General features: G+C 41.6%; 3 protein-coding genes and 1 long non-coding RNA gene across 7 annotated transcripts; 2 read left to right on the top strand and 2 right to left on the bottom strand.

Annotated features, from left to right (window-relative positions):
* Positions 1 to 41,409: 41,409 nt before the first annotated feature.
* Positions 41,410 to 44,013, bottom strand: LOC112844894 (endonuclease domain-containing 1 protein-like). 3 transcript variants are annotated; one of them, XR_003217650.1, is made up of 3 exons: positions 43,844 to 44,013; positions 43,010 to 43,548; positions 41,413 to 42,606 (listed from the first exon to the last, which is right to left on the bottom strand). XR_003217650.1 is itself a non-coding variant. In XM_025904497.1 (2 exons), exons 1-2 carry the CDS (start codon positions 43,971 to 43,973, stop codon positions 43,178 to 43,180), a joined length of 501 nt encoding a protein of 166 aa, XP_025760282.1. In that variant the 5' UTR covers positions 43,974 to 44,013; the 3' UTR covers positions 41,410 to 43,177. The 3 variants fall into 3 exon arrangements, 1 of the variants encoding a protein (XP_025760282.1); XR_003217649.1 differs by having other exon boundaries at positions 41,414 to 42,606; positions 43,057 to 43,548; positions 43,844 to 44,012; XM_025904497.1 differs by having other exon boundaries at positions 41,410 to 43,548.
* Positions 44,014 to 44,984: 971 nt separating this feature from the next.
* LOC109199167 (uncharacterized) lies at positions 44,985 to 47,244 on the top strand. Its single transcript, XM_019354498.1, has 6 exons — positions 44,985 to 45,075; positions 45,781 to 45,896; positions 46,022 to 46,263; positions 46,367 to 46,525; positions 46,642 to 46,777; positions 46,859 to 47,244. Exons 1-5 carry the CDS (start codon positions 44,985 to 44,987, stop codon positions 46,769 to 46,771), a joined length of 738 nt encoding a protein of 245 aa, XP_019210043.1. The 3' UTR covers positions 46,772 to 46,777; positions 46,859 to 47,244.
* Positions 47,245 to 54,272: 7,028 nt separating this feature from the next.
* LOC102080387 (von Willebrand factor A domain-containing protein 5A) lies at positions 54,273 to 61,904 on the bottom strand. The gene is made up of 17 exons (XR_003217652.1): positions 61,802 to 61,904; positions 61,402 to 61,604; positions 61,054 to 61,312; positions 59,698 to 59,864; positions 59,500 to 59,614; positions 59,188 to 59,363; positions 58,996 to 59,084; positions 58,708 to 58,852; positions 58,594 to 58,613; positions 58,393 to 58,474; positions 58,139 to 58,297; positions 57,944 to 58,042; positions 57,605 to 57,813; positions 57,465 to 57,524; positions 55,004 to 55,152; positions 54,714 to 54,837; positions 54,273 to 54,599 (listed from the first exon to the last, which is right to left on the bottom strand). It is a non-coding gene; the product is annotated as a von Willebrand factor A domain-containing protein 5A (long non-coding RNA).
* Positions 61,905 to 64,145: 2,241 nt separating this feature from the next.
* Positions 64,146 to 65,238, top strand: LOC102077777 (uncharacterized protein C22orf31-like). 2 transcript variants are annotated; one of them, XM_025904505.1, is made up of 4 exons: positions 64,146 to 64,206; positions 64,499 to 64,567; positions 64,650 to 64,852; positions 64,953 to 65,238. In XM_025904505.1, exons 3-4 carry the CDS (start codon positions 64,674 to 64,676, stop codon positions 65,149 to 65,151), a joined length of 378 nt encoding a protein of 125 aa, XP_025760290.1. In that variant the 5' UTR covers positions 64,146 to 64,206; positions 64,499 to 64,567; positions 64,650 to 64,673; the 3' UTR covers positions 65,152 to 65,238. The 2 variants fall into 2 exon arrangements, with proteins under 2 accessions (XP_025760290.1, XP_025760289.1); XM_025904504.1 differs by lacking the exon at positions 64,146 to 64,206 and having other exon boundaries at positions 64,416 to 64,567.
* The last annotated feature ends 6,218 nt before the right edge of the window (positions 65,239 to 71,456 follow it).

Raw genomic sequence — 71,456 nt, 5'->3', positions numbered from 1 at the left:
CTTTCTACTGTCTTTAAAAGCGGGATGTGGTTTAATTTAGTTCATTCTGAAAGCTTAGGAGAGACATTAATACCTAAATATTTTATATTTCCAGATTGCAGTGGTGTAGGAGAAGAATTATGGAAGGAGCAATTAATCGGAAGAACTGTAGATTTTGACCCGTTAATTGAATAATCTGAGACTCTTGAGAAAGAATTTATCAATTCAATCACCCCAGAGATATTGGTTTGTGAGTTTTGGAGAAAAAGTAACACATCATCTGCATAAAGGCTGATTTTATGTTCTACATTCTTGCATTTTATGCCCTTAATTACTGAATTCTGTCTAATTGCTGCTGCTAGTGGCTCAATAAAAATTGCAAACAGTGAAGGGGAGAGTGGGCATCCCTGTCTGGTGCCCCTCAGGAGACAGAAGCTGGAGGATGTTTGGTCATTTGTTCTGACACAAACTGTTGGGGAATTATATAATATTTTTAACCAGTTGATGAAAGAGGTTCCAAAACCAAATTTGTGTAAGGTTGCAAATAGAAATTTCCAGTTAACTCTGTCAAACGCTTTTTCTGCATCAAGAGACAATATTATGGTTTCAATGTTTTTACTGCATGAGTAGTCTGTTAAATTAAGTAATCTACGTGTATTTGTTGATGAGTGCCTACCTTTTATGAAACCAGTTTGGTCAGGATGAATTAAAAGGGGGGTTATTTTCTCTAATCTCTTTGAGAGAGCTTTGCAGATTATTTTAAGGTCTACATTAATAAGGGATATTGGACGATAGCTTGAGGGATATACAGGGTCTTTGCCTGGTTTTAGTAAGAGACTGATATTTGCAGAGTTCGTATTTGGTGGTAGTCTACCATTTTCTTTGATTTCCTGCAACATTCTGTAAAAAACTGGTGCTAGAATCGTCCAGAATTCTTTGTAGAATTCTGCAGGAAAGCCGTCTGGACCTGGAGCCTTATTATTGGGCATACTTATCAGGGCTTCCTGGAGTTCACCTGGCGTCAGTGGAGAATCCAGTGCCATTGCTTGGGTGTCTAATAATTTTGGAAGAGTTATGTTGTCCAGAAACTGATCAATTTCGTTTTTAGATGGGTTTATTTGTGGTGTATATAAAGTTTCATAGAAATCCCTAAAAATTTTGTTTATTTTTTTTAAGATCATATATTGTGTTCCCAGATAAATCTTTAACAGCACATATAGTTGTTTTTTCTTTATTGATTTTTAACTGGTTAGCAAGAAATTGTCCGGATTTGTTACCATGTTCATAATTTTGCAGGCGAAGTCTTTGTACTAAGAATTTAGTCTTTTTATTAATAATTTCATTTAATTCTAGTTTTGTTTTGCGTAAATTGTTTAATATTTCTTGATCTTGGTGTGATACATAGGCTTTTTCTAAGGATTTGATGTTTTTTTCCAGTTCTTGAATATTTTTGTTTTCTTCTTTCTTCTTATGTGATGAGAAAGAGATTATTTTACCTCTCATCACGGCTTTCCCTGCTTCCCAGAGGACAGATGCTGATGTTCCAGGAATGTCATTAAAGTCTAAATATGAAGTCCATTCTTTTTTAAAGTATTTGATAAACTCTTCATCTTTGAGCAGCGATGTATTAAATCTCCAGTTTTTACTTGGTGTGGTATTATTCTTCTGCATTAGTGTTAAAGATACAGGAGCATGATCGCTGACAGCTATAGGATGAATCTCAGTGTCTGAAATGTCACTCAGCAGTGAGCTGCTGACCAAAAAATAATCCAGACGAGAGTAGGAGTGATGAACATGTGAGAAGAAAGAATATTCCTTACTGTTGGGGTGGAGGGAGCGCCATGCATCGCAAAGACCAAAGTCGCTCATATACTGTTTGATTATATTTGTGGACTGCCAATTACGCTGAGTTCCTGTTGTATTGAGCCTATCCATTTCTTCATTTAGTCCCAGGTTGAGGTCTCCCCCAAGAACAATTGTGCAATCTAAGTGTTCGGAGAGTGTACTAAAAAAACCGTGGAAGAATGAGGGGTCATCAACATTCGGACCATATATACTTACAATACCTAGCTTTTGGTTAAGTATAGATAGCTTGACTATTAGGAATCTGCCCTCTGGATCTATGACTGTATCGAGTACTGTGAAATTAATATTTTTATGTATTAAAATCGCTACTCCTCTTCGTCTAGAATTATAACAGGCTGAGAACACATTAGGAAACTCAGGTGTTTTAAGTTTATTCAAACCTGTGACAGGCATGTGGGTTTCTTGTAATAAAACAACATCTGCCTGTAGTTTTTTAAGTTGGTTAAGTATTTTTAACCTTTTTTCCCTAGAGCCAGCTCCATGCACATTCCATGAGACAAACCTTAGCGTGCCCAGAGTTGTGTGTTTGTGACTAATGACATACGCTGTGTGTCTTGCTTAGACGGGTGAGGAAAATGGAAACACATCTTTTTTTTTTTTTTTTTTTTTTTTTGTAAATAAAGAGAAGAAAATGCGCAGCGTGAAGCTCCATAGGTCTGACTATGTGTGTGCATAATAACTAAAATGAGCTAATGTGTGCGTGTGTGTCCTATATCTGTGTGCACTGTGTGGCTGTTGTAAATGTGTTGCCTTTAAACGCATGTGTGTGCGTGATCGTGCAGAGTGAGCATGTAGAAATAGACAGTGTCGTTTGTGGATGGATAGGGAAACAGGTGATCGACATAGTGAAAGAAAAGAGAAGCAAGGAAACCAAAGAGCAAGGTGAGCGACAAGAGAGAGAGAGGGAAAAAGAAATAAAAACGGAAACATTCCAATTAAAGCATTGGCGGAGAGTGACGGTGACGTTATACTAAATTAGCAAACTGATATTACATAATTAAGCAAAAGTTAATACAAGAGAGTGTGAGTGAAGAGAATAGCGTAGCGGATTCTTATCTGGTGTGCAGTCAATACAGCCATGGAGTGATGCCAGGGTCGCGGTAGAGCTGTCCGTCCACGTAGAAGACCACTATTCTAAATATTCATGGATCTGTTTTGAGTGTAAGGCGAAGAAGCTCAATGATATAAGTGGGGGCCTCATCTCTTAAAGATATAAACATAAAAGTGAGAATTTTAAACTAATATCTGTACCTAACCGGTAGCCAGTGCAAGGATTCTAACATTGGAGTGATATGGGAGAATTTATAACTGTGGGATAAAAGCCTTGCTGCAGCATTTTGGACCACTTGAAGGTGATTTAAGGAAGCCTTAGACAGACAGGAAAATAGTACGTTACAATAGTTTAACTGGCAGGAGATGAAGGCATGGACAAGCAACTCCATTTCACCTTTGGAGACAAAAGTCCTAATTTTAGCAAAATTTCTTAAATGAAAAAATCTGGAGCGGGTCACAGATTTGATATGAGCATCAAAAGACAGAGATTGATCAAAAATCATCCCACGATTCCGAGGAGTAGCTTTTATCAAGCATGAGAAAAGGACCCAGACGTTGAGTAATTGAGGGCTTGATATTCTCTGGAGCAAGAGTTAAACACTCAGTCTAGTCTGCATTCAATGGAAAAAATTGTTTGTCATCCAACCATTAATTTCCTTAAGACAGTCCATTAGAGTGGATAATTTGTCTAATTCCCAAGGTTTAAAGAAGATGTTTAATTGGATATCGTCTGCATACAGACTGAAACTAAAAGTGTTCTATCTGCCAGAAATGAAGTGAACCATTTTAGGACAAATCCAGATATCCCTGCTATATGATTTAAGCAGTGAATTGTTGAGGCTAACTTCTTCTTGACCTCACCGATCCTTTTGATATCGCAGCTGGAGAAGATCAGATGAGGCTGAAGTATTTTTCATCAAAGCTTTCTTACCAATGTGCATCACACTACATGCAGCCACAGCAAACACCAAGTGGGTCTGAGGAGCTTTCCTCATATACACACCCATTGTCATGGTCCTGGGTCGCTGACCCAGCGTTTTGAGTTTATTGTTATTGTTTTCTAGTTTCTTCTGATTTTGCATTAGTTCTTAGGGTTTAGTTCTTGTGTTTAGTGTTTTATTATTATTCATAGTGTGTGTTTGCCGCTGCTCATCGTCGGTTCATCTGTGTTATTTGGTATTCTCCGCGTCTCTCTGCTCATCATTCTGCTCTTCATTCCCTGCTCTTCATTTCCCGTGTGACCTCCATATGTTTTCCCCTGCATGTAATTCTGTGAGTTATGGTTTCGGGTTTTGTTTGTTATTAGTTTCCTCAGTTTAGGTTTGTTTAGTTCTGCCCTCGCTTTTGTTATTTTCGCCTTCTGCAATAAAGCTCCCGCACATCACAGCAAGTGCCTGCATTTTGGGTCCTTCTTCACATCAAAACACGACTGCTGCCCCAGCCGTGACACCTATATGGAGAGGGGAGGGGTGGGGGGGTTCAATCTGGGGGAACTGTCCTTCCCAGGATCATAACTGTGGCTTCCTGTTTATCTTACCAAGGGAGCTTTTACTCTTCATTTTATGATAGGCAGCCACACCCCCACTCTCCATAAATTCCTCACTCCACACAGTAACTCACCAGGCCACTGATCTTATCTTGAAAAAAATCTTAAAAAGTCACTACAACCCTTATCTGAGAAGACTGGTGTACATGGTGTTGGGGGAGACGATGTTATTCACTGTATTGAAGAGAACCTTAGGATTTCTTGTTCCTGCTGCAAGTAGTTTAGAGAAATAAGTGGCTCTTGAGTCTTTTGCCATGTCATTAAAGGTAGATAATAGTTCTTTTAAGTGGAGTTTATGAAGCTCATGTTTTGTGGCTTTCCACAGGTGCTCAGTATTACAGCAAATTTCCCTAAAGCTGTGGATAGCTTCTGTGAACCAGGACGGGCATTTAACAGTGCTGCCTTTCCTGATTTTAAGAGGAGCCACTTTATGTAGAATTTTTAGACATTACGAATTGAAGGAGGCCACATGCCATTCCATATCATAAGTTTCAGGTAGATTATAATCAAACAATTTCACAGATTCTTCCACCACAGAATCAGTAATTAATAGTGAATGGTTCACAAGAACAGAGGGCCAGTGTTGGGGAGTAATGGAATACATGCACTGGCGTTACATATTTAAAATACAAAATATGAGTATTCCGTTACAATTGCTGTTTAAAAAGGTGGTGTTAAGAATACAGTTACTTTGTTGAAATAAATGGATTACACTGCGGTCTTTTCCTGTTTCATATGTTAGGCTATACCCTCTCAATTTTTGTTAATTCCACGCCGGTGGAAACCCAAACAAAACACGCATTAAGAGGGTCTAATATCTGTGTCTCAATCTGGCGGCCCATGTCACCTCTACTTGCAGAGCACATAAATGACATGAAGAAATATTTTTAAAAATTATTATTAAAAAAATAATTTAATATGAAGGCAATAGGCAGAGTGTTACAAGCATAGCCCTAAAGAATGTAGCCTCATTGGCAGTGTATTCTGTGCTGCAGGGAGAATTCACTGCCATACCCGTTATGTGCCTGTGAGTGTGAAGGAGGGAGAAAAAGGAGTCAAAACGTACGAGTTGTCACCGAGCAGAAATGGGAGCTGGAAGCATGTAAATAATAATAAATAATAACCATTGCAGTCAAAAAGAGTGCCTGACGAGCCCAGTTGTAAGCAAGCTATTAAGACTCGACTGGACATTGTGTTCGTGTTTTCCTCCAAAACAATAAGTTCTGTTGCAGCAGCCTTTCAACGCCTCTCTCTGTCTCTCGCTAGCAAAGTTGACCCAGACAACAGAGTAAAGCTAGTTTTCGGCTACGATGCTGGCACAGAACCCGACGTATTAGCCAGAGGTCCCTTTACTACGGTTTGGAGCCGCAGACATGTTTTATATACGCTGAGAATAGTTTTCCATATGAGATCGCTGCAAAAAGTGCAGCCTTACCTAATGTCCACCTACTGTTACTCATTTATATTAAGATTTAAAAATCTAGTTGGTATTGGTATGGTGAGTAACCTTCAGTAATAGTAATAAATCACACAGAAATAGTACATTCATGTAGTGGTAAAACGCTTGATAATATATTAAGTAATCCAAATTATTCAGAAGTTGTTACTCTCATTGAGTAACGTAACGGAATACTTTACAAAATACATTTTGGGGCATGTATTCTGTAATCTGTAGTGGAATACATTTAAAAGTAATCTTCCTTGATCTCTGGATTCGATCTTCAATGTGGATTGGACTCACTGGATTATGAGTTGTTTTACTTGTTTACCATTTGCTTTTTCCTTCTGTGTTGTTCTTAATAAGAGCTGGCTGTATATGCTGTTCAGTGTTGGGGAGTAACGGAATAAATGTACCACCATTATGTATTTAAAATACAAAATATGAGTAACTGTATTCCGTTACAGTTACCGTTTGAAAGGGTGGTATTTAGAGTTACTTTGTTGAAATAAAGTGATTAAACTGTGTTATTTTCCTGTTTCATATTGTCACGGGTCAGGACTGTTTGGGTTTTGTTTGACAGCTATGTTCTGTTGTTCCAGGCGGTAACGTTACAGTTGCCATGGTTACAGGGTGACAAACGCTCTCTCTGCAGCTGTGTGTTTCCTGGGTGAGAGAGCGCCTTTTTGTAGTTGTTGTTGTGCTAAGCTAATAGGCAGAATGCTAAAGGCATACCCCTAAAGAATGTAGCCTCATGGGCAGTGTAGTTGTTTGGCGCAGACGAGGTGCCCATGGCAGTACCTGCTGCTTGTTGAGAGTAAGAGCGATATGTGCTTTCATGTCAAAAAGTCATCATAAATAAGTCTCCAAAAACACCAGAAAAAGTCGCCGGATTTATCTCTAGTCGCTTTTTAGAAAGAATGTCCCTAAGGGGTTCTGAAAACTCGCTAAATATAGCAACAAGGTCACTAAGTTGGCAACAATGTGTCCGACACCTGTTGCATTATAGGGAAACAAGGAATTCCAGGCCATCCAATCAGAGCAGAGTTTGACAGAAAAGCCTTCAGTGAAGGTCTGACATTTACTGCAGACTGGAGTCTGAACCAGGATCTGCCAGTTCCATGTAATCTGCTGACATCTCCTGGACAGACAACATCTCAGCGGTCGTCAAGAAGGCCCAACAGCGGCTGCACTTCCTGAGAGTCCTCAGGAAGTACAAGCTGAACTCCAACCTGCTGCTGACCTTCTACCGCTCGTCCATTGAGAGCCTGTTAACCTACTGCATCACGGTATGGTACGGCAGCTGCACCAAGGCAGATAGAGTGAGGCTTCAGAGTGTGGTCAAGACAGCACAAAAGATCATCGGCTGCTATTAACCTCGATTCTTTTGTCCCCATGATAGAACGGAGAAAACTGTCTCATAGTGATCAAAACATTTGTATTTCTGTTTATTCAATCATCTTACGGAAGAGAGAGACCCCTGCACAGCCCAAACTCCAGTTGCAGGATCTCTAACATTACAAGCTCAACATGTGTCTTATATGGTGTTATTTCTGTACTTCAGATGTCGCACACGTCACACATGACACACACACAGTTTCATTACAAACAAACTCCTTCTACTCAGTTCCTCTTTTCTGTGTCTTATGTATTAACATGCCTGTGCACTAAAACTTCCTGTGCAGCTTGCAATAACTTTCCCTTTGGTCTGTTGCCAGGGCAACCTGTCTAAACTTAGTCTCACTCTGTCTGTTCCCCATATTCTGCAAAAACATGCAGTTTCTGGTCAGCCTGTGACCTAGTCAAGTCTGGGCCTCTCATAAAACAATCTAATGAGCAGATACGCATTAAAAAATATCTCTCTATTTCTTAACACTGCCCTCTCCCCTCCCTGATGGACATTTATTCCTCCCGCTGCATCAGCAGAGCAGCAAACATTATCAAGGACAGTTCCCACCCTGGTTTCAACATCTTCAGGCTGCGTCCCTCAGGGAAGCGCTACAGGTGCATCAGCACAAAAACCCACAGACTCAAAAACAGTTTCTTCCCCAAAGCCATAACCACTCTGAACTCACACATGCACCGATAACACAGCCCCCCCCCCCACTTCCACCACTGTGCAATACCAATTTTATGTGCAATAACCCAACTGTATATACACAACGCTATTTATTACATATTACTTTTTTTTTTTAAACGGCTTGTATATTTGTACATTTTATATATATACATCTTTTTCCCTCTGTTAATACTGTCCATATGTATATAGCGCTGCAGAACTGTCAGCTGATTCGTGAAAACTCATCATTACCCAGGGTACCTCTGTGATTATTCTCATCCCACACTGGATTAATGCGTTGCTGGTCCATGTGCAGCTGGCTGTGAGACGAGCACTCAGGGACCATCTACAAAGTGTAACTCTGAGAGAGACCAGTGTTGTTAGTCCAGGTCAGAAGATGACTTGTTGGAATGAAAATGAGCTTGTAGTTCATCTGCTTTATTATTGTGACTGGAAAAAGACTTCAAATATGTCAATTTCTTTCCAACTTCACCTTTAAAAGTGAAGCCATGCTGTTCCTTGAATGACAAACAGGACTTTTTAAAGTCTTCTTCATGATTTTTCATGTTTTTATGCTAAATGTGCAACTTTGATTTGAAAAATTCAGAGTTTTCTCATGTTGTGTTTCTTTGAAGCTGCTTCCTTTTGGCTTCCATTTTTTAAAATTCTACATTCTGAACCTTCTTCAGCTCTGAACAGATGATGAAACACTGATTGATTTCAAGCTCACACTTTGTCTAATAAACTTAAATCTTTCACTCTTTTTACAGATTGAGGCGCTGTGGTTTGTCAGAGATGAGCTGTGATTATCTGGCAGCAGCACTGAAGTCCAACCCCTCCCTTCTGAGAGAGCTGGACCTGAGTGACAACAACAAGCTGCAGGATTCAGGAGTGAAGCACCTGTGTGGTTTTCTGGAGGGCCCAGGATGTGGACTTGAAACTCTGAGGTCAGTCACCATGTTTTAGTTGTGCTGAGATGAATATGATGTGAAACTTGTGCTGACACTAAACTGCAGACATAAGGCTGATATTATACTGATCCACACTGAGGATCTTCATGCTAAAGTCTGTTTTCTTCTTCTCTGGTTTAGTCCATTGACTGTAGCAGAACAATATTCACATTTCAAACAGTGATACTCAACGTATGGCCCACGACCCACATGTGGCCTGCCGACCTTTCCTAATTCAGAGAGAGGGGACCCTGATTAACTGTGTAGTGTTCTTCCTCACAGTTCTAAGTATCAGAAGCAACAATGAATAATCCACAGCTGACTCTCTTTAGCAAGTCAAAGGTCACGGCACACAGAAACAGTTTGGAGAAGGAATTATTGCACATTTACAAACTGACAATGTTGCACGGCATGCTGGGTAATGCTAGCTGGTCAGGAATGGGTGTGTTAACGGCTGTGAGAGGCACCATGTGTCACGATCCTGGTTGTGTATTTAAGTCCTTAGTCTTCTTGTGTTCAGTGTCGTGTCTTCCCTCATAGCTGTGTGTGATTCTCCCTGTGTCTCCTCGTGCATTATTTTTTCCCAGTTTAGTTTTGTATTGTTATTTGTATCGCCTCCTTACCAGCAATAAAGTTGTGTGTGGGCGTGGCTCAGGCAGCTCTGCCCACACAGTGACAGTGAAACACATGAAGAGTAATAAATAAAGACTTTAACAGCAGACAGGATTTTATAAGCTGATGTACAAACATGTAGAACGATGGTGGCAGCTACAGAAACAGGTCCATAATGACTGAAGCATGTATAGCCATGAGACCAGTTTTCCTGTGTGTCACTTGTGTACATTCATTTGAAGAGGGAAAAAACTTCCACGGGACTCCGATGTAAAAAGATACAAGGTAAATTTAATTCCAGAGCTTCAAAATCTTCTTACAGGAGTAATCAGGTTTAACTTATCCTCAACAAACTTACTACGATAGGAAAACTGTGTGACACTGTTCTCCTCTGCTGCAGTGTCTTCCCTACGCTATACTAACCCTTTTCTCTCTCTCCCCCCTCCCACAGTGCATTAACTCACCAACATCATCGCAGCTGACCAATCAGCTTCTGTCACATCATGTAACCTTCTGTTGGTGACCCTCACATCCTGGGTCTTTTGAACTCAGGATGAATAGGGTTGGGCTAGATTTCACAATGAGTTAACCTGAAACCTTGGCTGATTGTGACCCACACCCACTTTCGCACCTTGCCTCATGTGATTTGGTTGAGCATTTGTTAAGGTTCAGATATTGAGGAGGAAGACCAAAAATAATAACCACTGATCCGGCCTGGTGCAATTAGACGAAGATTTTAATGCACACATGTGGAGTCCAACACTTGTGCAGATTCGGTGTTGAACTATCTTACAATAGTCAGAACAAAGACTTTATAGGGTTGGCAGTCTGCCTGTTGCCAGGCAGACTCAATACAGCATACGTCAATCCAAAACCACAAACGTTCAGTTAACTTTGAACACAGTTTAAAAAAGAACATTGTCTTTGGCTCGAACCCAGGTGCTTCCTGTCACCATCCTGCCCAGGCTTATCTTCTGGAACATCAGGTCCACGTTCTGCACAAACTGTCACTCATGCAGGCACAACTTTGCAGTTGCAAGCAAAACATGATTAAACTCTTACCTATATAAATGAGTCTATCTAATATGTGTGTATATGTGGGTAATAATCTTGACTTACATGTAAAATATATAAAACAAATGTTTCAATCTAATACAACTACTTAAAGCTTAATCAAAGCTTAATCAAAGATAAATGCATAATAAAATAACCTGCTCAAAATACTTGCACTCAGACTCGGCTTTCAGTTTCACTTCTGCAAAGCATGCAACTTCAAAAACATGTAACTTCCTGTCTTTACACAGAGTATATTTCCTGTCCCTGCAGTCTGCACAGAAACATTTAAGATTATAGGAGCATTGAAAAGCATTTAAAATTATAGATTCAACTCAACAATTTAAAGTGGTTCTTACTGGACTTGTAATAAAGACTAATATAATACCAATATATTTGAACATCTGAATGCATCTGGATGCAGCATCACTATTAATAATGAAATGGTAATGATGCTTATAAAAATAGCAGCAAATAATAGCAGCATAACACTTTACTCCTGCTGACACATTAATAGAGCATCAATTGTGCTGAACACTGCTGTCGCTCTCTTCCCTGTTCCCGCCCACTTTCCAGCTTTGGAGCATGCACAGCATCGTCCACACTGAGCCTTGTTGTGAGTGTGTGGACGCAGAACATTGCTAGTACAATAACCAGCTGTGCATGTGCCTGAAGCAGCAGCTTCAAGCTCACCTCAAAGAAGTCTAACAGGAAGGACTACCCAGCCATCAGGCGTCCAGCTGTCTGTGACCGTGTCCACAGCAGAGTGTTACCCGAGGCTTAATGCTAACATGCACACATGAAACTAATACCACCATGAGCAGCTGCTCAGTGGATTTGGAGGATAAATGTCTCCAGCTTCTCACAGGCAGTATGCAGAACGTGGATCTCCACAAAGACTGTGGAGAGCTTGTCCCAGACTCTAAAATCCACACTTGTCTGCACAAATCTTCTCACACGTTCCCGTCACAAGTGTCTTCTAAGTGAAGCTACCAGGTTCAGGTCCAGCTTGTTTATCTGGAGCTGCAGTAGTTGAGTGATCCATCCTCACGTGTACATTTTCCAAAGCAACATAGACTTCAGATATGCAAACACAGCATCATAACACACAACCAAGAGATCCAAATAATTCTCACTGCATTTCTGTGGCTGATGCTTTTTGAAACCTTGCTGTTCTGCACTTTAGGACCAGAAGAGGAAACTGAAACTCTGTGCAGAGCGTTCAATGGAAGCAGCCAAATGCTGTAATTGTTCTACTGTGCTGAGCCACAGCTGAACCAGCATCCCTGTACGGCAGCATTGTGTAGTTTTACTGTATAGCCTTCTCCACAGTCCAAATGTTGGTCTCCTAAAATGGCAGTTTTTGTTGTTTGTTTCTGTTTGTTTGTTTGTTTTAAACTCTGATGTGTCTTGTTTAGTTTCGATTTTACTCAGCGAAGCTAACAATTTTTCATGTTTTTTATGATAAATGTGCAACCTTCCTGTTTGCTTAAGCTGTTTGGAATTTCCATTTTCTAAACTTCTACATTCTGAAAGATGATGAAACATTGAATTATTTCAAGCACACACTTCGTCTAATGAACTTATATTTTTCATTCTTTATACAGATTGAAGAACTGTGGTTTGTCAAAGTTCAGCTGTGATTTTCTGGCAGCAGCACTGAAATCTAACCCCTCCCATCTGAGAGAGCTGGACCTGAGTCTGAACAAACTGGAGTATCCAGATGTGAAGCAGCTGTTTGCTCTTAAGGAAAGTCCAGATTGCACACTGGAGACTCTGAGGTCAGTAGAGTGTTGGAGTGAGTGGGTGGTGCTGTCAGCAGTAGTGTACTAAACATAGAAAGTATGAAACAAAGATCCAGTGTTTCCTGTAAAGCTGCAGCTTCTCAGTGAGCTGTGAGAGGAGAATGGTGACAGGCTTCAGGATTAGACACAAACGCTTCCTGTTTCTGCCTTTTTGTGGCCTTTATGGTCACCATAGTAAGAGCTCACACGTTCTGATCAAACACTGTCAACAGCCAATCAGCTCTCTGGACAAAGCAGCACTCAAACCAATGACCGCATTTATTTCCATGTTTAAAGCAGTAAAGAACACATTCTGTAGGTGAGGATCAATTTAGTGAGAGCAGATGTTTGGATGGAATTCTTCCAGTTAACAGCTGAAACCATTACATCTGGATTTTTAGGGTTGTTGGTGGGGTTCCTGAAGAGCTCAGAGTGGACAGACGAAGGTTATTCTAATGAATGAAAGTCCAAAGTAAAACTAGGAGTGAAAAACATTTTCATGAACTTCAATAAAAATCCAAAATAAAGATTAGAAAAAGTGAAACAACAATGAGTACTAGTGCAGTCCCAGCATCGAAGTCCCTGCTGCTCTTTATACTGGATGTGCTGCATCACTGACTGACAGCTGATGAAGAGTCTCTGGAAATACTCATTTAGGAGACTTCCAGCTCGGCAAGGTACAAGATGGCAGCATAAGAGAATGTGCTCCCGATGCATGACCTAAAAACAGCCCATAGTGACCTGATTTTGTAAAGATACTTATGAAAATAAGATATTTGAGTAAGGGATTCAAGATGCCAAGATGCAGAAATAGATAGAAATCTATGCGGTACGAGCTGCACAAGGGAGACGGAAACTAAAAGACCTCACCTGCTAGCAGCATTCTAGAGGACATTGAAACACTAACAAATGCAAGAGAACAAGCTAAGACTGTGAGCTTGGACCTTAATCTTTGAGAACTAAGACAATTCAGAAGAGATACACAACTGATAGGAGAGGAAATAATAACACAAACAAGAGAGAGGGAGAGGCAAAAGAGAGAATTGTGGATACTGAAACTTCAGTTCAAGCTAAAAGGAAGTAGTAACGGAGATTTTTAAACTGCATTTCAATATGGTTGCCAAGTTAACAGATCTGGAGGGATAGTCCAGAAGAAAAAATGTCAGAATATATAGTGTCAAAGACGGATCGGAAGATAATTCTCCATCTTTGGCCATTTTTGTGGAAAGTTTATTATGACAGAATCTGGAGTTGCCAAACTCAGTTAAGCTACGAATCGAAAGATGTCGAAGGCACCAACAGGTCTGGTGCCATGGTCCATCATCGCCAAAATGTCCAGCTAGAGAATGGAAGAAGGAGTATTGAAATTGACCTGGCAAAAGCTGTCATGAACTCGCTGTGTGGAGGCAGATGAGGACCCAACCGCAAAACTCACGGAGACAGGAACTGAACTCAAAATCACTGCTTTATTGCAGGCCTTACAACGAAACAGAACTAAACTGGGAATGCTAACAGAAGACCGAGGGAACACAGAGAGACACACAGGTTCGGGGAGGAGACATTGACGAAGCGACACTGAACAGAGAGAGACATGCACATAAATACACAGAGGGTTAACGAGGGAAGTGGGGACACACGGGGAACACAGCTGACACAGATAATCGTAACAAGACATGGCAGGAGAAACACGACATTGACGGGAGACTGTCAAAGTAAAACAGGAAGTACAGAGGTGCAGACAGGAGGAGAGAGAGACAGGAGAGCACGGGGAAAGCACAGGCATAGCGGGCTGGGGAGACATGGAATGAAACACAAGGAGGGGAAACGAGGGCTCACAGATACACAGAGGAGCACCCAGGGGGTAACCAAAATAAGGGACATCTTAACAGGGCAACCTAGAAACCAAGGCGTAAATAAAGAACAAAACCCAAAACACAAAAACTAAGAATGCTGGGCCAACATGGCCCAGGATCATGACAAAAGCATGGAGAAAACCTTGGAAAGTTGATCGATTCTGATCATCATTATGCACCTAAGGTCTCGAATCAGCAAAGGGAATATGTTGAGGTGAAATCCATTTCCAAAAACAAAAAAATCTGACTTCATATTCCATTTGCTACAAAGATGAGTCCGGAGGGAACTGCACTGTACGGCTTGGTGGAGGAGGCAACAGGTGACATGGCAAAGAGGGAACTACTGGTGACAATCATCAAATGCCCGGAGAGTTTCTGGAGCAGATCCAATGTTTATCGTGGCAGAGAGAAAAACATGAAGCCAAGTAAATAAGGATAAGTCCCGAGACTATAAAAAAAGACTCCGGGCATTTAGACATCAAGAGCAGGAATGAGGGTGGTACTGAGAGACTAAGGAGTAGAGGGGATCCGTGGTGAGTTTTATTTTAGTAAAAAGATGTCTTCTGAAGAAACAAGTTATATAATCTGGCAATTTTTTCTTATTTTGAAAATATATACATTAGTGGCAATGTAGAAAATGGACAGGTGTTTTACCTATGCCAGGGGTCACTAACAGGTGGACCGGGGTCCGAGTCCGGACCCAGACGCCATCCTATGTGGACCCGGACCTATAGTTAACAAAATATTAAATTATATTTAATTTTGACGGGGCGATTCAATTTTAAGCCGTAACGTTACATTGTATTAGACCAGGGAACATACAAACCAATTGTGTGCGAGTTAAGCCACCCACGTGACACTACTTAGCCAATCAAATCTGTGCATTCAAGGCGATCGCAAAGCTGAATGCAGACACAGACAGACAGAGGAAAGAGACGGTGAGAGGTGAATGACAAGCAAGACGATTAACAATACAGTGAGACAAGACGTGAGTGGGAGTCACAAGAGGTAAAACAACTATGGCGCTTTCAAAAAAGAGAAAAGTAGACACCGAAAATAGAACTTTCAAGACTGAATGGACTGACGCATATATGTTCATTCTTCCGGCTGCAAGCAGCAAACCAGTGTGTCTCATATGTTCAGAAACCGTGGCACTGATTAAAAGTGGCAATGTCAAACGCCACTATGAGACAAAGCACAAAGCCTTTGAACAATCATACCCACCCAAGTCTGAACTCAGGTCCCAGAAAATTAGCAGTCTCAGAGCCCAATATGATCAATCCACAAGGATCTTAACCAGTTCTTTCACCGCCCAACAACGTGCTCATGAATGTTCCCTAAGAGTTGCTTGGATTTTAGGTCAACACAAAAAGCCCTTTACAGATGCAGGTGTTGTCAAAGAGTGCATGAGTGCAGTAGCAGAAACATTACTTGAGGGTAAACAAAAAGACTATCTTTGTGACAAAATAAAGCAAATACCTATGTCAGCATCAACAGCCACAAAGAGAAGTGAAATATTAGTTCAGGATGTGCTGTCCCAGCTGGAAGAAGCTATACGCTATACATAAGACACCATGTGTAGGCTTGGCTCTAGATGAGTCCACTGATGTGTCTGACAATGCTCAGCTGTTAGTTTATGTAAGGTTCTTCAACAATGATAAGAAAGAGTTCTGTGAAGACCTGCTAGGTGTAACTTCCCTTCAGAGCACTACAAAAGGAGAGGATATTTACCTGGCCATTAAGGAAATGTTAACAAAGCGAGGAATAGAGCCAAACCAAGTGGTTTCAATAACCACAGATGGAGCCCCTGCTATGATGGGGAGAGAGAAAGGAGCTGTAGCAAGAATGAAACAGGACAATCCTGAGCTAATCTCTTACCATTGCATTATTCATCAGTCTGTCTTGTGCTCCACCCTGTCAGATGAGTATGCTGAGGTGAAAACGATGATGAAAATGATAAATTTTCTCAGGGCATCATCTTCTTGTCAGCATCGTGTGCTCAGGGAATTTCTCAGAAGTTGATGCAAATGCTGATGATCTTCTGCTTCACAGCAATGTGAGATGGCTTAGCAAAGGCAGGGCATTGGAGCGATTTTGTACCATCAGAAGTGAAGTAGCAGCTTTCTTGGAAGAGCTGGAAAGTCAGAAAGCAACAAACTTTTCTCTATTTTTAAATGATGGGAAAAACATGGATATTGTGGCCTTTTTGGTTGATATCACTTCACACCTGAATGAACTGAATTTGAAGCTGCAGGGCAAGGACAATTCAATTTGTGAACTGATGACAGCTGTCCGCTCCTTTCAGAGGAAACTTGAAGTGTTCAAAGAAGACCTGCAAGGAGACTATGCACACTTCCCAACAGTAAAGGAACAGGAGTTTGGAAGAACTGAACCTGCCACTTTCTGGCTCCAAATGGTCTCTGAGACAGCTTTCCCAAATCTGAGGAAAGTAGCCCTGTACAACTTGACCATGTTTGGCTCCACATACAGCTGTGAGGCAGCTTTCTCCACAATGAACATAATAAAAACTAAGCATCATTCCAGGCTCACCAATGAGCACCTACACATGTGTATGAGAATGGCCCTGACACCATTCCAGCCCAGATTTAAAATCCTAGTAGAGCAAACTAAAGCTCAATTTTCTCACTGAACAACAGAGAGTGGGGAAGTGGAATATATGGGGGAAAGAAAGAGAAACTGTAAAATTGTTAAGCGTTTTGATGTTATCTGTTGAAAATGTATTGAGACTGTTAAGTCGAGATGTAAAAGGTAAAGAAAAAGGGAAACTCAAGCTGCTGCTATTTTCTTTCTGAAATTAAGCACTTTGTTTTAAGATGCACAATTTAGCCATTTTATTTATTTTCTCTAAATCATTTAAAACAGCAGCCCTATATCTAATGTAGGCCTACTGTGTGTTTCAGTGCTAACAATAAATTTTGTTGAAATGTTTTTAACTTGTATTTTCATTGATTTGACAGTCTATTGTTCATACGTTCAGATATTAATAAAAAAAAAAAAAAAAAGGCTGCTTCTCTATCACAATCATAACGTAAGTTAGACATTATGATGTCCCGGACCTCTGCTTGAGGAGATTTTCTCCAACTGGACCTCAAATTTTAGTTTAATACCTCTGCTGTAAACCGTGTCAGTGCTTCAAGGATGAGCAGGTTACACATCTGATTCTCATATGTTAAACGATAAAATACGTGAATATATTAGAAACACTTACTTGTTTACTTTCCATCAAACCTTTATTTACAGCTGTGCTCTGTTGCTACTCATGTTTTAAATCTCTTCTTACATCTTAAGATCTGGGCAATTTTTGAGGGTCATCTCCTGTTAAAGTGGTCAATGTATCTGATGGAGATTTGTCTCTGTAGGATTGTTAAAGGATGTTTTTAGGGATGTTCTTGTATCTTACTGCCTTTTTCCACTTACAGCACACTCAAGTGAAACGCCAGCGCTCCCCAAGTGCAGACATTCCTCTCCAGAAAAGGAAGAAAACCAAGGTTGTCTGTCTCTTCTAAACTTTCTGCTGTGGTGCTAAATTGATAACAAATAAATGATAGATAAATGCCTTCCACCCCTCAGGCCTCCACCTCAGATGCAGACGACATGCTCACAAGACCATCAGCCACCATCCCTGATGCTGAGCTGCCTCCGGTCTCAAATATAGCCCCCAACCTCCAACCCTCTACTGTTGCACCTCGGCCAGACAGCCCTCTAAAGATCCACAACCGCTCAGTAGAAGAGTACCAGCAGGTGTACCATGAAGTGGTCGATGATATGCTGAGGTCAGTGTGGATCAAACCTCTTTTGCCCCCCACCCCCAACACCCACCATGCCCGACAAAAAAAATGGCTTAAAACTTTCTGTTTCTTCTGTTCCTCACAGAGACGAGAACGGACAGCTCCGTCCATACAGTTTGGAGCTGGGACACCTCATAAAGAAGAAGCTGTGGGAGAGACTGAACCGTCCCACGATTATGTCTACTGATGAAGACGGCCGCCTTCACGTGGACGTGACTTATGGAGTTGAAGAGTGTCCTCCTGAATTTAATGTGGATACTACGTAAGAACCCGAGTGCTGAGCTGAACAGCTCAGAGAAACAGTGAAAGAAATGAGAACAGTTACTGAGTCTGTGTAAATAAGCTTTAAATAATCTGTAAATAAAACTTTTAAATGAATTCATTAGTGACAAAATCATCTGTAGGACACAAATTGCTGACGCACCACCTCTCAGCTCCACCTTCACACTTTGCATTCACCGTAATACTGTCTGTCCACTCGGATAAACTCCTCTTGCTCCTCTTACTTTTTGCTCCACCTTTAGGTTATACTGCCCATCTCCAGCCTCCATCCTCTTCTAGCAGTTCTTGCAAAAAATAAAACACCTACCAGAGTAAAGCAATCTCTCTCTCTTCTTATCTCAGAAAGAGCTCTCGTAAAGCTTCTCACCTGTCAATTCATCTGTGCATCCAGCCTTTACATTACTCCCAAAATGTTGCCACAGTTGGCTATCGCAGTCAATCAAAGCTATCTCATAAAAACTGTAGTTGTGTTCATCATACAGGTGTGTCCCTCTACCCTTAACAATGACTTAAGCTGGGCAGTGATGCAAAAAAAAAAAATAAAGTAGTTACATAAATGTTTAATGCCTGTGACAGCATTTTGAGGAATGATTTTCCCAGGTTTTCTCAGTTTCTTGTTGCAGACAGACAAACGGACAAGTGTCCCTTTTTAAGATGAAGATATCACTATAAGATGAAGTAGCACAAGATATCAGATTGTTTGGCTGTCTTCTCAAAATATGTCACTCTACTCTGAGCTGACTCACTGAAAGTTCAAAAAATGTAGTTTAAAAAAATTGAAACTACATTATGCCCCAAACCTCAGCCTGCTGGATCTGACAGACAGCCCAGGTCTGGACCTCCATCCAAAGCCTCCGTCAAAACCTGTAGACAACTGCCTCCACATAAAGCTGTTTGTTAGTAATGTGCAGCCTCTGCCTGCAGGTTCTGGCTGAAAACTGAGGGCCAAACAGAGATTCTAAGTAAGAGACGAGAAGCAGGAGTTAAGTGAATCAAAGAGACCAAAGATCAGGAACAGAGCATCTTTAAAATGTGAAGAAATGTATTGCACATATCCTTTAACCTCCTTAGACCCAAAGTATTTCATGGCATGCATTTTTAATTTCTGTTTACTATTTGGGCTGATTCGGACCTGATGAATGTAAAAAAAAAAAAAGAATTTTGTTACCTGATTTTGCTCTATAAGGGAAGGATATCCACGTATGAGGACATTCGTTTTAAATTTCGATAGAACAGTGGCAGTATAATGTCCTCGTAAGAGACATCAGGCCCCTATAGAGCAAAATTTTGTATTTTGGTCGAGACAACCCACAATGTGATGTGGGGTCTAAGGAGGTTAATAAAAGTATACAAACTTTCTTGTTTCAATAATGTTTTGACTTTGTATGCAGTGCGATGCTTTCAAAGCAGAGTTGATAGTGCAATAGTAGAGGAGAAAGTTGTTTGTTCTGATTCTCATTCCTTATTTCTAAGTTTACCGCTACCTCTTGCTCCTCCTCCATACTATACATATCTAAAAGCAGTTTGTACAATAACATATTTACATCCTGGTCTCAGCTGGGTTCTGTTCATAAATAGAAGAATTGGGATAGTAAATTAAATGTGCCCCATTTAAACAAATAATGAATTTTACAAAAATGCCCCATTGTCTCAACAAGTGGTACAAGAGCACCACCTTGTGGCTAAAAATGTGATAGCACCCAGTAATTCAGACGAGCGGAGAGAAAGTGTTTCTTATCTGAATGCTACACGAGTCACCCCTGTCGCCACTCAAAGTGCCCTTTTGTACACCCACTGTGCCAACGGGATATGAAAATAATGGGACAAATTGGAGAACCAAACCAAAAGGACAAATTAACATACACTAGCTTGGAAAGACAAATCCAGAGGGCATTGAAGAGGGGATATGATGAAGGAGACATTGTTGAAGCCATCATTCAAGCTATAACCCCAGGAACAAAACTGAAAAGCTATCTTGAGAGTAGAGTAGATTTGACTTTGCAAGCTCTCAGGCAAATATTATGGACTCATTACATTGAGAAAGATGCCACAGAGTTGTATCACTCGCTCAAACGTGCTGTACAAGAGGCAAAAGAAATTCCAATCCAGTTTTTGATGCGAGCAATGGATTTGAGACAACAACTTGTTCTTGCTTCAGAGAGAGTTAAGTCTGGTTTAAAGTACAGTTCGGAGCTCATCCAAAATCAGTTTCTCCAGACAGTACTCACTGGCCTCCATGATGACACTATTTGAACTGATGTGAAGCTATACCTGCAAAATCCTAAGATCACAGATGAGGTTCTTCTGGAAAAAATGACTGCGGCGTACAGTCTGGAAATGGAAAGAAAGAATAAGCTGTCAGCTGCATCAAGAGCAAAGATGAGCAAAGATGAAGTTGCAGCAGTAAGTGGGGAAGATCAAGAGGTGGAGAAAGAAAGCAGTATGCACACATCAAACAGTAAGAACAAGCAAGGTGGAGCAGTCAAACGAGCAGAGGTGGGTAGTAACGAGTAGTGATGCGCGAATCATCAACGAATCGTTCAATACTCGAGAATCACTTTACTGACTCATGAATCATGATTCACAAGCCCAACTGACTCACTGACTCATCCCTGTTGCTGTTAGCAAACTAATTTCATAGTAGAAATATATCTAGCTTATAATTAAAATTGTGGAGAAAAGCACAACATCCACTATCTTAACAAAACCATTTCTGCTCTGAACTGGAAGAAAAAACCCTGAGTAGAAGCTCACATCTAGACAATAGCTCCTCGGTTCACAGTAGCATCGCTCTGCTAACATGCTAACAGCACATTTGAGTTACTCACCCCCTCCCTTCCTGTGCTGAATCGTAGCGTAAGCGAATCACTCAGGACTCACTAACCCCTCCCTCCTGTGCTGAATCGTAGCGTAAGCGAATCACTCAGGACTCACTCACCCCCTCCCTCCGGTGCTGAATAGTGATGTTCGATTCGTGAACGAATCGTTCAATACTCGAGAATCACTTTACTGACTCGTGAATCATGATTCACAAGCGCAACTGACTCACTGACTCATCCCTGTTGCTGTTAGCAAACTAATTCCATTAGTAGAAATATATCTAGCTTATAATTAAAATTGTGGAGAAAAGCACAACATCCACTATCTTAACAAAACCATTTCTGCTCTGAACTGGAAGAAAAAACCCTGAGTAGAAGCTCACATCTAGACAATAGCTCCTCGGTTCACAGTAGCATCGCTCTGCTAACATGCTAACAGCACATTTGAGTTACTCACCCCCTCCCTTCCTGTGCTGAATCGTAGCGTAAGCGAATCACTCAGGACTCACTAACCCCCTCCCTCCTGTGCTGAATCGTAGCGTAAGCGAATCACTCAGGACTCACTCACCCCCTCCCTCCGGTGCTGAATAGTGATGTTCGATTCGTGAACGAATCGTTCAATACTCGAGAATCACTTTACTGACTCGTGAATCATGATTCACAAGCGCAACTGACTCACTGACTCATCCCTGTTGCTGTTAGCAAACTAATTCCATTAGTAGAAATATATCTAGCTCATAATTAAAATTGTGGGGAAAAAAACAACAGCCAGTTTCTTAACAAAAACATTTCTGCTCTGAACTGGAAGAAAAAACCCTGAGTAGAAGCTCACATCAAGACAATAGCTCCTCGGTTCACAGTAGCATCGCTCAGCTAACATGCTAACAGCACATTTGAGTTACTCACCCCCTCCCTTGCTGTGCTGAGTCATAGCGTAAGCGAATCACTCAGGACTCACTAACCCCCTCCCTTGCTGTGCTGAATCATAGCGTAAGCGAATCACTCAGGACTCACTCACCCCCTCCCTCCTGGCTCACAGCTCAAACAAGTTGAACGAATCACTGACTCACTCACTCCCTCCCTTGCTGTGCTGAATCATAGCATGTACGAATCGCTCACTCACCCCCTCCCTCCTGGCTCACAGCTCAAACGAGTTGAACGAATCACTGGTCGTGTCCAAATTCATAGGCTGCATCCTGAGGACCCGGCCTTCGCGGTCTACGTGGGCCGGGTCCTCAGAAGGTAGGCCGGAAGTAAACGGCTGTGAAATTGGACGGTCTAGCCTTCTGATTAACGTCACCGCTGTCTCGGTGGAGTTTAATAAACTCAGCCGTCTGCTCCTTGCTATCTAAAATATAACAGGACACTGACGTAAATTCTCGACCATCTCACACTTCTGTTTAATCGGTTTTCTGTTTGACGTTTATTCAGCTGTGTGAAAACCACCCGGGGGATTAATAAAGTTTTATTTTATCTAATCTAATCTAATAACTTTAATCTCAGCCAAACCGATTTACTCACGAACAAATAAAACACTGAAAAAAGCCAAACAATATCATTTTTAGGTTGTCTAAGTGACTTATATATTACGTTTAACCTGAGTAGCGAAAGACCGCGGTGATCTGAAAATGATGTGCCGGGAGTTGTGCCGTTCTCGGAGGCTTCAGTGACCCTCGAGCTCTCGGCTAGCTATCGAGCTGGTGGGTAACAGACGTCTCCGAAAACATCGAGGCACTTTTGCAAATATGCGATACCTTGATAAACCGAGCAGATATTTGAAGTTTACACAGCTACACTCTCGCCTGAAAATATGTTAAAAGTTTATTTTGTGACCCAGAAAGATTAATAAAAGTAATTTTAAAACTTAGTAGCGGCCGCCATTGCCGGAAACTGGAGTTTGGCTGGGCCGCGCTATGAATTCTGGGATATGGTGGGCCACGAAGGACACACCCGACCCATCCTTCAAATTCGGGGAAAAGGAGGACGCATTTGTCGGCTGCATTCGGAGGAGTCCACGAATTTGGACAGCCTTCGGCGCGTCGCTGTGACGTAATCGGTCTACAAATGCGGCCTCAGGAGGATGCAGCCCATGAATTTGGACACAGCCACTGACTCACTCACCCCCTCCCTCCTGGCTCACAGCTTCTTCTTCTTCTTGGTTGGCAACCAATGTTAAGGCGCATTACCGCCCCCTGGCTCACAGCTCAGTGGACATTTAGATGAGAAAATATATATTTGACACATTTAAGGAAAATACTAATAAAATAAAAATAAATAAATGTTCCCTTTAGAATTTATTTTGCTCTTTTTTACTCTATAAAATAGTTTTCTTTTACAATCATTCATCTTAGCAGTAGAATTTACATGAAAAGAGAAACAAATTAAGTTTGAGTGAAAATATACATCTTTGCACTCTCTGGTCAACTGACTGAGTGACTCAAATGACTCAAGAAACCCGATTCACTTTGGTGAGTGACTCATTAAAACTCGATTCAGTAAAAAGAATCAAATTTACCATCACTAGTGCTGAACCATAGCGCGAACGAATCACTCAGGACTCGCCCACCCCCTCCCTCCTGTGCTGAATCATAGCGCGAACGAATCACTCAGGACTCACTCACCCCCTCCCTTCCTGTGCTGAATCATAGCGCGAACAAATCACTCACTCACTCACCCCCTCCCTCCTGGCTCACAGCTTCTTCTTCTTCTTGGTTGGCAACCAATGTTAAGGCACATTACCGCCCCCTGGCTCACAGCTCAGTGGACATTTAGATGAGAAAATATATATTTGACAAATTTAAGGAAAATACTAATAAAATAAAAATAAACAAAATAAATGGTCCCTTTAGAAAATTTTTTTGCTCTTTTTTGCTCTATAAAATAGTTGTTTTCTTTTACAATCACTCATCTTAGCAGTAGTATATACTTGAAAAGAGAAACAAATTAAGTTTGAGTGAAAATGTACATTTTTTGCACTCTCTGGTCAACTGACTCAGTGACTCAAATGACTCAAAAAACCCGATTCACTGTGGTGAGTGACTCATTAAAACTCGATTCAGTAAAAAGAATCAAATTTACCATCACTACTAACGAGTTACATTTACTCCGTTACATTTACTTGAGTACGTTTTTGAAAAAAAAAATTACTTTTAAAGTACCTTTTTCGCACGATACTTTTTACTTTTACTTGAGTACATTTGTGAAGCAGAAACGGTACTTTTACTCCGCTACATTTGCAAAATTCGACTCGTTACTTTTTAAAAAAAATAATTAGTTTAACACATTAGATAACATGCCGCCAGTGGAGTTTCCGGTAACTTTTTTACCAATCAGATTTGGCCATGCAGTCACATGACCAGTTTGAAACTGTGGCGGGCAGAGCGGCCCAAGCGTTTCAAAGACACATGGAAAGAAGAAACACATGAAAACATGGCAGAGCCAATTGTCTACGCTAGAGCTGAAGAGGATGAACACCCTTGGCCTCATATACAAAGAATGTTTCGCATAAAAGCAGCACAAAAGAACAGCTATGTCTTCAGTGTCGGTGTCTTCAGTGAGAGCCAAAACAAACCAACTTTTCAGCGTAAAAAAACTCAACTCGTGTAACCTGAGGAAACGGTAAGTTTTCTCTAAATATCTTTTTAGCTGTGGTTAGCTGGATGTCAGTCTTATGTTACAGCAGCTGTGTTGAGCTGCGAGTCATATTTTCGGCGCTACGTTGTAGTGAGATAAGTTTGTGGGTGTTTTGTGCAGCTTCGGCTGTCCTTTTAACTGCTCGCTGGTTAGCGTGAGCTATAACTTATAGCTCACGCTATAGCTCACGCTTATAGCCTATAAGCTAACAGCTAGCCTGGTTAATGACGCTAGAGTTCAACGCACATGCAAACAGCTCGTCTCTACTGCTTTAACTGTTAAAATAGAAGGCAATACTGCGGCTGACAGGGTTTATTATGTGACCCAGCAGCTTGTTTAGTTTAAACAGTCTGCATTAAGCTGGGCAAACACTGTGATTTTTTTCAGTCGCGTTATTCAGCTCCTGCTCAAACTGTACAATTGAATCTCAGGGGTTAGAAGTTCATAGGTCACGATGCAGGGTCTCACACTATACGGCCTGATGCTCTGATGTGACCTGAGTGCTCAAACTGTGTGTCCATAACATGAAGCTTATCATACAAAATCTGTCTCTCGCTCTCCCTCTCCCTGTCTTTCACTCACACAGACACACACACACCACCACCATCAACTTTGCTAAATTACTAATGAAAAACATTGACCAGGCAGCTGTAATTGAGCAGCAATGTCCATCCAACTCTTTTCATGGTTGTTGTAGTCGTGATAATTTTGTGAGGTCACATTGAAAAGCCTCGGATACGGAAGCGTAGAGCTGCCACCCAGGCAAAAGAAAAATAGAGCTATATCACGTTATAACGTGATATAGCGTGAAAAGTATATTGTTCTAACAATATACTTTTCACTTTTGAACAATATAATATCACGTTATTACAATATACATAATTATCACGTTCGTGCAATATAAATATTATATAGGCTACATCGCAGCTCCAGTCACGGCTTCCATCACCGTCTTTCTCGTCTTTTCCCAGAGTAACAGCCAAACAGGAGGATCCATTGGCTAGCACTGCTTAGCCTTGCATGCATTCTTATTTTAAACTTAATCTGGAATTCATTGCAAACTGTTTGTGCGGGATATGAATGACAAGATTTTGTTTTTCAACAAAAGTTAGTAAAAAACATCTCCAGTATGATCAAATCTTCTTGCCAAACATCCGCAGCTTGGCAGTGTTTACAGCACTATAATGATCAGACCTAATTCTTTTGAAAACCATACATCTTTCCACAGGTCTCAACTTCATCAGACATCACCTAGACACAGAGCTGGATGAGGCCAGCACAAACAGCAGCCTAACCGACTAAGATGATGGCTCCATGGGGTCAGGAAAGCCAGAAGCAGGGGAGTTGGAGAAGTACCTTTCATGTCCATTCACTGGAGGTGTGGATCTATTCCATGGCTTTCCTCACATCAAGAAGCTGTCGATCAAAATCAATACAGCTCTTCGTGCATCTGGAGCTTGTGAAGGACTTCTCAGTCATGCAGGACTCCTGTTCACTGATAAACAGTTACCGCTTCACAGAAAGAACCTTGAGAGCAAACTGCTGCTGAAGCTTAACCATCACTTCACTGAGTGAAGAAAAGGAACATTTTTGCTAAATATGCAGAAATAAATGCACACCCATACAAATTATGGTAAACTGAGCTGCCTTGTATGTACATATGTTCAAGATGCCTCGTTCTAATGTTTTCTCTCAGGCTGCTGTGCCATTTGGAGCAAAAATTAATATAAAGTTTACAGCATATCTTGTCACTGGAAATGGTTTGCACTGTTTATATATTTATATTATTTACTGTAGGTATTGGTGAAAAAAGCTTTATGTTGTAAAAAACTGAAATCTGGAAATTAGAATTGTTGTGCCTTATTTTGTTGATGTTTTTACATATATTCCTTTTGAAAATAATAAAATTTGTATATTTATTTATTTTTGTTTGTTTGATAGCATTTATTTAAAAAATAAATCAGACATTTCAAACAGTTACTCACTACTTGAGTACTCTTTTCACCAAGTACTTTTTTACTCTTACTTGAGTAACTTTTTTTAAGACTACTTTTCACTTTTGCTTGAGTAATAATATTTTAAAGTAATGCTACTCTTACTTGAGTACAATTTTTGGGTACTCGACCCACCTCTGCAAACGAGACACATTAATGGATAAAGTTGATCAAGGCAACAAGGCTATATGTGAGGCTCTGCAGAACCTCACCACTCACATTGCCAGCCTCCAGCAGACCGTTAAGCCACAGCACATGAGAATGGCCGAACCACCTGACCGGAAATCCCAATCACAGCCTAGGAGCACAAACGTTAGACAGTGCCAGCAGTGTCAAACATCCAATACAGGAAGCAAATGCGACCACTGTTACAATGTGTTACAATGCCAAACTGCCTAGAACTTTGCCTTTATCGAGACCCAGGTGGTCAGACATGGCTGTAATGACCACATAGGCACCGTTGATCTCTTCCCCAGAAAGTATGCCCTTGTCATATTTGGGGTCCAGCATGTATGCTGCTGCATGCACTGGCTTCATGCAGAACTCCCTCCGCTGTTCCAATGACTTGACCACAGCCGTTTCCTCTGCTTTCAGTAGTAGGGAAGTGGGCAGAATTGTCTGGATATCTTCTTTGAGTTCTGCAAAAAGGCACTGGACATCTGACAAGATGGCACCAACCCCTCTATCTTCGCTATTGCTGCTGCAATAGGTTTGAGGATTTTCTGACTGCTAGATACTCTTTCCCAGAACACATCATCCAAGATGACCTTCTTGATGTCACTGTCGATGCCTACAGACTGGGATATGGCCATCTCTTGCAGAGACTCCTTTCCCTCCAGAAGGCTGTCAAACATGATAACACCACCACCCCATCGCGTTATGCTGGGAAGCTTCAGTGTAGTACTCTTGTCCAGTAGATGAGTAGACAATGCATGTCTGGTTGGGGGAATGTATGCTGGTGTCAGGGGTTGTGTCGTGTGGAGGCGAGGAAGTGACCCAAACGCAGGACTCGTGGATAGTGAAGAACTGAAGATGGTTTATTATGAAGCGTGGATGAACAGGGCAGGAACGAAAGGACTGACTGACTGAAAGACTGAATGGCTGGCTTAACTGAACACAGGCGGAAACGACAACATAACATCACGAGAACATCAATGACACGACAAAGAACTGGTGAAACCGAGGAGCTTAAATACACAGGTTGAATCAATCAATCAATCAATCAATCAATCAATCTTTATTTATAAAGCACTTTTCATACAAAAAAAACTGTAGCACAAAGTGCTTTACATGGTTAAAAGCAGCCCACCCCACCCTCCCACTCTTTCCCCACACTCTCATTAACAGAAAGGTCATGGATACACACATTCTCTCCCCCCCCCCACACACACACACACACACACACACACTTAAAGAGTAAAATTGGGCTGGGTACGGATTAGCCAAGTGAGGAAACACTATCACAGGGAGCTGTCTGCACCGGGAGCCGGTCACAGACCGCAGCCTCCAGGCTGGGCACGCAGCAGGAGGGAGGCAAAGAAGCCCCCCAGCCAGGCTGAGAGGATCCACAGAGCCCCAGCAGCCACGGTCGATCACAGCCCCGGTGCAGAGAGCCCCCTCCGAGGAAACACTGGAGATATGACCTAATAAGAATATAAACAGGATAAAAAGATAAAATAAATAAGAGTGGGATACAATATAAATATAAGTATAAACAGAGTAAGAAGATAAAAAATGAATAAGAATACAATCAATAAATATTAGATAAAACTAAATTAATATAAATAGAATAACAGGATAGAATAAATAAGCATAAAATAAATAAACGTTAGTTAAAAGCTAAATTAAAAAGGTGGGTCTTGAGCCTGTTTTTAAAAACATGAACGTTCTCTGCGGCCCTGAGCTCCTCCGGCAGGCTGTTCCACAGTCGAGGACCAGACCACTAAAAAGCTGCCTCTCCGTGAGTATGTGTCCTGACTTTAGGGACAATCAAAAGGCCAGTACCAGAGGACCTCAGGGTCCGCGAGGGTTCATATGGTAAAAGCAGATCTGAAAGATAAGAAGGCCCAAGACCATTAAGACATTTAAAAACCAATAAAAGAACTTTAAAATCGATCCTGAAACACACGGGGAGCCAATGCAGCGATTGTAAAACCGGTGTAATGTGGGCCCACCCTCTGGTCTTCATCAGCACACGAGCTGCAGAGTTTTGCAAAAGTTGCAAAGGTGAAATATTCTTTTTGGGGAGACCAAAGAGCAGGGCATTACAGTAATCAATGCGAGTGGTAATAAAAGCATGCATCAGCATCTCCGTGTTGGCCCGAGAGAGAATAGGGCGGACTCTGGCTATATTTTTTAGATGATAAAATCCAATTTTGGTTACGTGTTTAATATGTGGGATAAAACCAAGCTCAGAGTCAAGAATAACACCCAGGTTTTTCACTTGTAGTGAAGGGCATAGTGAAAATGCCTGTAATTTAGACAAGAGTTTCTCTCTCTGAGCCTCAGGACCGATGATTAAAACTTCAGTTTTGTCCTGGTTAAGCTGTAAAAAGTTTTCTGCCATCCAAGATTTTATATCTAGAATACAGTTAAAAAGGGCATCCATTGGTCTGGTGTCGTCAGGAGACACAGAGATGTACAGCTGAGTGTCATCAGCGTAACTGCGGAAGTTCACTCCATGCCTCCTGATGATTCCGCCAAGAGGGAGCATATACAAATTAAAAAGTACAGGGCCTAAAACCGACCTTTGAATGATGACAATGATTGGAAACGGGTGAGTACAGGGCTGAACATAATCTGACTAATGACACAAGCTGACATGGGAAAAAACAGGAAATGAGAACAGGCAGGAGATAAACAGTGAACATTCAATTCAATTCAATTCAATTTTATTTATATAGCGCCAAATCACAACAAAAGTCGCCTCAAGGCGCTTTATATTGTACAGTAGATAGCACAATAATAAATACAGAGAAAAACCCAACAATCATATGACCCCCTATGAGCAAGCACTTTGGCGACAGTGGGAAGGAAAAACTCCCTTTTAACAGGAAGAAACCTCCGGCAGAACCAGGCTCAGGGAGGGGCGGCCATCTGCTGCGACCGGTTGGGGTGAAAGAAGAAAAACAGGATAAAAACATGCTGTGGAAGAGAGACAGAGATTAGTAACAGATATGATTCGATGCAGAGAGGTCTATTAACACATAGTGAGTGAGAAATGTGACTGGAAAGGAAAAACTCAATGCATCATGGGAATCCCCGGCAGCCTATGTCTATTGCAGCATAACTAAGGGAGGATTCAGGGTCACCTGGTCCAGTCCTAACTATATGCTTTAGCAAAAAGGAAAGTTTTAAGCCTAATCTTGAAAGTAGAGATAGTGTCTGTCTCCCGAATCCAAACTGGAAGCTGGTTCCACAGAAGAGGGGCCTGAAAACTGAAGGCTCTCCCTCCCATTCTACTTTTAAATACTCTAGGAACAACAAGTAAGCCTGCAGAGCGAGAGCGAAGTGCTCTAATGGGGTGATATGGTACTACAAGGTCATTAAGATAAGATGGGGCCTGATTATTTAAGACCTTGTATGTGAGGAGCAGGATTTTGAATTCAATTCTGGATTTAACAGGAAGCCAATGAAGGGAAGCCAAAACAGGAGAAATATGCTCTCTCTTTCTAGTCCCTGTCAGTACCCTTGCTGCAGCATTTTGGATCAGCTGAAGGCTTTTCAGCGAGTTTTTAGGACATCCTGATAATAGTGAATTACAGTAGTCCAGCCTGGAAGTAATAAATGCATGAACTAGTTTTTCAGCGTCACTCTGGGACAGGATATTTCTAATTTTAGAGATGTTGCGCAAATGGAAGAAAGCAGTCTTACATATTTGTTTATTATGTGCATCGAAGGACATGTCCTGGTCAAAAATGACTCCAAGGTTCCTCACAGCATTACTGGAGGCCAAGGTAATGCCATCCAGAGTAAGAATCTGCTTAGATACCATATTTCTAAGATTTTCAGGGCCGAGTACAATAACCTCAGTTTTATCTGAATTAAGAAGCAGAAAGTTAGCGGACATCCAGGTCTTTATGTCTTTAAGACATTCCTGCAGTTTAACTAATTGGTGTGTGTTACCTGGCTTCATGGATAGATAGAGCTGCGTGTCATCTGCATAGCAGTGAAAATTTATGCTATGTCTTCTAATGATGCTGCCTAAGGGAAGCATGTATAATGTAAACAGAATTGGTCCTAGCACCGAACCCTGTGGAACTCCATAATTGACCTTAGTGTGTGAAGAGGACTCTCCATTTACTTGAACAAATTGGAGTCTATTAGATAGATATGATACAAACCACTGCAGTGCAGTACCTGTAATACCTACAGCATGTTCTAATCGCTCTAATAGGATATTATGGTCAACAGTATCGAACGCAGCACTGAGGTCTAGCAGGACAAGCACAGAGATGAGTCCACTGTCAGAGGCCATAAGAAGATCATTTGTAACCTTCACTAAAGCTGTTTCTGTGCTGTGATGAGCTCTGAAACCTGACTGAAACTCTTCAAATAAACCATTTCTCTGCAGATGATCTGTTAGCTGTTTGACAACTACTCTTTCAAGGATTTTTGATATGAAAGGAAGGTTGGAGATTGGCCTATAATTAGCTAAGACAGCTGGGTCTAGAGATGGCTTTTTAAGTAAAGGTTTAACTACAGCCACCTTGAAGGCCTGTGGTACATAGCCGATTATTAGAGATAGGTTGATCATATTTAAGATTGAAGAATTAATTAATGGCAGGACTTCTTTGAGCAGTTTTGTAGGAATAGGGTCTAAAAGACACGTTGATGGTTTGGAGGAATTAATTATTGAAGTTAACTCAGAAAGATCAATTGGAGAAAAAGAGTTTAACTTAACATCGATGGTACTAAAAGTAGCTGTAGATAATATTACATCTGTGGGATGATTATTGGTAATTTTTTCTCTAATGATAAAAATTTTATTTGTGAAGAAGTTCATGAAGTCATTACTAGTTAATGTTAAAGGGATTGTTGGCTCAGTAGAGCTCTGACTTTTTGTCAGCCTGACTACAGTGCTGAAGAGAAACCTGGGGTTGTTCTTATTTTCTTCAATCAGTGACGAATAGTAAGATGTTCTGGCTTTGCGGAGGGCTTTCTTATAAAGCAGCAAACTATTTCTCCAGGCTAAATGATGATCCTCTAAATTTGTGACACGCCATTTCCTCTCCAGCTTACGAGTTATCTGCTTTAGGCTACGTGTTTGAGAATTATACCACGGAGTCAGGTACTTCTGATTTGAGACCTTAGTTTTCACAGGAGCTACAGTATCCAGAGTCATACGTAGTGAGGAGGTAAAATTATTAACAAGATAATCGACCTCTGTTGGAGTAGCGTTCAGATAGCTGCTCTGCTCTATGTTGGTACAGGGCATTGAAGATGATAACAGTGGGTGGATTATATTCTTAAACTTAGTTACAGCACTTTCAGAAAGACATCTACTTTGATAAAGTCTACTCTCCACTGCTGTGTAATCAATTATTGTAAATGTAAATGTTATCAGGAAATGATCAGACAGCAGAGGGTTTTCAGGAAACACTGTTAAATGTTCAGTTTCTATGCCATATGTTAAAACAAGATCTAGAGTGTGATTAAAGTGGTGGGTGGGTTCTTTTACATTTTGAGAGAAGCCAATTGAGTCTAATAACAAATTAAATGCGATGTTGAGGCTGTCATTTTTAGCATCTACATGGATGTTAAAATCACCCACAATAATTATTTTATCTGAGCTGAGCACTAAATCAGATAAAAAGTCTGAGAAATCAGAGAGAAACTCTGTGTAAGGCCCAGGTGGACGATAGATGATAACAAGTAAGACTGGTTTCTGAGTTTTACAGCTGGGGTGGACGAGGCTAAGCATCAGGCTTTCAAATGAATTAAAAGTCTGTCTTGGTCTTTCGTTAATTAATAGACTGGTGTGAAAAATTGCTGCCACACCGCCCCCTCGGCCTGTGCTTCGGGATTTCTGGTAGTTAGAATGACTCGGGGGTGTTGATTCATTTAAACTAACATAATCATCCTGCTGCAACCAGGTTTCTGTAAGGCAGAGTAAATCGATTTGTTGATCAATTATTAAGTCATGTACTAACAGAGACTTGGAGGAGAGAGACCTAATATTTAATAATCCACATTTCACTGTTTTACTCTTTGGTTCAGATGTGGATACTGTATTGTTCTTTCTTTGTGATTTTTTATGTTTAAGTTGTTTATTCCTGGGTTTTGGTTTGTTTTTTGTCTGTTTGGGAGCTGACACAGTCTCTATGGAGATGGGTTTTTGGGGGGGTAGCAGGAGGAGAGAAGCTGCAGAGAGGCGTGTAAGACTGCAACTCTGCTTCCTGGTCCCAACTCTGGATAGTCATATTTTGGGGGGTTTAATAAATTGGTCCATATTTCTAGAAATGAGAGCTGCTCCATCCAAAGTGGGATGGATGCCGTCTCTCCTAACAAGACCAGGTTTCCTCCAGAAGGTTTGCCAATTATCTATGAAGCCCACATCGTTTCTGGGACACCACTCAGGCTGAACAGCAGGCGTGTGAACTGACATGAACTAAAAATACTGGGTCAACAACCCAGAAACCCTGACAGTACCCCCCCCTTCAAGGCCGGCACCCGACGGCCGAAAGAAAGAAAAACCAAGACAGGGTGGGCGGAGGGGTCCAGGACGGAGGGACGGAGTCCAAAACAAAGACAGTCCAGGCGGGTGGCCACGTGGCCGGTGGCCGAGCCGAAACAGTTCTGGTGGGCGGCCACGTGGCCGGTGGCCGAGCCGAAACAGTTCTGGTGGGCGGCCACGTGGCCGGCTGTGACGCTGGAGGTGATCTGGTGGGCGGCCGTCAGGAAGACGGCGGCGGCCATTGAGAAGGTCCGGTGGGCGGCCGCGAGGAAGACGGCGGCGGCGGCCACTGAGAAGGTCCGGTGGGCGGCCGCGAGGAAGACGGTGGCGGCGTCCAGAACATGGCTTGGGTGACGGCGTGGCAGCCGCAGGACCAGGCGAGGCTAACGCAGAGGCAGAAGCTGGACCGTGCGAAGCCGAGGCTGGACCAGATGAAGCAGAAGCTGGAGCCGAGGCTGGACCAGGCGACGGCATGGGAGCCGGCGGTGACGGAGCAACAGCTTCGGAGGCTGGGCCAGTAGGCGCGGAGGCCCCTGGCTGGAGACTGGCCGGGCCAGCGGGTGCGGAAACCCCTGGCTGAGGAGCGGCCGGGCCAGCGGGTGCGGAAACCCCTGGCTGAGGAGCGGCCGGGCCAGCGGGTGCGGAAACCCCTGGCTGAGGAGCGGGAGAGCTCACAGCTGGCTCTGGATGCTGTGGCTGCAGGTCCGGGAACTGAACAGGACAGTGAATGAGTGACTGGGCGACAGAAGGCTGGGCGACGGACTGAACTGACTGGACGACAGACTGGACAGGCTGGAGGACGGGCGACTGGGGAACAGGAAAAGACTGGAGACGACGAGACTGGAGGACAGGAGACTGAGCTATAGAGGACTGGAGGACAGGAGGCGACTGAGCTATAGAGGACTGGAGGAAAGGAGGCGACTGAGCTATAGAGGACTGGAGGAAAGGAGGCGACTGAGCTATAGAGGACTGGAGGACAGGAGGCGACTGAGCTATAGAGGACTGGAGGACAGGAGGCGACTGGGCTACAGGGAGGACAGGAGGCGACTGGGCTACAGGGAGGACAGGAGGCGACTGGGCTACAGGGAGGACAGGAGGCGACTGGACTGACTGGACTGGGGCAGGCTGGACAGCAGGCGTGTGAACTGACTGGGCTGGAGGCTGAACAGCAGGCGTGTGAACTGACTGGGCTGGAGGCTGAACAGCAGGCGTGTGAACTGACTGGGCTGGAGGCTGAGCAGCAGGCGTGTGAACTGACTGGGCTGGAGGCTGAACAGCAGGCGTGTGAACTGACTGGGCTGGAGGCTGAACAGCAGGTGAGGGAACTGACTGGAGTGGCGGCTGAACAGCAGGTGAGGGAACTGACTGGAGTGGGGATGCTAAGGGATGAACAGAGGTAGGCGAAGCTGACGACGGAGCTGAGGTTGGTGTGGCTGATGGCTGAGCTATAGACTAAGCTAGTGAGGGAGATAAAGCTACAGCCTGGGCTAATAAAGCTGGTGCCTGAGCAGGGGACACCTCAGCTAGCCTAACCAGGGATAGAGCTAGTGCGTGAAAGGCTGGATCAGGCGGTGGATGAAGTGGTGGACTGATTGGTAAGCAGGCTAGCTCTTCCGAGCCTCCAGAGCATGAGGGCACTGGCTGGAGAGCTTCGACTGGGCCTCTGGGATGGTCAGGTTGGATTTGGGCTGCCCTCAGCCTAAGTGCTGGGACAGGCACGGGAGGTGGCTGGACACCAGTCACCCCCACCCGAGAAACAGGAGCGGGTGTGGAGGTAGACTGGGTCGCAGCTGCCCTCCTCCTGGGAGCTGGCACAGGTGTGGGTGTAGGCTGACTGATGGGAGTGGAAATAATGACTGGGTGAGTGATACTGACTGGTCTATCGGGTTTTATTCTGGTCCTTCTGCCACCACTATTTACAGTCTTTGGGGGAGCAGAGCAGAAATAATCTTCCCAGTCCACTTTATCCTCTAGGAGGGAGGTTCCCCATGAATCAGAAATGAGTCCGTTATGCATTTTGAGTGAACAATTGAATGAAGGGTGTGGAAAACAGTCACTGGAACTCACCACCGGGAGTTGCTGAGAATAGTCCAATTTATGACGGCGTGTGCGCCGCTTTCTCCGGGAAGAGGAAGCGGGCGGGGTGAACAGCTGAGCCTCTGGCGCGGGAGCCTCCGTTGAGCCGAGGTGGGAGGCATAGCCGCTGTGCCATGGCGAAGTGGAAGAGCCGGTGAGTGAAACGGCTGGTGGGCGAGTGAGGAGCGGAGCGGAGCGGAGCGGCGGGAGAGCGAGCAGCCGAAGCTTGGCCTGTGACGCCCACTCTCCGCGGCGAATGCTCCGATGCAGGTGAGGCAGCAGGTGGAGAACCGCGGCGTCTCCGAGGCCCCCCCAGAGCCAGACGAGTCCCCTCAAAGACATGCTCCCTCTCTGAGAAGAGCCGCTGTTTCCCCCTGAGCTTCTCCGCCCAAACGGAGAGCGCTGCGTCCTGCCGCTCGAAGAGTTCCGAGTCCGCTGGGTCCACAACGCGGGGTCGTGTCATTCTGTCAGGGGTTGTGTCGTGTGGAGGCGAGGAAGTGACCCAAACGCAAGACTCGTGGATAGTGAAGAACTGAAGATGGTTTATTATGAAGCATGGATGAACAGGGCAGGAACGAAAGGACTGACTGACTGAAAGACTGAATGGCTGGCTGAACTGAACACAGGCGGAAGCGACAACATAACATCACGAGAACATCAATGACACGACAAAGAACTGGTGAAACCGAGGAGCTTAAATACACAGGTTGAATGATGACAATGATTGGAACCGCTGAGTACAGGGCTGAACATAATCTGACTAATGACACAAGCTGACATGGGAAAAAACAGGAAGTGAGAACAGGCAGGAGATAAACTTTGAACATGAATTAAAAATACCGGGTCAACGACCCAGAAACCCTGACAGCTGGTCGGAGAACATTCAAAAATCTCTTCCAGTACACATTGGATGTCAGCATCAGGGGTGAGCCAGTTGCATAGATTGCACGAGCGAAACACTCATCTGCATTTTTCTGGCTAGTGTCATCCATAAAATCAAAGAATCCTCTGATGCCAGAGGGACCAGGAGCTGATGAGTGGGTATCTGACTCTGATACAGCTGAAACAGATTCATTTTCCCCTTGAGTGGAACTCCTGGCTGCTGCATGTGTTGGGCCTTGAGGAATTTTTTTGCACTTTGCAATGTGCTGCTGCATTTTTGTGGCATTCTTCACGTACGTCTTATCACAATACTTACACATATATACAGATTTCCCTTGTACATTAGCTGGTGTAAAATGTCTCCACACATCAGATAGCGCACGTGGCATTTTTCTGTAAAATAAAACAAGAGCTTGTAAAAATGCTAATGGAATGCAAGAGATCGTAATAATACAATTGCAATATGATAATAAACAGATATAAATAGTAAGGCTAGCTAAACAACTGGAATGATCTTCAAAACAAAACAGCCAAATGAGGAAGCTAGCATCTTCTTTATGTTATACTAGCTATGGCTTATTTAGCATCTAACAGATGCTAGCATTTTATTTAGCATCTTATCAGATTGCTATCTACCAGATTAATACATTTTATGTGATATTCACAATTTAAACATTTAATGAATATATTTTCCCATAATATCATCAAAACTTACCTCACTTGTTAAGTCCACAGGCTCAAATTTGTGCCTTCAATACTCTTTGTCCTTCAGGCTCAAAAGTGTGGTCCATGTGTACATGTGATGGAGGCATGCACAGTGCCAGTAGGTGGTCTCAATAGCCATGCAGCAAGCATGTGCTCTGTACATGTGATTAAGGAATGGCATGGATATTCAAGTGTATTTGAATTGCATTTGTTTGTTTTTGTCAACATTATGCTAAAATATACTTTGCTCAACTATATTTAAGTTCCCTAAGAAGAGCCAACCTTCAATTTTGAAAATTCCCAGTTTATTCCCATAAATTCCCGTTAATTCCCATTTATTCCCATGGAAAGTTTCCATCTTTGAAAATTCCGGGAATTTTGCAACCCTAGTTGGAAAGGGAGGTTAAGATGTTAAACTGGGCTGCCTATGTTGTTGGTGTTATACCAAGTGCTCACAACTCAGGATTCAGGAAGTGGGAACAAAAAGGAATAACAGCAATTTGTACAATAATGAAAGATGGCCATTTGATGAGTTTCCAAGATTTAAAAGATCGGTATAGTCTAGAGAAAACCGATTTGTACCGGTACCTGCAACTCAGAGATTACTTTTCAAAGGAAGTACGAAGTCCGCGTATGTCTTATGGCATGCTGGATTGCGTAATTAAATCATACAGGGGCCTCCAATTCAAGGAAATTTCTGTACTATATAAAAACCTAAGGGAGAACACGGCAACATCAACTGAATACATAAAAAAGAAATGGGAGCAGGAAATAAAAACTGATATCTCAACTGAGGAATGGTTAGATATGTGTGAAACTCAGAACACAACGACTAACTCAAGATGCTGGAGAGAATTTTGATGGAAACATCTTACTCGATTCTTTATTACACCAAAAATCAAACGTAAGCAGACTCAAGACAGTTTGCAATGCTGGAGAAGATGTGGTAACATGGAAGCACACATGGGAGTGCCTGAAACTGCATAATTTTTGGAAGAACGTGACTCTTGTAATAGGCAATATCTTGGGCTATCAATTACCACACAATTTTAAAAATGTATATCTTGGGAATATTAGGGAGTATGTTATGTACGACGACATGTATTTGACAAAAATCCTATTGATAGCTGCAAAGAAAGCTATAACAAGAAACTGGTACAAACTGGATCCACCTTCTTCAAAAGACTGGTTAAATGTTGTTGAAGAAATCTATGCAATGGAAAAAATGACTTACATTCTCAGATTAAAGGAAGATATTTTCGTTGCTAAGTGGGAGAAATGGACATTATATGGCACCAAGGAAAATTAATGAACAAACCAAACATTTAAGGTCTATAACTTTGTATATCCATTGATGCATGCATGTATAAGTATGTGTATAAGCTGGAGTATGTATGCTGCGGAGTAAAGGCAGGTATGCATATGGTAGTTGATTAGAATTGGCACCCACATCTTTTGTTCGCTTTAGTTCTGTTTGTTTTGACTCTGTGCTTGTATGGTTATTTCTCCTGTAATGTAATACATGTCTGTGTTTAAACTGTGACAAAACTATCAATAAAAACTACAGTGTCAAAAAAAATAAATAAATGTGCCCCATTTAAACACATAATGAGTTTTACAAATAAATCTAAACCTAAATCTTCATTAAGACGTGTGATTTATTGTGCAAAAATGCATATAAATGTTTCCAGTACTTCATTGTTTTATTCGTCATACGCTGCCATCAACACCAACACCCATGTGAACACTCATAGCTAGAACTGGAAACCGTGGGATGAGTTATTGGCCTGATAACTGCCTTCGTTTGACCTCTTAGTCTGACCAATATTTGCTGAATTTATTATTTTCATTTCAGGTTTCTCAGCCTTGTCTTTACTTATACTTCTTTTTATTTTGCACAGAAAGTTTTGACCTTTAGTTGTTAAACACTGGACTGAGCACATAGACATTCATTTATGGTCAAATTTTTCCCCTGTGGTCATAAAAGGAGCGGTCTCTCATCAGTGGTCCCTCCCCTTGCTTTTTCCTCCTTATCACATCTCCTTATCTAAGCAGCTCCATTCTCTGCTTTCATTTTCATTCTTTCTCCTCTTCTGTCACGTAGAGCGTGGTTGTCTTTAAAAGTGTTGTGCTACAGAGTAATACCACAGAAGGAAAACTTCCAGGTAAAAATGCTTTGTGTTTTTAAGTTGTCTTTGGTTGTAATGAGATCAGTGGAGAACAGCTTTTTATTTTTTCACCAGCTACAGTTTGACAGTTTGCTGAGTCTTGACTTGTAACACACTAGTAACAGTTCAAATGTTATGTTTACTGTGCGTTTTTATTCCGTCAACTCAACTTCGGATACATATGTAAGAAAAACTATAAAACCTGATGGGTTAACAACTTCTTCTTTCTGCATCCCAACCTCCACCTCCTTCATTAGTCTACAGAGTATAAATCCTCTACACTATGTCATCTAACCGATCATTCAAAAACCAACATGAAGAGGCCTACGCCTCCCTGATGAAAGGCCTGAAGGAGCTGGACCTACAGGGACCCTATGTTCCCTGTGACCTGGTGCTGATTGGAGACCATGCCTTTCCTTTAGCAATGAACAGCCGAGGTCAGGTGCTGATGGCTGCCTCTCTGTACGGCAGTGGAAGGATTGTGGTCCTGGGTCATGAGGGCTACTTGACAGCCTTTCCTGCTCTGGTAGAAAATGCTGTGACCTGGCTGAGAGGTGATGGATCTGATAACCTCTCTGTAGGGGTGCACAGAAATGTCAGTGCAGTTGCTGATAGCCTCAAAAAATCCAGCTTCCAAACAAAGGTTGTGGAAGCTTTCAGTGACAACCTGGGAGTTGGTGTTAGAATCAATTAGAATCAAACTTATGGGAAAGGAGACCCCTTGGACATCAATGAGCATGATGAGAACTATTGATAACAAAAGAAAGAATCTTTGGAAAAAAATTATCTAAGGAGAATAAATTTATTTTAGTCTGACCCCAGTCCCATCCGCTAACATGGAGGAGGCGGGGTTTATGACCTATACTGCAGCCAGACACCAGGGGGCGATAGAGACGTTTTGGCTTCATTTTTGGGGAGCTGTCGAGTCGTCCATGTTTTCTACAGTCAATGGTTTTGATCTGTTCACCATCAACATTGCGTGCAGCAGCAACCACAGCCTCCCAGACACTGTTCAGAGAGGTGTACTGTTTTCCCTCCTTGTAAATCTCACATTTGATGATGGACCACAGGTTCTCAATGGGGTTCAGATCAGGTGAACAAGGAGGCCATGTCATTAGTTTTTCTTCTTTTATACCCTTTCTTGCCAGCCACGCTGTGGAGTACTTGGACGCGTGTGATGGAGCATTGTCCTGCATGAAAATCATGTTTTTCTTGAAGGATGCAGACTTCTTCCTGTACCACTGCTTGAAGAAGGTGTCTTCCAGAAAGTGGCAGTAGGACTGGGAGTTGAGCTTGACTCCATCCTCAACCCAAAAAGGCCCCACAAGCTCATCTTTGATGATACCAGCCCAAACCAGTACTCCACCTCCACCTTGCTGGCGTCTGAGTCGGACTGGAGCTCTCTGCCCTTTACCAATCCAGCCACGGGCCCATCCATCTGGCCCATCAAGACTCACTCTCATTTCATCAGTCCATAAAACCTTAAGAAAAATCAGTCTTGAGATATTTCTTGGCGTTTCTTGAGATCAGTCTTGACGTTTCAGCTTGTGTGTCTTGTTCAGTGGTGGTCGTCTTTCAGCCTTTCTTACCTTGGCCATGTCTCTGAGTATTGCACACCTTGTGCTTTTGGGCACTCCAGTGATGTTGCAGCTCTGAAATATGGCCAAACTGGTGGCAAGTGGCATCTTGGCAGCTGCACGCTTGACTTTTCTCAGTTCATGGGCAGTTATTTTGCGCCTTGGTTTTTCCACACGCTTCTTGCGACCCTGTTGACTATTTTGAATGAAACGCTTGATTGTTCGATGATCACGCTTCAGAAGCTTTGCAATTCTAAGACTGCTGCATCCCTCTGCAAGATATCTCACTATTTTTGACTTTTCTGAGCCTGTCAAGTCCTTCTTTTCACCCATTTTGCCAAAGGAAAAGAAGTTGCCTAATAATTATGCACACCTGATATAGGGTGTTGATGTCATTAGACCACACCCCTTCTCATTACAGAGATGCACATCACCTAATATGCTTAACTGGTAGTAGGCTTTCGAGCCTATACAGCTTGGAGTAAGACAACATGCATGAAGAGGATGATGTGGACAAAATACTCATTTGCCTAATAATTCTGCACTCCCTGTATGTTAATTAAGTGGGTTGAACAAAAAGATTGCATAACAAACACAATCCCTTCATTTCAGGGACTCAAAAGTAATTGGACAAATTAAAGAACTGAAAATAAAATGTTCATTTCTAATACTTGGTTGAAAATGCTTTGCTGGCAATGACAGCCTGAAGTCTTGAACTCATGGACATCACCAGATGCTGGGTTTCCTCCTTTTTAATGCTCTGTCAGGCCTTTACTGCAGTGGCTTTGATTTATTAAACTCCTGACTTCCTTTGAATGCATATTTTTGTCATTGTCCATCTATATAGTAAAACAGCACCCAATCAATTTGACTGCATTTAGCTGAGCAGACATATGTCTCTGGACACCTCAGACTTCATTCGGCTGCTTCAGTCCTGTGTCACATCATCAATAAACACTAGTGTCCCAGTCCCACTGGCAGCCAGTCATGACCGAGCCATCACACTGCCTCTGCCATCCTTCTGGTAGATGATAATCTTGATTTCATCTGTCCAAAGAATCTTTTTCCTAAACTGTGCTGGCTTTTCTTTGCAACTTAAGGATGGCTTGTTTTTCTGCATGGAGAGCTCCTTTGACCGCATGTTGTCTGTTCACAGTAAACTCTTCCAAATGCAAGCACCACACTTAAAATCAGCGACAGGCCTTTTGTCTGCTTAACTGATAATGACATAATGAAGGAACTGCCCACACCTGCATTTGAGTCAATTGTTCAACTATTGTTCCCTTCAAAAATAGGGTGGCACATGTTAAGGAGCTAAAACACTTAAGCACTTCATCCAATTTGAATGTGGAACCTGAGAGTCTACATATCATGTCCATGACCATTATATAACTATAATTGGCATATGTTTCAGTAAACAGGTAAAAAAAAAAAAAAAAAAAAAAAACTTGTGTCAGTGTTGAAAAACATATGTACCTAACAGTATGTATATGAAGAGTTGCTGAGCCTCAGCTGGGCTCAGGCAGTTTGAATCACTCATAAGTCTGTGATTGTATCATTATTTCCTCTTCTTTTTTGTCATAGTTTTTTCTTTTTTTTAAATGAGTGCAGTCTCCCAAACAGAGGGTCATCCCTGACCTGACTGGAACTGGAAACTCAGTATTGGAACATGTGGGTGGTCCTAAAGCCACATGAAGCTCAGTGAGCTGGGACTCGTGGATCCTCCAGGCATTCTGGTTCAGCTTGGGATTCTGAGGAACCACATTCGTCTGGGTGGTGTTGAAGCTAGGGACTGCAGGTAAGAAGTAAAAGAGGGACAAGATTACAGTTTCTCAGTCCAAATAAAAGGTGAGAGCCTCGATGAGTCTAGAAGTGGCTTAGTCATTTTCATTGATCACTTCAAATATTCTAGGAAATTATTAATTACAAGCATGTCTTGAAAAAAACATTGAAACATAAGGCTGGAGATGCTGCTTGTTATTCAAGTCTATCTATCCTCAGCTGCTGCTGTGCGCTGAAGAAGCATTTTAAATGTCTTTAAATAAAAAATGTTAAGCTTTGCTTGGCCTTTCTCATAATGGTTTTCAATCTAAACTTTACTTTGCGAGTCTAAGCTGTAGGTTTATATGTAACATTTTATTATGTCAGCTTAAAATGTAGCTAATATAACACCTCCTGAGAGTCAGTTTAATCACCAATTTCCAGGTTATTCACTGTATGACAGCATTTACAGTTTAATTACAGGTTTAAGACTGCTGTTGTTGCTCTGTCTTCACCACGGGCTCTCGCTTGGGCCGAGTGTGTACATTACAGTACTGTAGACTGCACAACCTTCTCGCCTTCCTTTACTGTCATCATTGCTTTTATATCTGCAATTGTTGTAAAACAACTCTCCCACTGGCTGTGCGATAAACTGCTGCCAAGTTGTTCTCTGTGTTTTTTGCTCTGGCAGCGCTGCTCTGAATGGGTCTGTCGTTGTTGTCCACACAGCAGTAGGCATTCCACAGGTAGTCTGGGATGTTGACACGCTTAACATTGTTTTTAACAATCCAGCTGTCTGCAGAAGGAATGGCACCGACCAGCACGTAGGCCTTAGGGCACTTCTCCAGAAACCATCCTAAAGCCACATGAAGCTCGGTGAGCTGGGACTCGTGGATCCTCCAGGCATTCTTGTTCAGCTTGGGGTTCTGAGGAACCACATTGGTGAGGATGAAAGTGGCGTTGCGACTAGGGACTGCAGGAGAGAAGGAAAAGAAGGACAAGCTTAAAGTTTCTCAGTCCAAAGAAAAGATGGGAGCCTCGATGAGTCAAAAAGTGGGTTAGTCATTTTCATTCAGCAATTAAAATATTCTAGAAAATTATCAATTGTGGGCACGTTTAGCAGAAAACATTGAAACGTAAGGCTGGAGATGCTGTTCATTAGTTAAGTCTATCTATCCTCAGCTGTTGCAGCCAAGAACAGCTCCCCAGTCCTGTACTGCCATCTACTGTCTACCCTCCTGAAAAACACACAATCCGTCCTCGACTACCTGCATGGTGTCCGTTGGGGTTGAGGTGACCACAGTCAAAGCCTGAATTTGTGTAGTCCTCATTCAGAGCTTGTCTCTCTTCAAGGTAGACACCAGGGTTATCCTGCCCCAGCCAGTATCCATCTTTCATCTCTCCCTGCCAAGACCGATCTACCAGCTAAGATGCATGGAAACAAGACAAAAAAAAAATTAATTCCTTAGAATCTAAAATTGTCTAAACAAACAATTAATGTAAATTGTATGACTCTGTATTCTCCATACTTTCTCTCTGCCATGAATAGATGGCAGAGAGTCACTTGGGTGACGTGATGCCACCTCCTTATATTAGGCTGCCAATGTCCTCAATGTGGATTTACAATTTTTACACACATGTTTATACACGTGTGTATAAACATCCTCATTTTTTCCTGAAGTTATCGCAGATTTGACACTGAACAACAGGTGGTTATGAGCAAACACGTTCAATGACAAACTCTGGTTTACTCCTAAACTCCAAAAGCTGTGGCTGGAAAAGAGAAGGAGAGACAGGAACCACTACAGAGAGGCCAAGTGCAGGTTCAGTAAAGAAGTGGACATTGCTAAACATCAGCACTCTGAGAAGATGCAGCAGCAGATCTCAGAGAATGACTCGGCCTCTGTGTGGAAACGTTTTAGGAATATCACCAACTACAAGCCTGACCCCCCCCACTCCACTGATGACTTGCTCTTGGCCAACACCCTTAACGACTTTTTCTGCCGTTGTGACGAGCCATCAAGCACCTCCAACGGCCCCCCACCTCTCCCCCTCCATAGAGCCATCGCCACCAACAAACACTTCACCTACAACACCCCCCTCCATACCCCACACCAAGGAGGATTTCACACCACCTTCTCCCACTACAACCCTTCATGAAGCAGATGTGAGGAAGCAGTTTAAGAGTCTGAATGCTCGAAAACTCCTGGCCCAGACGGTGTGTCTCCTGCCACCCTCAGACACTGTGCACACAAGCTGGTCCCAGTGTTTTCTGGCATTTTCAACTCCTCACTGCAGGCATGTCATGTGCCTGCCTGCTTCAAGTCCTCTACCATAATCCTTGTCCCCAAGAAACCTATGATCACTGGACTAAATGACTACAGACCTGTGGCTCTGACATCTGTGGTCATGAAGTCATTTGAGCGCCTGGTTCTCTCCTACCTCAAGACCCTCACGGCCCCCCTCCTGGACCCCTGCAGCTTGCATACAGAGCCAGCAGGTCTGTAGACGATGCTATCAACATGGCTCTACACTTCATCCTGCAGCATCTGGACTCCCCAGGAACCTACGCCAGGATCCTGTTTGTTTCCAGTTCAAAAAGTGACCCTCCGACAGTCAAACCCATGTGTTCTCTGATTGGATTGTTACATTTGTGATTGACATGACATTGACCAATCAGATGAAAGGAAGAAAAATAGGGTCAAAAATTCATACTTGTAACTTGCAGGGTTTTGTTTTTGTTTTTTGTTTTTTTGCCAAGTCCACACACAAATCTTTTTTTTTTTTTTACACATACAAATCCTGATTTACAAGTAAAAAATATTTATGACCACATTTTGAGCCCATAGTATGGGGGACCTGCATCTGATACAGATGAACAGCAGCCAGAATTGTTTTGTCCTACAGTGGCCACCGTAGCTAGGATTATGCACTGGGGTTTGGAGGGGAGTCTGACTGCAATCTTCTGACAGCTAGTGAGTCCCTTTAACACACGGAACCTTTGTTTGCCATCTAGTTAAATATATCAACTTCATCGTGTAATCCAGGCGTGTCCAAACTTTTTTCACTGAGGGCCACATACATAACAATATAGGAGGGCCTGGGCCACTTACTAGAAATTAGATATATAAACTTAACTTTAGTGTTAGTTAGAAAAATCAGTTAAAAGTGGTCAAATATGTTATATTGTTCTTCTTCTTCCTAGTGGTTTATATCCCAAAGATACAGGGGCTACGATACATCCGCACCCTGGCGCGGCTTCACCAAGATGAGTTGGAGTTATTAAACCTCCGTAAAGTTTGTTTGGCGGTGACACAAGAGGTATACCAGCTGTTTTTCTCTACATCTGTGTTTTTGCCACTCTCTTCTGTCCATGTTTGCCCTGTCTCATGCAGTTTTGTAACAGGTTTGATTTCTAACTGCTTAAATTTCCTCTGATTCTTTAGATTAAAAACAATCGCTCTTGTGTGTCCTGTGCGGCACTGGACACCGTGGTATATTTGTGTGTTCACCTCAAAGAGAGGATGGACAGAGCAGCTGATTTAACCTGTGAGAGTCTACTCCAGGTGTTTGCAAGGGCAAATGCCAATGAGTTCATTCAGCAACATGCCCACGAAGCTCTGACAGCTCTGGTTCATCATTGTAGCCCGAGTCGCTTTATAACTAGCCTGAAGAAGCATGGTTTGAAGTAAGTTCACACCTGTGAAGAGTATCTGTGACCCCAGCATCACAATCAGATCAGGTGAAAAACAAACACGCTGAATGGATTTGTCTGTGTTTTTTTTCCTCAGACATAAGAGCGTTCTCGTGAGAGCTGGTGCCGCACTGGGGCTTCTTATGATCAATGAATTCATGGGAGCGGAGAAAGTTCTGTCTGCAGGACAGACTTTCACCAAATACTTCCTGTTGGCTGTCAGTTTAGTGTGTCAGGATGCTTCCTCTGAAGTCAGGTCAGTGTGAACTTTTAACAATTATAGGCTGATATTTCTATTTTGACTTTCTTTTGATAAATTCTCTGCATTTACTTAGAAACTAAAGTGCTGATTAACAATGCCTCTCTCTGCAGAGCTCATGGAAAGGCCATCTTAAAAGACCTGGTCAAACAGAAGAACTTCAAAAAGATGTGGGTAGAAAGCGTCTCGCATAAATCCCGCTGTGAGGTGGAAGGAAGACTCAGAGACGTATTTCAGAAATAGACACAGGTAAGCCACACAGCATACACGAGCAGCCTTCAAATTAAGTAACCACTTTGAAGGCTGCTCATTTCTGTGTGGCATTTTCAGAAATTTCCCACATCACGTCTGCTTCAGGTAAGTATGTATTTCATTTAAATATTTAATATAACATTTACAGTAATTAAATATTTAATATGCATAAAAAACACTCACTTATTCACCAACCGGTCGAGGCAGATGGCCGCCCTCCCTGAGCCTGGTTCTGCCAGAGGTTTCTTCCTGTTAAAAGGGAGTTTTTCCTCTCCACAGTCGCTCATAGGGATCAATTGGGTACAATAACTTTGTTGCTTTTTGGTCCGTCACATTGATCAAAAAGCAACATGTTCTTAATAGAGTGGCAAGTGAGTGTTTTACATTTTCCATCTGTGAACGGTAGCTTCTACCACTCATTTATTAATTTGGCACAAAATAAAGAAACTTTAAAAAACAACAAATGTTCTTGTCTGTCTTCAAGTTATTTTCAATAAACAAATTCAATGAATCAAATTGCATTCAGAGTTATTCTTGTATTTCCTCACGTAATATAGTCAGTAGTCTAAAGTGCAATATGTCAGCTACGAATAATATCTTTGTATTGTTGTTGTGGAAAAATAATGTAAACATTGAAACCAAGCTGATTTTCTGAGATTTATTGAAAGAAATTTCAAACCTCTGCAAATGGATCAATAAAGCACAAACAGGGTTTGTACCAGCATTGACAAAAAGGCACAATTATAGCAGCTGTGGATACAATCTTGTCTATTCAGTGGTTGGGAGTGAAATTCTCACCTTCATGGAGGCACCAGCTTCATAATTAAGTGTGTCATCAAGAGCAGGTATTTAAGGAGCGGCTGTGGCAGCAGCCAAACTAACTGCTGTTTCCCTTTCAAGCTCCCTAGTTTGTCCTGGAGTTCAGCCTTCAAGTTCATTCTTCCCTCCCTTAATTGAATTTACTTATTTGTAAGCTACATGTATGCTCACTAACAAAGCTAAATGAGCTAAATCTAACGGTGCTCTTTAAATTTGATGAAAAGCTAGTTCACTTTCTTTTCTCATCAGTCCTCTTGATTGTGTCTTGTAGCAGGTTTTTGGCTTTAACACATCAAAGATCTGTTGGGTTGAGTTGGCCATAAGGCTTGTCAAAGTTTCATGTTGGTGGCTTTTTGGGAAAAACAGTCCTGACAAAGTCAATCAGCCCCTCTTCCCAAACATTAATGGATGATGCATGCATGAATACTCACCAAACATCATCCATAAAAAAGGATCTTTGGCTTTTAAAGGATTCCTTCAAAAGCAAATATTTCATTTCCTCACTTGGACCATGAGTATATTTGGGACAGTGTAACATCATGCCTGGAGTGATGAAGGTAAACTGGTTTTATGCTGCTAGTCTTGCTGCACAGTATATTTATTTCCTAATGTTCTGCACAGTTTTCATGACAAATGCCCACATTTTGTTCTGATGTGCACTAACTGGTGTATGTTCTGAATCACTGTCAAGACATTTATTTTAAATGACACTTCTTCAGCTAAGAGTCTAAGGGTAGAAACACACAGACGCTGCAGTTTTTACTTGCAAGGGCGATCACAGAGCGCTCACACCAGAGTGGGGGCTCTATGATCTGCTCTGTTTTTGCACTTCTCTTTATTTATACACAAGGAAAATGAATACATTTGTTCAGTGACGTGAGCATGTGCGTATGTGATTTTGTGTGTGTGTGTGTGTGTGAGGTCAAAACTGCTTGTTTAACTTCTTACCATTGCTGTGGGAAGATTCAGATAAAAATAAAGAACAATCAGTTGTGTTCTAGTGCAAGAACACAACACAGCCGGGGGGGGGTCTGCTTTGTTGTTGTTTATTCAGATCTCTTTTCACACAATACTCTTGTTGCTTCTGAGCCTCTCGTTTTACTAAAGGTGATGATGGAGCAGCGAGACTGAACCAGTGGCTGGCTAACATGAGAAGGAAGGAGTGGAGACCTGCACAAACATCATGTCTTTGAAGTGCTCACTTTGAAACAGAATGCTTTCTAAGAGTGAAAGTTTAAGAAACTCTAACTAATATTTAACATGCCCACTCTCCTTTCCCCCCATTTGTACTAATTTAGGGAGCACAGCAGTTGCAGCCATTTTAAGGTTTTTTTGTTTTATTTTGTTTTCTCAGGCGAGGTCATCTGTCAGAGGGGCAAGAGGCAATATTTTGGTAAGTACTAACACAGAGGTAAGTGACTCAAAGGTAAGAGGTAAGTGAAGCAAAGGTGAAGCACAGCAACTGATTTTCTTACTTGTTTAGCAGGACGGTGAAAGAGAGAACTGTGCTGAGAATGATCCAAGAGGCTGATTGTTTGTGACCTTTTGCAGGGTTTTAAGATGAGCAGAGAGGCAGGAAGGGCAATGGGCTGGAAGGAGTGGGTTTGTTGTATTGGAAACATGAAACACCGGGTGGATGTGAAGGAATGAAGGTAGCTTGAGTTTTCACAAGAGAAGGGCAGATGTTGTAGTCGATTTTATGAGGTCCAATGAGGCATGGTGCATGCCAAAGATTTTTAAGGGTATGTCCTTAGCTGAGAGCCATACCTTTTTTCCCAGGCTCGTAGTCCAGGACAGAGGACCTAATCCGCCAGCTCCGTTTTACGTGATGCTGAATGGATGGCATGGTGAGGTTGGCTTAGATGGATTGGAAGAGTGGTGGTTGGCGGCTGGCTCAACAGTTGGCAGTTTGTCTTGTAATCGGAAGGCTGCCGGTTCGAGCCCCGGCTCCGACAGTCTCGGTCATTGTGTCCTTGGGTAAGACACTTCACCTACTGGTGGTGGTCAGGGGGCGCGGTGGCGACAGTGTCTGGCAGTCTCGCCTCTGTCAGTGTGTCCCAGGGCAGCTGTGGCTACAATGTAGCTGCCATCACCAGTGTGTGAATGACTGAATGTAGTGTAAAGCGCTTTGGGGTCCTTAGGGACTAAGTAAAGTGCTATACAAGTACAGGCCATATACCATTTTACCCTAGAAATCCTTCAAAGGGAGATAGGCCTGTAGTGGAGGAGGAGAGAGAGTTAAAGTTAGGTACACAAATATTTGGACAGAGACAATTGTTTTTCTAATTTTGTTCTGTATGTACCACAATGAATTTTAAATGAAACATCTCAGATGCAGTTGAAGTGCAGACTCTCAGCTTTATTTTAGTTTAGTGAACTAAAAGATTACATAAATATATGAGGAACCAAGGACTTTTTAACTATTTAATTATTTATTTTTATTTATTAATTATTATTTATTTATTTATTTATATTTATTTTAACATTAACTTTTTAACACAAACACATCATTTCAGGGGCTCAAAAGTATTTGGACAAAATTAATAAAACAATGTTCTTTTCTTCATTGAAATACCATTGCTGGCAACAACAGCCTGAAGTCTTGAACTCATAGATTTCACTAGATGCTGAGTTTCCTCCTTTTTTTAATGCTTTGCCAGGCCTTTACTGCAGTGGCTTTCAGTTGCTGTTTGTTTGAGGGCATTTCTGTCTACAGTTTAGTCTTCAGCAGGTGAAACGCATGCTCAATCAGGTTAAGATCAGGTGACTGACTTGGTAATTCAAGAATATTCCACTTCATTGCTTTAATAAACTGCCAGGTTGCTTTGCCTATATGTTTTGGGTCATTGCCTGTAAGAGCCAAAGTCAATGTTTATGTTTTGTTTATTTGTTATGGTGGCACAGGTGTACAGCTTTACCTGCATCTCAGGTGATTGCATGGGGGTGTGGTCACAGTCTATTTACCTGATCTCGGTGTTCGCAGCAGGTGTGTTGGGTGAGTGGTTTGTGGGCAAACTTTTCTGTTGACCGTCATTTTTTGGCACACCAGTTAATCCATGCGCTATTAGTAAATTGATTGAAAGCGCTAATGTCTGTTTTTGTTTTGTTCTTAAAATAAATGCGCAAAGTACAAGTACGACTCATTATGGATTATTGGAGGCGCGTCACAGGGACACAACCAACTCAGCCAGTCGCGGCTTTATTTATGGATGAAAGTCGCAACATTGCCCCTCTAAATTATGAAACCCCACCCAATCAATTTGACTGCATTTAGCTAGATTTGAGCAGATAGTATGTCTCTGAACACCTCAGAATTAATTTAGCTGCTTCTGTCCTGTCCTGTGTCACATCATCATCAATAAACACTAAGTCTCTGGGCCACTGGCAGCCATGCCCACACTGCCTCTCAGGAATACCAAAGTGTAGAAATTGCCACTCCTAATATTGTAGCCGTTTCTCTTTTGGGTTTTTTCTGTTTTGGCTTCTTAAGCATGGCTTGTTTCACCTGCATGGAGAGCTCTTTTGACCCCATGTTGTCTATTCACAGCAAAACCTTCTAAATGCAAGCACCACACCTCAAATTGACTCTAGAGGGGGATCGCTGTACCTCCTGTGCACCTCAATCACTGCTGCAGGGTTTGGAGGCAGACGAAATCAGCCCTCCTTCACATTGCTCAACACAACCACCGCCTTGCTGACAAAAGGGGGTCCTCGGCTCTGTTTCACAGTAGGTCAGAGGTTCTGGCTGTCCTCTAGGGACGTTGCTTTGAAGTGCATGTCTAAGAAACCGGCTCCCTGATTCTCAGGTCCTTAGATTGAAAACATCATCAGTCCTGTTGCTGTACGGTCAAAGTTGCCTGCTGCTGAGATCCATTCCACTTTCCATGTTTTTCAGTTTAAGCCAGTCTCTTTTAGTCCTCTGTCCTGTTTAATCTTTTCTTGTGTGTTGAAAATAAACATTTTAATATTCTTATTGCTTTTCTGGGTCTGCTTTCTGGGTCCAATTTGAGCCTCGGTTATGATAAATACCATATGTCAAGGGAAGTGTTTGTACTCCTGGTGCTTCACGGAACCTGACATGACAGAAGGTTTATCCTGTGTGGGATAAAAGGTTCAGTTGAGTGATAGCTGTTGGATAGAAGCTGTTCTTTCATCTGGCAGTGGGTGAATTCAGTAACCTGTGCCGTTTAGCAGAGGGGGAGAAACTGGAGAGTTTCTCTGTCTACTGCTGAGCTGTTCCCAAACCAGACAGTTATACAGTGCAACAGGATGCTTTATATTGAGAGTAGAAATGCTCTAATAGATTTGCAGATAGGTGGGCCTTCTTCAGTATTCTGAAGAAATAAAGTCTCTGTTGTGCCTGTTTTATACGAGGAGCGCCGTTCGTTGTCCATTTAACGACCTTATTGATGGTGACTCCCAGAAATATAAAGCTAGCACCCCCTCATCCTCCTCACCTCCAGATTCCAGTGGCCTGAGCGCCCCTCTCTGTCACCTGAAATCAATGACTTCTTTTGGCTTTTTAATATTTAGTGAAAGGTTTTTATAAGAGCACCAATCAGATACTGACTTGATGTCAGATGTTTTTTTATATTATTATTTTGTGGACATCAGATATCTGATATCAGCAGAGATGGGAAATAAAAACCTAAAAACATTCAAGGTTAAGCAGTGATACTTTTTTCTGTTAAAAATCAACACTTTGTGAGTTTTTATTTCAAATAATAGCTGATGAGCTTCATCGCCATATTCTACCAGTAGGTGGTAATAATGCATCATCATTTGAATGTACTAATAACAGAGTTGCAGCAACTGAAGATACATAATTTAAACAATTATTCACCACATTTATTTATTTAAATTGTATAATCTAACTAAGTGAACTTAACTTTTATACTTCTTTAAAAAATCTAAATATATTTTCCTATCAAATGTGTCTAACTGCTTTTCCCCAGATCAAACTCTGGTAATTGGTGATTCTGTTCTGAGACATGTGAAGTTAGAGACACCAGCAACCATGGCCAATTGTCCTCCAGGGGCCAGAGCAGGTGACATTGAGGGAAATTTAAAACTGCTGGCTCAGGGTAAACGTAAATTCAGTAAAATTATAATTCACATCGGCAGTAATGATACCCGGTTACATCGATTGGAGGTCATCGAAATGATTATTGAATCGGTGTGGAACTTTGGAAACAATATTGGAGTCTGTAGTTTTCACTGGTCACCTCCCCAGTCAGACCAGGAGTGACATGTTTAGCCGCATGTTCTCCTTGCTGGCTGAGTGGTGTCCAAAAAACGATGTGGGCTTCATAGATAATTGGGAAACTTTCCAGAGGAAACCCGGTCTTGTTAGGAGAGACAAGATTCCTTAGATGGAGCAGCTCTCATTTCTAGAAATCTGGCCAAATTTATTAAGCACATATTAAAAACATGACTATCCAGAGTTGGGACCAAGAAGCAAACTTGCAGTCTTACATGCCTCTCATCTCTGCCTCTCATCTCTCCTCCCTGCAAAACACCAACTTAAATGAGTCAAAACCCCGGAGTCATACTAACTATAAGAATCCTTGAAGCACAGGCCAAGTGCTATGAGATTGACTCTAAGATCACAACCTGATTAAAAACAGAATCTAACATAAACATTCTTGAGATTACGGGATGGCAAAAAATGTACTTTAAACCAAGATCTTCTTGTGTGATTGGGACAGTAAAGTCCCATAAGAAAGAATAGGCGTACCTGTGTAAGAACAGGTATCACTGCTATGGTATCACTGAACAGGTATCACTGCTAAAAATCATATTCTTTGATGATCACATTACAAGTGTTACATCTGTTTTTTGTTTTTTTCATGTTGGACTGAACATGGTACCGCCTGGACCTAAAATATCAGGGCTGATTTTTTTGTCCCATACCAGGCCTGCAGCCCTCCGTTAAGAAATCATGTTCTGATCTCATTTCCACATTGATACAACCGTGATGAGTTTTTTTTATTGTGCTTTCATTGAATCCTTTTGATCTTTATTTAGGGTCATTGTTTGGATACTTATCTGTAAAAAACAGAAACTCACTCGATTAAATTATTAAGTGGTCGAGCAGGCTGATCCACAGCTGAGCCGAGCATCCCTGTACACCAGACAGTTACAGCAGTTTGCTGGTTTAATTTGTCTTGATGGCTCACAGCTGTTGCATAGTGAGTTTCAGTTTCTACCTTCTGGGCAAAGGTTTCTGGTTTCAAAATGTCAAACATGGAGGTTTAAAAATAGCTTTGTTGTAGCAGCCATTACTCAGGTGAACAAATTATAGTTTGTTTGTGGTTGTATTAAGAGCATGTGATGGATGGCTCATGACTGCAGAACAAATCTAGCTCTGCATTCCCTCTGCTGGCCTTGATTTCACTCGCTCTGAGACATGGCTGATGATGAGGTCTCACTTGTTAGTGGACATTATGTCCAGCTGTTTACTTGCATGACATAAATTAAAGAATGAAAGATTTGCATTGGAATAGGGGAAACTTTGCTTTACTATGACTTTGAATTCAAGCTGCATATTTTCCTCAACCAAGTTTGAATAAAATGTGTTGAAAGACAAAACTGGCCAGGTGAGTTGGTCTTTTTAAATATTTTAAAATGAAATTATTTTTTTTCATGGTGACTCATTAGAAGGAATGATGGGTCCAAACTCATGTGTGTTTTTATTTGTTTAATATTTGATGCTTTCAAGCAAACAGCAACATTAAAATGAGAATACAAAAGCAATAATCTCTGGTCCTCCTACAAAGCTGACTTTGGACACATGCAGCATAAAATAAGGCACATTAGATAATAAAGTTGGATGATGCAAAGATTAATGTGGATGAAGGATGAAGTAAATCTGCTTCTGTGCATGAATCGTAAAGACGTTATTAGCTTAATAAAAACCTCAGAGGCCAAGGGCAGTTTTTTTGCACACTGCAACCCAACAATATATTTCTGGCTTCCACACACTCGGTCACAGATGGTGCTGGAAAAAAAGGAAACACAAAACAAAATAACCAATTAGCATCTTAATAACTGACCGACTGTAGCAACTCAGTATAACCATCACAAACTGAATGCTTATTTTTGTGTTTGCTACCTTTTTGCGCACTGAGCCATGATACGGCCTTTGCAGCCAGAAGCTCCCACTCGTCCTTTGCATCCATCTTGAAACCATGAAGCCAGATCAGAGCCAGAATGGTGGCCCACACTTCACTGCTGGCCTAGTGTATAGAATCAGCAGTCATGTAGTTAAATATTAAATTAAGTGAGGCAGCATGCAGATGTTCGTTAACATGAGTGTGTCATTTTGAAAATTCACTTTTGAAACCATTTTAATGAATACGTTACAAACACCCACTATTACTGTGTCTCATTATTCTTACCCACCTTTTCAGGCTTTGACTTTTCCACCTCCTCGTTGGTCTTTCCCAGTGCAGCAGCCAGAGCTGCATCAAGCAGCCAGCAGCCAGACGCCTTCTGGAGGGAGACTAACTGCAGCAAAGGGTCTCTGGGTGGCTTCTTAGCATGTGGAAATTCTTCATTCAGCAGTTGTGAAGAGGAAATTTGAAAATCAAAGTAAAATCATAACATTTTTTATGCTGACAACTCTCCTGCTATGAGTTTAATTTATTTAATAAAATCGTCTTAAATGAACAAAATATTAAGCTATTAATGAGTTACTAAGAAAATAGTTCTAATGACTTGGTTAGTATCCGCGTGTTGCAATTAAAAGAGTAACACTTAACAAAAGAGCAGCTTTTACAACCAGATATATTTCATAATTTTATGAATATTTGATGATGATTTCTTTACTCGAAGCTGCCATGTGATGCCAAATGTTATTACTGTAAGTTGATACTGTTCTACTGAATTATTTAGATTGCATTCCTAGAAGATTCATCCAGAATCTAATTTAAAATCCTGCTCCTCACATACAAGGTGTTGAATAATCGAGCTCCACCGTATCTTAAAGACTTTATAGCATCGTGTCAGCCGCTCTCTGACTGAGCTGTACTTGTGTTTAACTCCTGTGGAACCAGCTCCCAGTTTGGATTTGGGTGACAGACACCCTCTGTACTTTTAAGACTATGTTTAAAACTTCCCTTTTTGATAAAGCATATAGTTAGGGCTGGATCAGGTGACCCTTATTCCTTCCTTAGTTATGCTGCAATATGTCTAGACTGCTGCGAGATTCCTATGATGCATTGAGTATTTCTTCTTCAGTCACCTTCTTCACTCCCTATGTGTTTATACACCTCTCTGCATTGAATTATTCTTCCTCTCCGGCTCTCTTCCACAGTGTGTCTCTGTCCTTTCTTCCTACCCTCATCCCAACCCCTCGCAGCAGATGGCCCCGCCCCTCCCTGAGCTTGGTTCTGCTGGAGATTTCTTCCTGCTAAAAGGGAGTTTTTCTTCCCACAGTCATCAAAGCGCTTGCTCATAGGAGGTCATATGATTGTTGGATTTCTCTCTTTTTTGTATTACTGTATACAAAAGATATACAAAAAAACCAAAAATCTGTCAAAACATGTTTTACTACAACTTTGGTGAGCGACGAAGCTGCACGGCTTGATGGATTGTCGGAGTATTACGGCTACCGTAGGCAGGAGCCTCGTGGAGTAATCTGGGTCCAAAACTTCGTCAGCTTCAGGTCCAAAAGTCAAACACTGCGGGATCACTGAGAGCTAAAAACTGTCTGAAGGCTTTCATCTGTAATAAAATGATCAGCGTTGCTGCTTTACCAGATGTAACAATTAAGTTTAACAACCAGGCATCCATGAAAACAGAATTTATGAAATTTAACTGAGTTATCAGTTAGCAAGAAGTTAGCTCCACCTAAAGATGATATACCATTTTCTGACAGATTTCTGAAACATTCAAACGTACAGCTCTGCTGTCACTTCCAACATAAATGAAGACAGAAAACTAAACAGCAGTGACGTTTGAAGGGTTACTGAAGTTGGACTAGCTGGTATATAATGATGTGCTAAGTGATCACTAGTGACACAGCTATGTTAGTATAATATAAACACAGAATTACTTAATGCGTCTTATAATCCGGTTCGCCTTATAGTCCAAAAAAAATACGTTACTTTCAAGCTCCCAGGCCTCTGGTAGAGGACGCGAGCTTGAAGGACAGACTGCCCGCAGGGGCAAGAGGTGAATTTTTTGTATATTTTGTGTCTGAGCATGTGTGCATGTGTACTTTTACTGAGTTTGTAATGGTAACACAACTCGTATTCACTGCTGTAGGCTTCGAGACAGCAGCAACCTCTTTAAGTATGCTGCAATAGGTCTAGACTGCTGAGGGATTCCCATGATACTTCTTCAGCCACCTTTTTCACGTCCTATGTGTTTATACACCTCTCTGCGTTTAATTATTCTTCAAGCACCTTGAGGCGACTGCTGTTGTGATTTGGCGCTATATAAATAAAATTGATTTGAATTGAATTGAATCTCTGGCTCTCTTCCACGGCATATCTTGGTCCTGTCTTCCTACCCTCATCCCAACCCCTCGCAGCAGATGGATGTTTTTCCCTGAGCTTGGTTCTGCTGGAAATTTCTTCCTATTAAAAAGGAGTTTTTCCTTCCCACAGTCACTAAAACGCTTCCTCATAGGGGGTCATATGATTGTCGGACGTCTCTCACTTTTTTTGTATTATTGTATACAAAAGGTATTTAAAAAGTCCATTGAAGTGGTCTCTAATTAATTTGTCCTTATAACTAATTATTCTTTTTCTCACACACGCACACACACACACACGCACACACACACACACACACACACACCTGTGTTTGTAGAAGTACTCACACTGTGTTTGCAAAGGTAACAAACCTTGTAACTCACCGGACGAAAAAGAGGAACTATAACAGCAAGGGGTAGCAGCACATCTCATTAGACCAGCCACTGATAAGATAAGATAAGATAAGATAAGAATGCCCCAAGAACAATATGAAGTAGATAGGATTGCTAATTATTCTTGTTACTTGGAATATCTCGGTGCAGAAGAGGTCCTTGAATCTCCTTGTTGTTGTCTGTATTGACAACAATGAAAGCAGTGAAAGAACTGCTCACTCCCGATTGGACACTCAGCTGCACCACCTTCTTTTTTACTTCTTCTTTTTCCTCATTGTTTTCTGCTTCCATCTCTAGCAAGCAAATAAGAGTCCGAGCAGCTAACCTGTGGACTATTAAGCTACAGACAAGAGAAAATATTGGTATGGTGACATGGTCACAATTACCATGTTTTAGATCATACAGACATACAAAGTAAACTTTTGTAAAGTATATATGTAATTGTACCAGTGGATTAACAGCTCATTTACCCAGAGTCCTCTGCAGAGACTGAAGTGCAGCTGATTCTCAGAGCGATGACCTGCCAGGCTGTACTTCAGCGTCACACAGCCCTCTGCTGCCTCTGAGCTCTGACACAGAATTACAGTGTCAAACCATTTTCTTCTTTTCTAAACATGACAAGCATAAACACAGAGATCTACACTGTGAGAAGATGCTGCTCCTACCTGTCCAGTGAGCTGGGCATAAATTAGTGACCTTTGACCCTGGAAAAATGATGTGATTGGTGGAGAGAGGACAGTGATAGTGGATCCCTTTGGTAAATCCCATGTAACAGAAACATCTTCCACTGCTGGTTGCAGAGAAAAATGCAGCGACTGCATCACCTGATGAGTACAAAAACTGAAATCATATATTCTATCCATTTTTTTTCAAAAACACAAATCATTTTTTCTGTAATTCTTATGACTTATTGTCTTACTTTTGGTTGCATCCTGTCAGTCCCTGTGATGAACTGAGCGTGACCTCCTCCTTCCTTGGCCATCCCGTTGATGAGAGAAGAGCTGTGTTTTAACCAGTAAAAAAAAAGAAAAGAAGAAGCTTTAAGCAAGAGTGAGAGGAACAGTAGGAGTCACTCAACAGATCAACTCGTGTGTATTAGCAGATTATATGAGACTGATACAGGGCTTGGTTCATGGTCAACTTACATGTTGGAGTAATGAATGAGAAAAAAGGAAGGACTAAGGATGACATCATTAAGGCGGTCTGTGTGTGTGTGTGTGTGTGTGTGTGTTACCTGTCTAGGCTGATTTTGAATGCAGGGTTGGCTGTAAATATGTTTGAGGGGCTCCAGGATCTCTGTTCCTCCATGATCAGCCTCCATCTGCTCAACTTTCTTCAGAGCCTCCTCCATGGTCTTCTCACCATACTCTACACTCTTACTGCCATGAGAAACACACAAGTGAGATCAAACATAAGCTGGAGTTTTGCAGAATCATCCAAAGGCAACATGTTGTCTAACAGCAGGGAAGATATCTTATCAGACATTTACAGTAATATCACTGATCATATGAATACAACTCACGGGAAGATTTGTTCATAACTAGACCCAAAACTGTAAATGTTGAAATAGCAGCCCATTGGTAAGCTATTCAACAGGAGCAGCAGAGTATCCTGAAGGAAAGAGAGAAAGATGGTGAGGCCACTGTGTGAGAGGAACAATTTGAGGAAAGATTTGAGGAAATATTTCATAACTATAACACCACATCATAAATACCCTGGCACTGCTGATCCGAGTTTCCTGCTGCTCAGTGTCATTCGTAGGACAGTCCATACTTCCCGATCGATCCACTAAGAACACAAACTCTCCACATGAAGCCATTGAAGACATCACAGACTGGGGGAACTCAGGGTACAGACTCACCATCACCACTGGATCACCCATCAGAGAGCCTGAAACACATGAAAAGAACAGAAAAATGCCAAGTTTACATTTTATAATAGCTCCAACACAATTAAATTTTAGGTTAAAGAACAGGGATCAATAATTTTTATTTGCAAACTAATGACTTCACATATTTTCACTCACCCGGCTCAGCAGAGGCCTGTCCTGCCTCCACCACAGCAGTGGGCTGGTGGGCGTCTTTGTAATAAATCAGCAGTTCAACATCTCTGTCAAACTTGTGTCCTGCAGCCAGCTTGACCTGCACACCACAAACACATTCATATTTATTCCTCAGTAATAAGTAACAACCACACACAGCAGACACATCAGCACTCTACCTACCGTGGCCTGGGTTTGATCAGTGTTGAGGTACTGCAGAGGGTCCAGGGAACAGTTGGACTCTACTTTAGAGACTGGACGAGGAGAGGAGACTCGGGCAGAAAAAGACAGACTGTAGGGCACCAGAGAGGCTGGAACAGAAGTCACCTGGACACCTGCACCTTCACTACCTGCACACAACATCAGGTTCGAAATGCTGTAATTAATGAGGCATGATACACTCAAATCATTTGGTCTGTAAAGAGTCTCTGGTCCACATGATGGTACAGATAAAATTAGGAAAATAAGCATCAAAACAAAACTACTTTACAGCTGTTTTAATTCTAAACAATGAAAAAAGTGACAGAAAACAAGAATAATTTGACTTTTATGACCTACGGATGGAATAATGAACCATATCGGTATGATGAGGAAAACCAAACCAGTTCTTGCCTATTCCTTCTTCAGAAAAAAACAAAAAATCTTTTAGGGAAAATTTTATGTCAGCGAGAATTAATAAGTGTTAAGTATATAAACCTCTTTATGATCTAACTTTTGGCAAAATAAGAGAAACTTGTTAAGGTTCATTTTGAGGAGAGAGAGATGTGTGGGATCGGAATAACACACTGACCCAGTCAGGTGGAGTCAACAAAGATTTTAATGAAACACGCAGCGTGGGAGCTGAACACTGTACGCCGACAGTATCAGATCTCATCGCCCAGACTTCAAACTACAGTTTTATATGCATCAGAGTATATTTACATGAGACAGGACTTTCAAAGTAAAACAGGAAACATAACACAGAGACGCGAATTTGACAAAGGGATACAGCTGACAGGGGAAACAGAGTAACAAGAGAACACAGAGACATAAACCATAACACAGAACTCTAACAAAGAAACCACAGACTAGAAATGATAAATAATATAATAAACTCAAAACCCTGGGTCAACGACCCAGGCATCCTAACAAAAAGCCACACTTGTTCAGTCTTATTCCAATACCTTGAAATCTAACATTTGATATGCTAGCTGAGGCCTGTAGAGTCTGAGATACAGCATTCGGGCTTTTTGTAATTTCTCTGAGGATGCACTAAAGCTTTTCACTGGACTGAAACATTTCTTTTTCACAGCATATTATATTTGACAATCACAATGTGATGAGAAGTGAATCCCTTTTCTTCCAGAAAATCAAGTTGAAACTTGACCTAATTATCTTCCAGATCTTTCTCACTGTATGCGTTTTCCTGTATGTGGCAACAGTTGCATATCTGGTTCTGTGTTCACGCCTTACAGTAACTGGCAAAATTGGAAGACACTTTTTTTTTTTTTACATTTTGTGTTCTGCCAGAGGTGTGGAGGTTGGAAGGTGGTTCAAGACTTTCACTGATATAGTTGAAGCGTTTCTGGTCCAAGTATTCTGAAGTTGGAGGGTTGAGCACAGCAGGCAGACAGAACCTCAGACCATCATCAGCCTGCACAGCCAGCTCAGTGACGTACTCCAACCTGATGGAGGCGCTCTCTCCTGGAGGCAGACTGCCCACATGCAGAGAGAATATAACATCTGGACTCTCATCACTCTCCTCCAATAGGAAGGCCTGCTGACCGGAGCTCAGAGCATCATCATACTCCTGACGAGCCTGAAGCACAGCTGACACATGTCAGTGACGTTCACTGTGTTTATTTTGAAGCTCACTTATAATCAGGTTATATTTATTGTCCAGCTCACCTCCTGTTTCTCCTTCAGCTCAGCTACAATCTGTGTCTGTCCAACCTGAGCACTGAAATGACAGACAGCAGCATCTCCAGGCAGAGGGAAGACAAAAACAGCCTCTAATGGTTTGTCCTCCTTGTTCTCGTAGTTCAGAGTGGAGACCACTGTAGCCACATGGTCCCTCACCTCCAGCTCCACCTCAAAGCTCTTCAGAGGAACTGACAGAGATATAGAATCAAAACATCCAAACTTACAGATGGTACATTATGAATGAATTACGAAAGGGGTAGGATCTAAATCAATACTTCTTCCACTTTTTTCCTACTTTTCTAATTTTTCGTTTTCTGATGCACCAAATCTGAATCCACCTTCATGCCATCAGAGATGCAGGAGCGGATGTTTTTTTTTTTTTTACCTGGGTCCTTCTGGGCAGTTAGCAGACCGCAGAATCCCGTATTTGTACCTATATACAGACAAATGATAGATTTTAGTTTACTGGTACTGATACATTTACACATTAATGTCATACAAAGGCAAACTAAGAGAATGAATACAGAAAGTGATTATGACACGGCTAAGGATGCAATCTCAGGTCTTTTTACAAAACACCTGAACTAAAGTTTGTGATATAACCTACAGAAGCGCAGGAAGTTATTTTAAAAAACACCTATTGCATTAGTTAGATTAAGATATCTTTCTTTCTCTTTTCAACCGTGCACTTTGTAGACAGTCCCTGCACAATCCCCTCTGAGTCACAGTCTATAAATAAATAAAAACTTGTATTTATCTAGTTCAAAGAGTAGCACGATTTCTTCCATTTTATGGTTGGAAAATATATCTTGATTATTCTTATTTTTTTTTATTTTACTTGGTATCAGAATTTTGGTTAAATTCAATAACTGGCCAAAATATTCTCAGTAGGTTTTAAAAGCTCAGGTTTTAAAATTAAAAAAAGCAACAAAATATCAAGGGTAGGATTTATGAGGCTGGATAAACAGGGAATTTTTATACTATACTGCCTTCCGTATGGAAGACAGAAGCTGGAATATTGAACCACTAGAATATTCTACAATCAATTAAATGAAAGGTAGTAATACTATCCCATAATTCATTAAAATGATCAAAATGACTGAAAAGTGACAAAGATTACAAATCAAAGTCAAGACAAGAAAGTGTTGAAACTTCTGAAGACTATCACATTTTTTTTTTTTTTTAAAAGTTAGACTAACGTCAGGGAAGTAACAAAATACTACCTGTCATTAATAAAATCTATGGAAAATAGCAAAAACTAAGACAGAAAGTCAAAGAAACACACAATCCAAAAACAAAAGAGTTCTAACTAAAATCTTATTCCAGCTGCTCCCTTTCCTTAAGGGCTTATTCTGCAAATGTCCTTCCTGATGAAACCCGAATGCAGAATTTATGTCTGTCTGGAATTAAACAAGCAACCACTTTCTCGCTAAGAATATGTGTTAACCGCTAAACCCATGGAGGAACTTCAAAAGTGCCAATTTATTGGTTAAAAAAATGACTAATTGAAAAATTGGCTTTAAAGAAGATGGACTTTTCTCCAATTTTTCAAAGTGGCTTTAAGCAATAGTTTTCCAGAATGCTTGTAGAAATAAATCCTAGTACCCGACCACTTTCCCAGGAATGCTATTTGCTTGTTGGTTAGTCAAGCCAGGCGGAGAACTATTCCTGAATTTTAAATAAAGAAAGAAATTACAAGAAAGCTTCTAAGGGAGTTCAGGCTCCGCTGAAGAATAAAGGTGGCACAAACTCTGTTTTGTTTTATACACTATTATTCAGTTTATGTTTGCACATGCTCCAGTAAAACTACTTACCTTTACTGATCTCACAGGAATCTGAAAAATTTTATTCGCGAAGGTATAAAACTGTGTGACACAAGACAAAGTTATAATCATGATTTAAAAACAGTGTCTTTGAAGTGGATTTACAGACAAGCTGAAGCAAAACAAAATCTTAATTCAATCATAAAGCCAAAACAATTTTGTAAAAGAGAGTTAAAATCAGGAAAAGAGAGTTAAAATCAGGAAAAAGATGCAAAATACAAAATGTAAATAAATCCCTGAATATCATTTTTTGCATTATCCAAATCATGAAACTTATTCATTCCAGTCTATCCTTATTTGATGTCTGCAGTACCTCAAATGTTTTATCCGTTTTCCAAATAATTCACCAAAAGAAACCATTTGAACTTTTTTATAGTATATCGTCAAATTTTCACACTTACAAATGTAACTAATGCGTCTGAAATGGAGACGCAGCAGTGTAAAGCCTTTGATTCTATTTTACTTCTCCACAAAATCATTGCTCAGAATTTCCTGCAACCACCAGGTGGTGGTGAAGAGTCTTTTTCTCTCACATACACACAGTAGCTAAAATAAGTATTAAACATGTCACCAATTTTCTAAGTTAATGTATTTCTAAAGGTGTTACTGACATGAAGCTCTAACCAGAAATCATTAATAACTCATCAAATCCAAAAATACTAAGAAATCAAGACGAACATGTCCATAAATTATGTGTAAAAATGAGAAATGACACAGAGGGAAAACGCATGAAGAAAGGGAAGTGCAAAAGGGCATGGAAAGAAGAATATCTATCAGTATTTTTAAAGCAGTTCTGACACTTAGTGCAAATTAATATCAGTTGCTTCAGTCCCAACTGATGGCCTCTGAAAAGGTGTCTCATTACCAATGTGTCACACAAGAAACATCTCGTGATGGGTAAAACAAATGAGCTCTCACAAGACCTCGGCAACCTTGTAGGCCGTGTCAGTGCTTCAAGGATGAGCAGGTTACACATCTGATTCTCATATGTTAAACGATAAAATATGTGAATATATTAGAAATAATACTGCTCTGCTTGTTGGATTCATTTACAACACTTGTTTACTTTCCATCAAATCTTTATTTACGGTTGTGCTCTGTTGCTACTCATGTTTTAAATCTCTTCTTACATCTTAAGATCTGGGCAATTTTTGAGGGTCATCTCCTGTGAGAGTGGTCAATGTTTCTGATGGAGATTTGTCTCTTGTAGGATGTTTTTAAGGATTTTCTTGTGTCTTACTGCCTTTTTCCACTTACAGCACACTCAAGTGAAACGCCAGCGCTCTCCAAGTGCAGACATTCTTCCCCAGAAAAGGAGAAAAACCAAGGTTGTCTGTCTCTTCTAGACTTTCTGCTGTGGTGCTAAATTAATAACAAATAGATGATAGATATATGTCTTCCACCCCTCAGGCCTCCACCTCGGATGCAGACGACATGCTCACAAGACCATCAGCCACCATCCCTGATGCTGAGCTGCCTCCGGTCTCAAATACAGCCCCCAACCTCCAACCTTCTACTGTTGCACCTCGGCCAGACAGCCCTCTAAAGATCCACAACCGCTCAGTAGAAGAGTACCAGCAGGTGTACCATGAAGTGGTCGATGATATGCTGAGGTCAGTGTGGATCAAACCTCTGTTGCCCCCCACCCCCAACCCCCACCGTGCCCGACAAAAGAAATGGCTTAAAACTTTCTGTTTCTTCTGTTCCTCACAGAGACGAGAACGGACAGCTCCGTCCATACAGTTTGGAGCTGGGACACCTCATAAAGAAGAAGCTATGGGAGAGACTGAACCGTCCCACAATGATTATGTCTACTGATGAAGACGGCCGCCTTCACGTGGACGTGACTTACGGAGTTGAAGAGTGTCCTCCTGAATTTAATGTGGATACTACGGAAGAACCCGAGTGCTGAGCTGAACAGCTCAGAGAAACAGTGAAAGAAATGAGAACAGTTACTGAGTCTGTGTAAATAAGCTTTAAATAATCTCTAAATAAAACTTTTAAATGAATTCAATAGTGACAAAATCACCTGCAGGACACAAATTGCTGACGCACCACCCTTTCAGCTCCACCTTCACACTTTGCATTCACTGTAAGACTGTCTGCCCACTCGGATAAACTCCTCGTGCTCCTACTACAGCCTCCATCCTCTTCTAGAAGTTCTTGCAAAAAATTTAAAAAAAAATACTAAATGTAACCAGAGTAAAGCAATCTCTCTCGCTTCTTATCTCAGACAGAGCTCTCGTAAAGCTTCTCACCTGTCAATTCATCTGTGCATCCAGCCTTTACATTACTCCCAAAATGTTACCACAGTTGGCTATCGCAGTCAATGAAAACTGTGCTTATGGTCAACCTCATAAAAACTGTAGTTGTGGTCATCATACAGGTGTGTCCCTCTACCCTTAACAATGACTTAAGCTGTGCAAGCTGAGACGTCAGCAGGTATTTTCTGTTGAAAAGTTATATATGTATATATATATGAGCAGGGCCAGGGCCCACATCTCACTAAGATCAATATCATCATCTCGCTAATCACTACAATCAACTAAAAAAAAAAACATCTCACAGGGTGTCAAAGGGTTTTCAGAAGTGATTGAAAAACAGGCAGAGAAGAGGCCTGTCTAATCTCTAAAGGCAGATTGGTTCCACAGTTTTGTTTAAGAACAAGCTGGATTTTTCTTGGAACTGTGACACAAGTTTGTACTTTGAATAGAACATTTTATATATGTTTTTAATATGCAATGATTCAAAGCATTTTAATAGATCCACTCCTCTCTTTATTCTTTTTAGGTGTAACAACTGCAGCTGAGTGGTCATTGCTGCGCACGGCTCCTGGGCCCTGGGCAGAGTTGGAGTTTGAAAACATCGTCCTCACCGTACCGTCAGATGCTGTTTGGGGTCTAGAGCACCCAGACAAGGTGGCCACTCTCTGGGATGAAATCATGAGGGCCATTGCAGATCTGGCTGCCAAACAACACAAATTTCCTCGCAAGGAGCGCTTTGTGACAGATGTGCAGATTTCTGCTGGTAAGTGCACTTTACACCAGTTAGCCATCGCCAATAAGCAGAGCAAGAAGGCTGTCGTGATAGACCAAGCTATACCAAATGAATGCAACATCAGGAACACCGTAAGAAATGTACATAAAAATTACAGTAAATAACTGCGAAATGGCAACGGTAAATGACCATTAAATCCAAAAAAGTAGATAATTGTAATATTTATGTTGAATCACTGTAAATTGAAAAATGGTAAATTGCTTTAATTTTTGCACTGCTAAAATGTTTAAAGTACATTAATGTACAGTAATATGGCCCATTGTCTTTGAAAACAACAAGAAAAATTTCTAACATTATTTACAATTAATCACCCTATAATTTACGTAATAATTCTGTATGAATAACAGTCTTTTCTGCTATAATCATTTGAATTTACAATCTACAACTGTATATTAATCACCAAAAACATACCGTACTTTTAACTGTACCAAAAAGTCAAAACATTGTTAGAATTATTGTGAAAACTACGGTAAAAAAAAAAAAAAATTAAGAAGCTCAAGCTGCTTAATAAAACAGTATATCTTAGTAGTAAATATGGTCAGTTACTGCAAATAAAAAATATGTATATACTTTTTAGCTACAGTCTCTCCTAGTATAAAACACAAGTATTGACAATGAAAACTAAAATTCTGGCATAATTAATGGCAAAAGGACATCTGCTACAGTGGCCCCTAGAGACAAAGCACATGAAAACTCCAAAGCACGTACAAACTCCAAAACACGTACAAATTCCGAAGCACGTACAAATTCTGAAGCACATACAAACCGCAAAGCACGTACAAACTCCAAAACACGTACAAATTCCGAAGCACGTACAAATTCTGAAGCACGTACAAACTCAAAAACAAAACTCCGAAGCACGTATAAATTCCGAAGCACGTACAAATTCTGAAGCACGTACAAATTGCAAAGCACGTACAAACTCCAAAACACGTACAAATTCCAAAGCACGTACAAACTCCAAAACACGTACAAATTCCGAAGCATGTACAAATTATGAAGCACGTACAAACTGCAAAGCACGTACAAACTCCAAAACACGTACAAATTCCAAAGCACGTACAAACTCCAAAACACGTACAAATTCCGAAGCATGTACAAATTATGAAGCACGTACAAACTGCAAAGCACGTACAAACTCAAAAACAAAACTCCGAAGCACGTATAAATTCCGAAGCACGTACAAACTCCAAAACACGTACAAACTCCAAAACACATACAAATTCCAAAGCACGTACAAACTCCAAAACACGTACAAATTCCGAAGCATGTACAAATTATGAAGCACGTACAAACTGCAAAGCACGTACAAATTCTAAAGCACGTACTTTGCAGTTTGGATGTGTTTTTGAGTTTGTACGGGCTTTGGAGTTTGGAGAAGCACGTACAAACTCAAAAACATGTACAAACTCCGAAGCACGTACAAATTCTGAAGCACGTACAAACTCCAAAGCACGTACAAACTCAAAAACACGTACAAATTCCAAAGCACGTACAAATTCCGAAGCACGTACAAATTCTGAAGAACGTACAAACTGCAAAGCACGTACAAACTCCAAAACACGTACAAATTCCAAAGCACGTACAAATTCCGAAGCACGTACAAATTCTGAAGCACGTACAAACTGCAAAGCACGTACAAACTCCAAAACACGTACAAATTCTGAAGCACGTACAAACTCCAAAACACGTACAAATTCCAAAGCACGTACAAATTCTGAAGCACGTACAAACTGCAAAGCATGTACAAACTCCAAAACACGTACAAACTCCGAAGCACGTATAAATTCCGAAGCACGTACAGACTCCAAAACACGTACAAACTCCAAAACACATACAAATTCCAAAGCACGTACAAACTCCAAAACACGTACAAATTCCGAAGCATGTACAAATTATGAAGCACGTACAAACTGCAAAGCACGTACAAATTCTAAAGCACGTACTTTGCAGTTTGGATGTGTTTTTGAGTTTGTACGTGCTTTGGAGTTTGGAGAAGCACGTACAAACTCAAAAACATGTACAAACTCCGAAGCACGTACAAATTCTGAAGCACGTACAAACTCCAAAGCACGTACAAACTCAAAAACACGTACAAATTCCAAAGCACGTACAAATTCCGAAGCACGTACAAATTCTGAAGAACGTACAAACTGCAAAGCACGTACAAACTCCAAAACACGTACAAATTCCAAAGCACGTACAAATTCCGAAGCACGTACAAATTCTGAAGCACGTACAAACTGCAAAGCACGTACAAACTCCAAAACACGTACAAATTCTGAAGCACGTACAAACTCCAAAACACGTACAAATTCCAAAGCACGTACAAATTCTGAAGCACGTACAAACTGCAAAGCATGTACAAACTCCAAAACACGTACAAACTCCGAAGCACGTATAAATTCTGAAGCACGTACAAATTGCAAAGCACGTACAAACTCAAAAACACGTACAAACTCCGAAGCACGTACAAATTCTGAAGCACGTACAAATTGCAAAGCACGTACAAACTCAAAAACAAAACTCCGAAGCACGTATAAATTCCGAAGCACGTACAAATTCTGAAGCACATACAAATTGCAAAGCACGTACAAACTCCAAAACACGTACAAATTCCGAAGACGTACAAATTCTGAAGCACGTACAAACTGCAAAGCACGTACAAACTCCAAAACACATACAAATTCCAAAGCACGTACAAACTCCAAAACACGTACAACTTCCGAAGCATGTACAAATTATGAAGCACGTACAAACTGCAAAGCACGTACAAACTCCAAAACACGTACAAATTCTGAAGCACGTACAAACTCCAAAACACGTACAAACTCCAAAACACGTACAAATTCCGAAGACGTACAAATTCTGAAGCACGTACAAACTGCAAAGCATGTACAAACTCCAAAACACGTACAAACTCCGAAGCACGTATAAATTCCGAAGCACGTACAAATTGCAAAGCACGTAAAACTCAAAAACACGTACAAACTCTGAAGCGCGTACAAATTCTGAAAGCACGTACAAATTGCAAAGCACGTACAAACTCAAAAACAAAACTCCGAAGCACGTATAAATTGCGAAGCACGTACAAATTCTGAAGCACGTACAAATTGCAAAGCACGTACAAACTCAAAAACAAAACTCCGAAGCACGTTTAACCCTTGTGCTCCCCTTCGGGGCAGCCCCAGACCCCGGGGGTCCCAGAGTACCCCACCCTCAGTAGAGACAGGTGAATGAAAATGTAAAAAAAAAAACAGAACGATCATTTGGGGTCGAACAGTGCCCCAGAGCGATTCTAACCCTTGTGCTCCCCTTCGGGGCAGCCCCAGACCCCGGGGGTCCCAGAGTACCCCACCCTCAGTAGAGACAGCTGAATGAAAATGTAAAAAAAAAAAACAGAACGATCATTTGGGGTCGAACAGTGCCCCAGAGCGATTCTAACCCTTCTGCTCCCCTTCGGGGCAGCCCCAGACCCCGGGGGTCCCAGAGTACCCCACCCTCAGTAGAGACAGCTGAATGAAAATGTAAAAAAAAAACCAGAACGATCATTTGGGGTCGAAGAGTGCCCCAGAGCGATTCTAATGGGTTCGTCAGGGGATCGGGAAAGAAAACGTAGCACTTAGGGACCACGCACAGAAGCTGCTGCGGCAGCATGGGGGTCATTGATACCCCAGTACATGAAAATGAAGCATAATCACAATAATGATAATAATCATAATAATAATAATAAGAAGAAGAAGAAGAAGAATACAACACACAGACGCTTCTGAGTTTTATTTTATTATGTGTGCCTATGCCAAGAGGCACACATATTACTATTCGTCGGATTTATTATTATGTGTGCCTATGCCAAGAGGCACACATATTACTATTCCTCGGATTTATTATTATTATGTGTGCCTATGCCAAGAGGCACACATATTACTATTCCTCGGATTTATTATTATTATTATTATTATTATTATTCTCCAGTTTCCGCCTATTATTATTATTCTCCAGTTTCCGCCTGAAATTTTGCAGCGAATCTCGCCTCGCAGTTTTGAGACAAGCTTCATATATGTTACCTCATTTTGTGCGGCCGGATCTGGAATGGTGTGCTATGACTTTTGGTGTTTATGAATTTTATAGTTTTTTAAATATTAATATTTAGTGAAAATTTTCCCGCGCTCCTCTGCCAAACAGTTTTGACATTAGGGTTACATATGTTAGATCATTTTGTGCGGCTGGAGCTGGACTATTATGTTATGACTTTTGGTGTTTATAACGTTTATAGTTTTTTAAATATTAATATTTTAGTGCAAATTTAGGCCAATTCATCTTTTGGCGCCAAATAAACAGACTTCATTTGTGGTGTCTTGGCTCTCTCTAGTGGTATACCGGGAGTAGTACAGCCGAAAAGATTTATCCTTGTGTTGAAAACTCCATATCCCACAATTCATAGCACGCCTCTACAGAGTGAACAATGGCGGCCACCACTTCGTTTTATATGTCTTTTATTCGTGTTTCTAGGTCACAAAATAAGCTTTTAAGATATTTTCAGGCGAGAATGTAGGTGTGTAAACTTCAAATATCTGCTTGTTTTATCAAGACATCCCATATTTAGCGACAGTGCTCTGACTACGTCAGTCCTGCCTGACAGCTAGCCGGCTACCTAGCTAGCTGCCGCACTTGGCTGCAAATGGATAGCGAGGGGACTCTCTCTGTCGTTTCACCTCCCCGGTCTCTCGCAAATGCTCGCATAGAATCGGAGTTACAGCTGGATGTGGAAAAAATAACTGAGTTGTTTGGTGGTGCTATAACGCGGAGCTACAACAGTGGGCAGCTATCCACCGGTGTATGACAGAAAGGATATGCCGCGAATGAGACATACGAGGCAGGCGACCGGTGTTTGCTAACGCGGAGGTCAATCGTGGATCAGGGAAAGCGAAGGCAGGAGCGTGAGGTGAACTGAATTTCAGGTAAGAAGTTATGAACTGCACTCTATTTCGGTCAGATATAAACCGAGTTTAGGTGGAGTTTATTTTCGTTGTGCTGACTTTTTCAATCACTTACAATAACTCGTACTGCGTTCTAGCTAGCACGACGGAGTTTCTATACAGCTGTGTGCGCATGTTGAACTTTATGACAGCCTCCCCTGTCATTCTCTCGCCTGTTGAA

This window comes from Oreochromis niloticus, unplaced genomic scaffold (assembly GCF_001858045.2).
Source record: "Oreochromis niloticus isolate F11D_XX unplaced genomic scaffold, O_niloticus_UMD_NMBU tig00002015_pilon, whole genome shotgun sequence".
Classification (NCBI taxonomy): domain Eukaryota; kingdom Metazoa; phylum Chordata; class Actinopteri; order Cichliformes; family Cichlidae; genus Oreochromis; species Oreochromis niloticus.
The sequence above is the reverse complement of the archived record's forward strand: the minus strand, read 5'-3'. Positions and strand labels throughout refer to the sequence as shown.

Excerpts from the sequence above, each read along its gene's own strand:
- LOC112844894 (XM_025904497.1), bottom strand. The coding sequence starts at position 43,973 with ATGAAAGATGGATACTGGCTGGGGCAGGATAACCCTGGTGTCTACCTT. Across the intron at positions 43,549-43,843 it reads CCCCAACGGACACCATGCAG|TCCCTAGTCGCAACGCCACT; the intron begins GTAGTCGAGGAC and ends TCTCTCCTGCAG.
- LOC109199167 (XM_019354498.1), top strand. The coding sequence starts at position 44,985 with ATGAAGTCATTTGAGCGCCTGGTTCTCTCCTACCTCAAGACCCTCACG. Across the intron at positions 45,076-45,780 it reads CTTGCATACAGAGCCAGCAG|TGGTTTATATCCCAAAGATA; the intron begins GTCTGTAGACGA and ends TCTTCTTCCTAG. Across the intron at positions 46,526-46,641 it reads GATGCTTCCTCTGAAGTCAG|AGCTCATGGAAAGGCCATCT; the intron begins GTCAGTGTGAAC and ends CTCTCTCTGCAG.
- LOC102077777 (XM_025904504.1), top strand. The coding sequence starts at position 64,451 with ATGTTTTTAAGGATTTTCTTGTGTCTTACTGCCTTTTTCCACTTACAG. Across the intron at positions 64,568-64,649 it reads AGAAAAGGAGAAAAACCAAG|GCCTCCACCTCGGATGCAGA; the intron begins GTTGTCTGTCTC and ends TCCACCCCTCAG. Across the intron at positions 64,853-64,952 it reads GTGGTCGATGATATGCTGAG|AGACGAGAACGGACAGCTCC; the intron begins GTCAGTGTGGAT and ends TGTTCCTCACAG.